Source organism: Mustela nigripes, chromosome 16, assembly GCF_022355385.1.
Source record: "Mustela nigripes isolate SB6536 chromosome 16, MUSNIG.SB6536, whole genome shotgun sequence".
In the NCBI taxonomy this organism is placed as follows: Eukaryota; Metazoa; Chordata; class Mammalia; order Carnivora; family Mustelidae; genus Mustela; species Mustela nigripes.
In genome coordinates this window covers 20407257-20475922 of record NC_081572.1, presented here as the reverse complement: position 1 = coordinate 20475922, position 68666 = coordinate 20407257, and the positions used below count along the sequence as shown (strand labels likewise).

Sequence of the window (68666 nt, the reverse complement as noted above, 5' to 3'; positions counted from 1 at the left end):
GTTTAGGATCTTGGTCAATTATATCTCTGATGCGAACTGCATCACAAGAGACAAGAAGTTAGGCTAGGCACCTGCCTCCTCCCTCTGCCTGTTCTACCCCAACTCACTTGGTCCTGAAGTCATCTGCAGCCAGCTTCGCATTGTCTATTTGCACGACCAGCTTATTGTTCTCAGATTTGGTGCACAGGATCTGGGGAAAGAAAGTAGGTTTAGTAAGTCCCTATCCCCAGAGCCATCAATGGCCTCGGGTCAAAAGAAGTTGCATTGGCTGAGATTCAAACGACAACATCCCCTTGAACAACACAAACTCCCAAACATGTAAGAAATGCTGCTGTGATACACGGTTGGGGCTATGCTTGAGGATGCTTGGCAGAGACAAAAGGCATATAGCCAAAAGAACTGGGAGATGGAAAGGAATAGCAAACTGAACATATAAGAGAGACTTAATTTTATTTTGCCAGCCATGATACTTAGCCTTATATAAACAAGATCTGAAATCTAGGCCACAGAACAATGAGCTAGCTGGTTATGAAAGCTTTAAATGAAGGGGGACAGATTCTCAATCAGAAGTCCCTTATGCTGGTTGGCCAACTTCCCCAAAGGTCTTCTGTGAATCTATCCGGGTTTCTGTGATCCCTATTTGACATGATTTGCCTTCCTATCTCCAAAGCAAAGGTGTAGTTTCTTTTTTTTTTTTTTTAAAGATTTTATTTATTTATTTGACAGAGAGAAATCACAAGCAGGCAGAGAGGCAGGCAGAGAGAGAGAGAGGAGGAAGCAGGCTCCCCGCTGAGCAGAGAGCCCGACGCGGGACTCGATCCCAGGACCCTGAGATCATGACCTGAGCCGAAGGCAGTGGCTTAACCCACTGAGCCACCCAGGCGCCCCAGGTGTAGTTTCTTAAGAAGCATTGGATTGATTATCAAAGGGGCCAGGAGCTATGCAGAAGAGACAAATGCTACTGAATGGACCTATATTGGTTCATAAAGGACACTAGAATACACTGCCTTGTACTGCGCCAGAACTTAGGTTGCACTGTTTTTGCAACTACAATGTTAGAATTTTTTTTTAAGATTTTATTTATTTATTTGACAAAGAAAGATCACAAGTAGGCAGAGAGGCAGGCAGAGAGAGAGAGGAGGATGCAGGCTCCCTGCCAAGGAGAGGACCCAATGTGGGGCTCGATCCCAGGACCCTGGGATCATGACCTGAGCTAAAGGCAGAGGCTTTAACCCTCTGAGCCACCCAGGATCCCCAATGTTAGAATTTTAAGTACCGAGACTAAGTAAACATAGACTCAGAATCCTGGAGAGATTCAAATCCAGCATCTCATCTTTTACATATTCCCATTCATCTGCACTTGAGAAATTATCTTCCCACAACCAAAAAAAAATTTTTTTCAACAGTGGCTGTTTCTACTTCCAATCCAGGCCCTGAAAATTTTGTGCAAATGTCAGTAATCTTTTTCTATAAAGGGCCAGACAGTAAATATATAAGACTTTGAAGGCCATGAATCTCTATCACAACTATTCAACTCTGCCATTAGAGCACAGAAGCAGCCATATGCAATACATTAATGAATGAGCATGGCCATGTACCAATAAAACTTTATTTATAAAATCAGTCAGTAGGCCAAGTGGGCCATAGTTTACCAAACCTTGATCTGAAGCACCACAAACCTCACCTTCTGCTGGAGCTCCTCAATGGTCTGGAAGTAGGACTGGTAGTCTGGACACATGGTGGACTCGTGACATTTGCTCGACTCTCGGATCATGGTCTCCAGCTCCTCATTGTCCCGCTCCAGCTGGCGCACCTTCTCCAGGTAGTTGGCCAGACGATCATTCAGGAACTGCATGGTCACCTTCTCATGGCCATTCGGGGCACCTTCCACATAGTTCTCACAGACTCCAACGTTGCCGGGAATGTTGCAGGTCCCTGGCAAGGGGCAAGCGGTGTGGCAGCTGAAGGGCATACAAAGGCTGGGTTTGCCCAGAGGGGTTGCCCCCACACGTGCTCGGTTAGCATGTGCCAGGATGGCTGACAGGCACTGAGAGGCAGCCTTGGTCTCCGGAACCTGTCCGCTGAGAAGATAACTACAGCGATGAGAAGTCATGGTGCTGAAGGCCAGACGTGTGCTTTGCCTACAGTTAGATTTGCTTGAAGTAGAAGCCTTCTTCCTCCAGACCTTATATAGGTCTGTAGTGGGTGTTGGTGCAAGAAAACAGGCATTTTCCTCATTAATATTTATGTTGATTCTCATACAATCACCCTATTAGTCAGTGATTTTTTTGTCTCTTATAAAGAGTTAATGAGCTCATGAAAGAGGCCTTCACCCACACAGGATACTTCCCCTCACTGCAGGGTCCTAGAACACAGAGAAAATGAGGTCTTTTTCAAGCCACATTCTGTGGCTTATGTCTCTTTCCCCTCTGTCAGCTTATGTCTGTGAGGTAATCAAGAACCGGAGTCTCCTAAAATCCCCTCAAAATCTCTCCCACTCCAGTATTCTTTTCCTGCCTCCAAATCTTCCCGTCATGGCAAAGTCTAAAATGGTCATCAATCAGGCACATTGAGGAAAGCAAAACAAATCACAATTAGTTTCTTTCAGCAGGTGTGTATAGAGATCTCCACTGTGGGACACAGCTTAGCCTGCTTGGAGGGAGGGGCTTAGATTTTAGTAAAAGGAATAAGAAAGTAAATGACCTTTACTATAAATGCAATAAGAGAAGGGGTTTAAAAAGAAGCTGCATAGATTTTAAGAAGAGAGCACACTGTGTGACTAGAAAAAGACTTCATGGAACAGGGAGCATTTAAGATGTGTTTTGAATGATAGTTTCCAGGATATAGTGGGACAGAGACCATCACTCATAGAGACCAAAATGAACAGAATCAAACGTGTCTGGAAAATGGAAGATAGTATAACTGTGCTGGCATTTATAAGGAAGACACATATACCAGCCCTGGAAAGTTGCATTCAGTCCAGGTTGTGGGAAGACTTGAATGCCAGGACCACCCCATATATAGCCTTCAAGTAAACCCAAATCAAAGGTGGGAATCTGTCCCTGGAAGCTGACTCTCCCCAAATATGAGGAAAAATAAAAATCCATGTTCCTTATGGAGGAAAGTAATAGAGAAGAGATGAAAGTCTCCAGTATCATCATTAGAGGACAACATCAGGCCAGAAACAACAAAAGAGAAACCTAACTTCCAAATTGATTTTGGTGTCTGAAAACTGAAGAGACACTTTTTAATTACCATGGGTCAAAGGATAATGAGAAATTAAAGTATTTTAAACTGAATTAAAATGAAAATAACACCTATCAAACTGATTTGGGCAATTAAGACTTCCCTGTGCAAGCATGAGACAAATTAGCTTAGGAGGTGGGGGGAAAAAATTCATAAATGAAACAGGGTAATCTGTGATTCTCAAGAAATAAAATTATGTTTTTGTGTATTAGAGTCTATAGGCTAATTAAGGCAGGCAGTGATTAGTATTTTATGGTGTCTGTTCTCAGGCACCTCCCCCTCCTTTCCGGCAGCTTTCCTTGTAAGACATTGGTCCTCTCACCCACTGACTCCCTCTTCACCTTGTTTAAGAAGATACATACTCAAGAACTTTGATCTTCCATCTTTTGAAACTTGGTACATTTCTTTGAAATGCACCTACCTTGATGGTCCTTTACTTAGCAGACTGTAAAATAAAATTTAAATTTCCTTAATCTTCAGACACACTCAGCGCATCAGAAGCTTTATGGCCTCCTCTATTCCTAAACAAATAAGCCAGTGGCCAGTTGTTCAGTAAGCTCTGGAAAAGGGCAGCCAGCCAGCTTCTAGGCTATGCTAACGAAGACGCTGCTTTGACCCCATTCCTGAGATGAATGCATTCACCAGGAGGGCCCTTGAGGCAGTAGCTACATGTTTTAGGTAGCTCTAAAACATGGAATATGAGCCAAAGGAGATCTCAAAGTCCTCTAGTCTAAAGCCCTTTGGCATTAAATGTCTTCTGATAACCTTCCAATTCATTGTCCAGTCCACCGCTCCCCAGAAGGCCCCTCCCGTCATTGGCCAACTGGGCCCCTGTGGCTCAGTTTCCCAGGCTTTGGGCAAGATGCTAGAGTCAAGAGATAATAACAGCTAGCTCTATCTTCTGGAGTTATAATACAGGGGACAGTTAGAATGTCCTTTATGCAGAAAGACATATCTACCTCCGTGCTGTTTATGGCTCTTGCTTTCATTTGTTCCTGCATTCATTCAATAAACATTGAGTGAGGACCCATACTGTGCCAGGCAGGGTCTGATGTTGGATGCTGGTGGTATGCTAGCAAGTAAGTCAGAGAGTTTGCCTTTAGTTAATTTACTTTCTCGTTCTACCCATGGGGTCCCACAGAGGGTAAATCAATCATTCGGCCACATGGCAGACCTTCAATTCTTTCTAATCCCCTTGCCATCCTGAATACATTCCTATGAATACATCCCATGGAGTCTCTGTTACTCTTTTTTTTTTTTTTAAGATTTTTATTTATTTGACACAGAGAGAGAGAGATCACAAGTGGACAGAGAGGCAGGCAGAGAGAGAGGGGGAAGCAGGCTCTCTGCTAAGCAGAGAGCCTGATGTGGGGCTCAATCCCAGGACCCTGAGTTCATGACCTGAGCCAAAGGGAGAAGTTTAACCCACTGAGCCACCCAGGCACCCCCTCTATTACTCTTAAGTGAGGACCCTAGAATGGAATTTCTGATGAGCTGGCATTAAGAGGCTGCCAACAAATGGCCCAGCAAACCTTCTTGCCCAGGACTCCTGTGTGCTCTATGCTGATCCCAACTCTCATATACAATATGATGTCTCATATACAGTCAGTGAGACCCATGGGAACACTTCCCCCTTAATTACTCTATGTATGGATATGGGCAATATTTACCAAGGCAGAGGCTTACCGCCATCTGTGAATTTGTCCTAGTGAGCTACTCCAAGTGATTCAATATTCATATAACCTCCTCCAATGTTCAAAGCCCTTTCAAGGCACCATGAGGATTGCAATGATGAATCAGAGAAGTGCCCATCTCTGAAAAAGCTCAGAGCAGAAAGAGAAATAGTTCATGTCACTCAAAGGAAAGAAAAGTCACAGAGAGAGCTGCAGGCATGGGATGGGGGGGTTGGACATCAAGAGACTTTATCTGGAGCTTGAAAGACAGGTAAGATCTGGACAGGCAGAGGAAAGAGGGAAAGAATTTCTAGAAAACAAAGATAACCACAGGCACACACTTGGAAGCAGAACCATAATGGTGGGCTCCAAAGAAGCAGGGGTGCAACCTCAGGAATGCGAGCATGCAGCCAACAGAGGCCTGCCCCAACAGAGATAACTTTGAATGACAGAAAAATGTAGACCCCCAAGAGTCAAATTGCATTTTTAAAGCCTATAGAAGTGGAATTTATACTAATTTATGCAAAAAAAAGTCATCTCCTTATATTTTTATAACTTCTACACAGTTGATTCTCAAACTTTAGGCTGTATCAGAATCATCTGGAGGGCTTGCAGAAAGACAGATTGCCAGGGCCCCATGCCAGGGTATCTGATTCAGTAGGTTTGGGGTCAGGCCCAAGAGTCTGCATTTCTAACAAATTCTCAGGTGATACCAACTCTGGGGTTTGGGGACCACACTTTGAGAACAGGACCTCTGTTCTACAGAAAGAGAAGAGCTTTCTGGTGGCCGTCATCCTATATAAATGAAGCCCAATGTAGCAAACTGGTATTTGATGCATTCAGGAGGGGCCAATGTTTGCGCACACTTGAAATGTGTTAGCATGGGTTGTCTTTAATATAATAAGCAATTCTGTTTGTTTTCATTTTCCTAGTTTACTCTTCTTCACAAAGGTTTGTTTTCTAAGAACATCTAAGACAGAAGGAGAAGGGAGGGACCAGAGGGGAAACCCATACAGTGTTTGTTAAACCTGTGGGTATGAAGTCTGTCCACAAGAAACAATGTCTGTAGCGGACAGATGAAGGTCAAGTGAAGTGGTACTGATTAATATCTACTAGGTGCTGGGAATCTGGCTTGGCAGTCACACAGAATTTCATGACTCTCTCTCTCTCACACACACACAACTACATATTCAGAGTTGAGACACACTATCACGTTTGACTACCTACTATGTGCTCCCCAGTATTGTACCTCAGGCTTTAATCCTTTCAATCACACTGCAAAATGGTTGCCAGTATCCCATTATAGAATAAGCAAAAAGCTCAGAGCAGTTAGGTTACTTGTCTGAGCTCACAAAACTAGAAAAGGAAGTCCGAGAAATATTAGCTCAGGTCGACCAAGACCCTCAAACCCAAGCCAAGGCTTCTTGCCAGCCACCACGGACACCCATTCCATCCACGTGCTCCACTCATTGAACCAGTGCCGCAGTCCCCTCTGGGCTGCACACTCATCCAGAGAGCTAGGAGTATAGCGGGGCACAGGACAGAGTCCTCTGAAGGTTTTGACTAGACAAGAGAGATGACCAAAGGGTAGTTTAGGAAAAGCAGTGCCCAGAATGCACCCTGGGATGGAAACACTGAATCTCCATTCTGCACAATCTCCAGCACCTAGTGCAGTGCCTGGTACATAACACATACCCAGGAACTGTTCAATGAAATGGTGAAAGGCTGAAGTGTGTGCAGGATAAACTCAGTACAGAGGAGACGGGGCAGACGGAAGAGGAGAAAGTTCCTACAAGATCCCTAGCAGCATGTGGTAAAATCAGGAGTGCTGACAGAGAGGCAGAGAAGACAAGAGGACTCTACCAAAACACTACAGGGCTGAGTGATATGGGGGTGGTCAAAAGAGAGACAGCAAAAGTCTTTGAGGTCCCTGGGTTCCTGGGACAAGAATGGGGTGATAAGGGAAGCCGGGAAGTCAAGGCAAAGAGCTGGCTCGAGGGGGAGGATGCGGACTTCAAGTTCTGAGAATGTGAAATGTGGCCCAGCGGGACTACCCACCAGGAGGACCGAGGGAAAGGCCTGGAGCCACACGAGAGCAACCTGAGTGGCTTGGACTCACTGAGACACTCTCCAGAGTCTCTGAGATTTCTTACACCTGGCAGGCAGGTAGAGCCTGGGTTGAGCTAGCCCAGAGGCTCCTACCTGAACCAGGCAGTGATTCTCCAAGGGAAAGTCCCCTCTCCCTGCCAGAGGGGACATGGTGAGGAGGATATTTTGGTTAGAGGGAGTGTCATTTAAAAACAAACCGCCTGTGTTCTCAATGAGCTTTTAGCCATGACGGGCCTCGGTATTCATATTTTTGAGAGCTAAAACAACATTAAGTGAGAAGTGAGGGTTTTTTTTTTTTTAATATTTGTTAAAGAAAAGCCACAGATAAGGAAGAAAAAAAGGCTGAGAAACACTAAATTGGGTGACAAGAAAACAAAGAAATGATTCAATGAGATGAACTCGGGGAGATTATTATAAGTGGCCAACAGAAGGGGCAGATTTGATTTTGTTCTTAGTCAGGAAGACGAAGGGAGGAGGAGGAAGGAGTGGTGAGGCAAAGCGTTAGCGATCGCACGTCATGGACCACAACGCACAAAAATTAGTATCTAAATAAAAAATGTTCCTGTTCGGAAAAGTCCAGAATTCCACCTCAGTACTCTTGGCTTCCAGGAGTACACGGTGGTGGGAGCAGACATGTGGGCCCTTCCCCAAAGCTGGCTCAGTGACTGCCAGCCTCTGTCCTGGGGCCTGCAGCCAGCTACCCTCACTCCTTCCACTTTGCTGGTATTTGGGAGAAATGGCATTTGGAGTAAAAAACAGGCAATGAGTGGAGAGGCCTGCAGAGGCCTGCCTGGTGTTATTGTGTGAAGCCTGGAAAAAAACATTACTGATCAGCACATTGGTAGTGCAGAGGCAATAATCTGAAAACTAGTGGGCTTGGAACTTAACTAGGTGGCTCAAAAGAGGATCTGGTTCCAAGCCAAGAGAGCAATAGTCTCAGGGGGGAAAAAACAATCAACCTCATTGAAATCTAGACACAAAACTAGACACTGCATCCAGGGTTCCTATCAGTCCAATATGCGAGGACAGTGGAACCAAGGGAGGCGGGAGGGCCCAGGGTGGAATGTACCCACGCGAGAACCGGTCTGTGAATGGAGAAGTGCTTGGGTTTTGGCACCAGAGGGCGCCCTGAGCTGCCGGGCATCATTACGGATGATTGTAAAACCAGTGTCCAGGTGCCCTGGGCCAGGCAGGATAGCCAGCCACCTGCCAGCTAAATAGCCACTTGCCAGCTTCCCTAGACTGCAGTGCCCCCTGTGTCGGAATAGCCTTTCCTATCACATCCACTAACCGTGGGGGTCCCAAATTAGAGTGCATGCAGATTGTGACCTGGCCGGTCAAGGCAGGAACAGGCCAGATTTTCACGACCATGTTACATGAAAAAGTTATGGCCACTCCTTATAACATACGATTCCTGTGAGTTACTTATTAGAAGGAGGCCCACAGGAGCCCACTTGTCCTCTAACAGCCCAAAGAATGTCTTTTGTTTGTTTGATTGGTTGGTTGGTTTGGGTTAGGCCATTTGGAGAGAAACACTAAGCTCCAATAACAAGAGTGGTTGGTTTTCCTTATTGCTTAGAATTGGACAAGGAGGATGGTCAAACTTCCAGGCCACCGACTTGGAAATACATGGCCCCTGATCCTGCTAATGGGTTCTGCTATCAACTCTTCAGTCCCGCTTTCCTTCTAAGAGGAAAACATCATCCCTGTTGGTTCCCAGGGAGCCCCATAGGCCAATATCCACTGAACACCCTCTCTATGCCAAGAGCATTGTATGAATTATCCCTCAACAACAGTGAAGGGGAAATAACATTTTTCTACTTTGACAACTGAAGAGTAGGTCTCAAAAGAGTGTAGTGGCCTGGCCACTGAACTGGCGTCACAGAGGGTGGGATCTGAGCCCAAACTGGCCCAACTCCAGAGCAAGTGCTCTTTCCGCAATACTATGCTACCATGCAGAAGAACCGAATCCGCCTTGGTCTTTGGACCAGGGTACACAGGGGAGCCAAAATCTGAGAGTTTTATTCTTGGACACGCTCAGCCCATGCCAGATGCTAAACTGACTTGGACAGCAAAGAAGGCACATAATCTCACAAGTGCTATGCTGCCATGCCTGGCTGTGACCCACCTGAGTCTGGGTCAGAGCCATGTCCAAGTGGCAGACAGGCATACGAAGCACTCACACCAACTGCATTCCTCAGTCAGCATCGGTGCTCCAAAGGCATCAGCAGTGGAGACCGGCACACATCTCTCTGGAAGAAAATATGCCCAGGACCCAGACAGCTGTCCCCAGAGCCCAATCTAAGACAGTATGTGGTAACACCATGCCTCCGTAAAAGGGACAATCTGAATGAGAGAGAGAACTTGGCAACCTGATCAGGGCAGTTCTCAGCATGATCTCCCTTTGGCTAGCTTGGAAATCTAAGTTGTGTGATTTTGCTCTTGGACAAAATCAAGAGTCTGAAGATGCCAAAAGCATGATAGAGACATGTTAGTCCTGAGCTGTTCTAAAGGAATTCAAACCTGGCAGCCAGCATGGCTTGCTTTCACCAGTCCATAGGAATCGATGGGCAAGGTAAGTACACATCCCGTGTCAGCAAAGGGCCTTCATCCAGAGGCTAAGACCCCAATGCCCCCAGAGAGATCCTGGCAGCAAAGAGACATGTTGGAGCCAGCGACCACCCAAGGTCTTGAGGGCCAGAGCTCTTTATCTCCCCATATACATTGCCAAACACCAGAAGTATAGAACTTAATGCAGGAAGGAGGTTTATTGACCATTTTGTACAGGAATCCAATTACATCTTAGGAGAGGCTGAAGCATTGGAGTAGAACCAAAATCCCAGAAGAGGTACTGGGAACAAACAATAGCTCAAGTGAAAGACAATTACAGCTTTGGGGGAGAAACACAGCCTAGGGACGCACAGGGAGCGACTGCTTAGAAGTTTCTGTTACACTTTGATTCAATGAAAATGCCTCCAGTGAGTTTGGTCTTCCTGGAAGGAAGACTAAGCAGGTGAGGGCAGCCAGTCTTGACCTTCCATGCTGGCATCCAGACCTTCACAATTGGGTCTCAGCGCTGGTGCCACCGGCTTAGAGAGGGCTGCAGGTGGCAGGGGCACAGCCTGGACAAAGGACACAGGAGGCAGCCATAGAGCAGGGATTCATGGGGAGTCTGCAGGGAGAGAGAGAAAGAGAGAGGAAGAGTTAGACACAAGAGGTGCAAAGGTGTCTCAGGGACGCATAGAAAGGGCAACACCAAATAGGTAAAGGACTTGGGTCTACCACCACGTCACAGGGCGGCATGAACTCCATATGAACAGTTCCTCGTCCACCCTCATCTATGTTTTTCCACATCCAGAAGCCCTCTGGGGGAACTTGCCTTAGGAATCAGCTCTTCATATAACAACTGACCCACAGGGGAGTCTGCACACAGCAGAGAACTGAGTGCGTCCCTTAGCCAGCATGCACAGGGAGCTTTGTTCTTTCAGATGACATCTCCTTCCACAACCCCATCAGTTATCTCTGAGGACCCGCCTGACCATCAGGTATGTATCTTGGGCAGAAAAAGACCCAATCACACATACTTGCAGTCCTCGCTCTCCAGAAGTTTCCGGTACGTGGCAATCTCGCACTCCAGTCGGGCCTTGACGTCCAGCAGCACCTGGTACTCCTGATTCTGCCGCTCCAGGTCACCCCGGATCTCGGACAGCTGCTCCTCCACGTTGCTGATCAACACCTGCATCTGGGCCAGCTCGGTGCCAAAGCGGGCATCAGCTTCACACAGGGAGTTCTGCAGACAGTCTTTCTGTAATGGCAAAGGGGGAGGCAGGTGGAAAATTGTGGACTGTAGCTCTCAGTCTCTCCAGTAAGACTGTGATACCCCGGGGTATTGCCAGACCTGGAGAACAATCTAGCTCCTGTTAGAAGACCTCAGCTAGCAGACCTCAGCTAGAAGAACTAACAATGTGCCATTGCTCTTCATTGCAGACACAGGATAAGTGTGCAGGACCTGCCCCCATATGCCCCAGCATCCACATCTATGAGAAGGTTCTTGCACAGGCAAGGAATTTGAGGTTTGAACTGTGTCCTGGTCTGTATTTAAGGGGGGCCGGTACTGAACCAGGAATTGCTCTTGGGAGTGGGAGCCAAGCAGAGGCCTCTAGGCGTGCAAAGAAACTCACCAGCGTGTGCTGGGCCTGAAGCTCCACCTCCAGGGCGTTCACCATGCGTCTCAGCTCCAGGATCTCCGACTGGCAGCACCGCAGCTCCTCGGAGCATGACATGTCCTGCTTGCTGATGCTTTCAGACTGAAGCACAAGGCCACAGAGACATGATCAGCAACCTTCCCACGGGAAAGCCAAGGTCCCTCCCTGCTCCAAGGCAGTGCCCTCACCTGATCTCGGAACCACTCTTCCAGATCATTGTGGTTGGTCTGCACCATGGCCTCATAGTGGCACCGCATCTCCTGAAGCACCCTGCTCATGTCCACGGTGGGCTCCACGTCCAGCTTAATCTGGAGCTTGTCCCCAAGCTGGCTCCTCAGAATGCTCACTTCCTGCAGGAACAAAAGCAACCACATCCTGAGTGAGGAAAGGGCTTTGGACAGAGCAGATGGCACCTGAACCTCTCCTCCAGACTAATAGCTTGAGGGGTGCCCCCACTCGTGTGCTGATATGAAAGGTCTTGCCCACGGTCCACTGGGAAGAGCCCATTTGGATGCCTTCCTAAACTGACAAGACAAACCTTTATAAACAAGAAACTCTCTTTCCACCACCTCCCACACAGTCAGCCTGACTCCCAGACCCAGATGAACTCTTCATCCCGATGCCAACTGAGCCCAGGTTCGAATCCTAGAGCCCCAAGGTGAGCAGTGCTCTCCTTCCTGCCCAGGGCCCTCCCCCAAGGGTCTGCAGCCCCAGGCCCAGACCTGTTCGTGGTTCTTCTTGAGGCAGAGAAGCTCTTCCTTCAGGGACTCCTGCTGGGCCTCCAGGTCAGCCTTGGCCAAGCTCAGGTCATCCATGAGCTTGTGCATCCCACACATGTCTGCCTCTATCACTTGGCGCAGGGCGTGCTCACTCTCGTGCCTTCCAGCACAGGAAATGCAAAGTCAGCGGGACACCAAGGACATGTCCTCTCAGCCGCCCCTGGTTCCCACCAACGTGGATCCTCATTTCCTCAATTCATCAACATTCACCCTATTGGATCCTATAGCTACAGAGCTCATGGTCAGGACAACAATCATTATGCCCACTGGATGGGATGAAATGGGAAACTGAGGCTCAGAAAGAATAAATGGATATTCCAGGATTGTCCACTTGGTCAATAATAAATACGCAGATTCAACCAAAGTGTTCAAACGAGAATGCAGTGTCCATCCGGCTAAAAAAGATCATTCAGCTGGAAAAGAATGGCTTAAAAGTAAGCCTTCTGGACCTAAAGCTTTCTAGTTTATCCCATGGATTAATCATTTTGCAGGATTTTTACACCTTTCTCATTCATTCAATTGCAACTCTTGAAAACAAGGAACTACAGTGACAATTTCTCCCACCGATGAATTTGGCCAAGAGTCAGTGCATCTGTCAACAGCCAATGCATTGAAAGTTTATTCTTACAATGACTTGATTTTGTTTCTGGCTCTAATACCAAGTTCTCTTATCTTCTAGATGTGGGGAGAAAATGACATGGGACCTGACCAATCTAGATGATTCTTCCTCTTTTTGTTTCAATGCTTTTGTTCTTTTTCTCCTATATAAGGACAATTTCTAGTAATAGGTTAAATTATGGTTTGGAAAGGAAGAATGTGAACACTTAGGTATTGATCCATTAATGCTTCTATCCAGCAACTATTTTCAAACATCTACTTTGGGCAAGTACCATGATGGGCACCTAGAAATAGAACAAAAAAGAGGAGTCACTCTGAGCCCTCTTCTGGCCCTACTTACTTGATTCTGAAGTCATCAGCTGCCAGCTTGGCATTGTCAACTTGGATAATCATCCTGGTATTCTCAGCCTTGCTGCACAGGATCTGAGGAAAAGCAGGAAGACAGTTCACACACAAAACATCATACTCTGGGCCCCAGCTCTACAGGTAGCATCTACACTCATATTCGAGAGAATCCAAGAACCCAAAGCTCCTTGAGCCTTCAGGAGCATGTCCTATGGGTGTGAAGCTAACAAATCTCTCACTGACTTGGTTCTGGGGCAAAGGTATGTTTAATGGAAAGGAGAAAAATGCCATGCCCTTCCACCTTCCTCAGACCCAACGCACCCCAGGCTACTCTAAACCTCACCTTCTGCTGGAGCTCCTTGATGGTCTGGAAGTAGGACTGGTAGTCTGGGCATATGGTAGATTCATGACATTTGCTTGACTCTCGGATCTTGATCTCCAGCTCCTCGTTGTCCCGCTCCAGCTGGCGTACCTTCTCCAGGTAGTTGGCCAGACGGTCATTCAAGAACTTCATGGTTACCTTCTCATGGCCATTCGGGGCGCCTTCCGCATAGTTCTCACAGACTCCAATGTTGCCAGGAATGTTGCAGGTCCCTGGCAAGGGGCAAGCGGTGCAGCAACTGAAGGGCATGCACAGGCTGGGTTTTCCCAGAGGGGTCGCCCCCACACGTGGTCGGTTGGCATGTGCCACGGTGGCTGACAGGCACAGGGAGGCAGCCCTGGCCTCTGCCCCAGGCTGGGTCACAAGGTCCATGGAGGGGCCATAGACACTTGTTGGGGCAGGCAACCTGGTGCTGCCCGGACACTGGGATGAGCTGATGTAGCAGGAAGTCATGGTGTTAGGCTGAGGTTGCACAGAAGGTTGAGAGCAGCTGGAAAGGCCAAGCCACTGAGTCTGACAACCTCCTTCCCTCCTGGGCCTTTTATACCCCCATCCCAGGTGGGTGTTGGCTCCATGCTTTGACCTCAGTGCCTCGATTCCCTCCCTATTGTTGTACGGTCATCCTGTTACTCAGCTGTTTAGTTTACTATTAAGAGTTCACCGCCTCATTATAGGAATGTTGATGAATTTGTGGTGCCCTTTGATTTTTTATATCAGGTTATCTATTGACAAAAGGTCAGAGATTTCTATTTCTACCCAACAATCACCAGCAGTTAATTCAACTTCTAGACATCCTTCTCTGGACTGGGCCAGTATCTCTATGGATGTGGACACACTCAAGGATAGACTCTTTCAACCAGTGATCTTTGTAGCAAAAGGGACAATGACTCCTGTGCTCAGGCTCACCCAGACTTTCCTTGGAAGAGAAACACTAGTTTATAAAACTGGTAAGTCTACAGATACTTGATCATTGAGAGGTCCGATTTTTTCTTTCTTCTATCCTTTACACTGCACACTCCCCTTAAGAAGCTTAAAAGCATTAATGCATCCAGAAACATTAGAACTGGCTAAGTTTTGGTTGACTAGTCACAATCAGTTTTCAGTCATTCACTTGTTCAGCATGTTTCCTGAACATTTCCTAGAACTTGGGCAGTGTGCTGGCTCTTGAACATGCAATGGCCCCTATTCTTCAGGAGAAAAGGGTACCCCCAGAAACCTCACGATGTCTTCAACAAATTTGAATGAGAACCATTGATCAATGGGAATTGGTGTAAGAGAGGATCCATGGTCCTAACCAAGGATATTTCTAGTATCTAGAGCAAAGCTACTAACAAACAACAACAACAAAACAACAATAACAACAACATAAAAAACCTTTTATTTGACCCAGAAAAGGGAACTGGGAGGGGGTATCGCTCAGTGGTAGAACATCTGACTGCAGAAAAGGGAACTGGGACCAGAGCTCAAAGGATATCTAAAGAAAAGTTCAAGAACTAACATTTATGAAGATGTAAGGTACAATAGCTATTCTGTGGTATTCTTTCTTATTTAATCCTTACTACCTATGAGGCAGCTAGTCATAGCCTCAGTGTGCAGGTGAAGAAACTAAAGTCCATCTTCCAATTCACAGAGAAATAAATTGTCAAGATTGATTCTGTCTAAGGTCTATGGGGCCCATTCATTCTCTTCCTACCCTGCCATGACCCCCAGTGAGAACAACTTATGTACTGCCTGTGTTGTTGCTTTGTTGCAGGACTTAGTTGTTGGGCAACTTAGTTGTTGGACTTAGTTGTCGCAGGCTTAGTTGTTGGGCTAGAGGCTAATGTGAAAAGAAATAAAATATCTGAGGATCCTTGTGTTCCAGCAAAAGAAGATACCTACACACAGAGCAGAAAAGACCAAAAAATGCACACAGAAAGTCATATAAAAAGTCAGGAGTCTAAAGTGGGCCTCACATCCCAGAGATTTTTGTTAGAGACCAAAGCAACCATGGGCTGTGAGGTCAGAGGTCACCCCTCCAGAGTGCTAGAGGGAAAGTAGACGGACCAAAGAATGGAGGAAGAGTTAATCAGAGAACAGCCCAGGAGAATATAAACAGGTCTTTTCTCTAATTCCTAAAATTCAAGAAAAAGCATCTCTAAGAAAACCAAATGGGAGGCAGTGGGTATAAGTATTGGTGAGTCCTGGGCTCTTAGAATTCTCTCAAAAAGAAATAAAGAGATCTGGAATTCTTCCCAAAAGGAAAACCCATTGTGGGGTCAGTGCCAGTTACCCTGAGGTCACCAGTGAATAACCCCTTACAAACACTATAATTAGGAGACATCACCAGACTTGGCCTTCCCATCCTTCAGAGGCTTCTAGGTCCAATCTGCATAAGTTCCATCTTCAAACACCTCTTTATTTCTCTCTTGTCTCATCCCAATGCATCACTTTAATCCAGAGAATTGGACCATTACAGTCATTTCCTTTGATTTGCTAAATAGGCTCCACGTTGTGGCCCTACTTCCTGGAAGGATTTATCCCATTGACTGAAATTATGGTTCCTTCCATCTCAGGACACACGCCACTTGTTACTTCTTGGGCTTCACAGCTGGAGTGTTGATGCCCTCCCTGGCACCCCTCTCTAAAGTCCTGGCTTGGACTCAGCGTGGTCTGTTTTACATAATGACACTGATGCCACCTGTTGCTCTTAAAGAAGAGGGTTCTGCTGATTTTCTTTTGTCTCAAAAGAACTGGTAGTAAGTGGAAGGCATGAGACAGGTGTTTGAGATGGTGTGAGCTGGGGAGGAGCCCATCCTTGACATCCCAGTCTGCCTCCTTTCACTCCCTGTAAAGAGACCAACATATGGGCCAGGTTGTGTGGAGGGAAGTCCTGGCGATGAGTTGTGAAAAGAGAGGCAGTCTAGCAGCCCTCCTTCATTCACAGGGACCGCCCTGTCGCTCTTTGGGAGTACAAGTTTTAGAGTTATAGTTTGTCTTCAGGGCTAGGTGAAGCCCTGGGTCGAGAACAGCATCATTCAATGCCGGCGCTGGGACCTACCGAGACAACTCTTTGTGAAAGAGAAAGCAGTGAAATTGGAGCAGCCCAGGGTTAGGTAGATCTAGTCTGCAGCTACCTTATCTGTTGCCAAGGGGAGATTCTGAGAGTGTCTAAGGAAGCAGGTGCTGTCCACATGCAGCATGCTCTGTGTGTGTTGCACCAGGAAGATGTCAAACCACAGCAGGTGATCCATCCTGACCCATCTGTGTCCATATACCCTCAGACATGTTGGATGCGGGGGTTCCAGGACGGACACCTTCAGGGACATTTGTGAGGAGGGGGTTCTAGGATGGACACCCAGAAGGCCACCTCAAGAGGCTTTGAAAAAGACCAAAAGCTGCCACTGTCTTCTCTATTAAGTGAGATTTTATGATATGATTACTTGGAAATCTTGTCTGATTTAAGGATCTTTATTAATAGCTTCTGCTTTATTCTTATCCCAGGTTCTCTAGGGCATCAGAGACTAGCTGATAAAAACAATTATCTGTACTTCCTCTCTCCAACCCCTGATAACAGGTTTCCTTTATAACACTCTAGGGCAGCACATTTGCCTTTATTTATCTCCTACCCAGGCCCATTATGAAGCCCTTTAATGCAGCATAGCAGTGTAGTTAAGGCCAAGAACTCTGGAACCAGCCAGCCTGGACTCAGATTTTGGTTCTACCATTTACTAGCTGTGAAAACTTGGCCTGGTGGCTTGACCTCTCTGTGTTGAGATTTCTACATATGCAAAACAGAGGCAGTAATAGCACCTAGCTCATAGACTTGTTTTAACTATTAAAGAGTTTGATCTCTGTAAACCACTTAAAATAATGTCCGGCACATGGCAGAGTAAATACTAAAATAAGTGCTAGCTGGCTTTTTTCCAGTGGCTTTTAATCATCGGTTTAGATGCTCACATCATTTGAAATTTTAAAATGCTTATTAAATTACCATTTTTTAACTATGTAAATGAGCAAAGATCAAAAAGGTTGATGTCACAATGTTGGCAATGAATAGAAAACTGGAATTGTCAAACACTGTTGGGTGGGCCAGTAAATCATGCAGCCTCTTCAAGGCAGTTCAGCAACATCTATGCAAATAGCAATTGCGCATCCCCCACGATCCAATAATTCCACTTCCAGGAATTACCCCAGATGCACTTACATAGACACGTGCATAAGAATAACAAGAATATTTATTGCAATATCTGGGGAATCATAGCAGACTAGGGAGAAATGAAACACCCACCGAAAGAAGCCTGGGTAAGTGAATTGTAGTATATGCATATAGGGAAAAGCTTGCCACCATTGCAAATAATGAGGTAGATATGTAGAGATACAGATATAGTAACATAGAAATGACACCTGCAATGTAAGCTTCAGTGAATCAAAGGTCAAATGCTCAACAAGATACCCAGTATGCTACTTTTTATATTTACCCAAAGGGGAATACATTTATGGTAAGAATGAATCTCAGACCATAAAGTCAGGTGTAAAAGATATGTAGCTTTACTTTCTTGTGCTTGAACTAAATTGTACTTTTAATCTTCATCCTACATGACACCAAGTGGCAGAATCATCTTGAGGACCCCTTCCCGAGAGGTGACCCTAAGTTCCAGGGGCCTTTTCTCCAGGATGTTGGGAGACAGGAGGTGGGCAGGGATCAGCCCTTGGCATTGTCCTCAATCCACACTGTAAGAGAGACCCATGTGGGCCCTTCTGCCCAGTTCTCAGCTATCAGAACACCCCGGTGTTGCCATGGTATCCTCATCCTCACCCGCATGACCCTTGAGCTCTTGGGGCTCCCTTTGCTCCATTTGTGCTACTCTCTGATCCACAGAGTCATGTCTCAGCTTCAGTACCATCCTGGGCCTCAGGATTGTCTATATTTTCTCAGGCCCTCTGTCCAAACTCCCCATGAACTATTTCTCCCCTAGGGTCTTGGTGCCTCTCCAGGTTCTACCTGGGAAAGGGAGAACAGATGCCCTCTGGTCCTACCTTCCCCAACCTATTATCCTCCTGACCCTTGACTCTGTATCCCAGCCTGGGGAAAGGGGTGGTTCAAACAGGGGATCCTCCAACATCTACATTCTCTTCCCTTTCCCTCCTCTTTGTTCCTCAATCCCAGATGCCTTCCTCTGACTGGAGGGTGGGACATTTCCCCTTACTCATCTCATCCAAGTCCATTCTCTTGTCAACTCAGGGCTTGGACTCATGAGACTCAAAACCTCTTCCCTGTCTTCTGCTATGCCATCCTTCTCCCAAATCGCTGAGAGCTGCTTGGGCTACAGCTATTAGAAGGGCCCAGGGTACGAGGAAATATAGTGATGATCATCTGTTAGAACCTCAAAATTTGCTTCCTCTCCTCTATATATATACATACGGAAACTAATTTGTGGAGGAGGACTATTTCCATGGTGTAGGCTTCACTTCTGTTTCAAGTTTTCACAAAATGTATGTTCTATGTGTATAATTTTTGTAAGCTAGTTTTTTTTAAGAAGCCTTTCTACAAACAAACAAACAAACAAATGCTTGGTGTTTTGTGAGAGTTTGCACATCCTTGGGGGCCATTTCCCCTTTCAGGAATCTGTGACTTTTGTGCTGGTTGTGTTCAGATGTTGTTCTGCCCAGCATTCAAAAGCCCCTTTGCCCTCCACGGTCTCATCTTTGAGTGGTGATTCTGGTTGATGAGGTCCTTGGGACATTAGGCTAGGAGCCATGTCCTCTATCATGTGCCCCCAAAGGCTTGAGGATTTCCCCCCAATGTTGGGAGTCCATTTCTCTGAGCTTCTCAAGATACCATGTCCTATGGATGTGAAGCTAACAAATCTCTCACTGACTTTGTTCTGGGGCAAAGGTATGTTTAATGGAAAGGAGAAAAATGCAATTGTAGAAACATGTAGAGTGGATGATTTTAGGAAGTTGGGAAAATATGAAATTCTGAATAACTCATTGTCAAACTATTTATTTGGTCCACTTCACAGTTTTTATGCAATATAAATAGGTAAATATTGGGGTGCCCAGGTGACTCAGTCAGGTGAACATCTGACTCTTGATTTCGGCTCAGGTCATGATCTTGGGGTTGTGAGATCAAGCCCTGCATCAGGCTCTGTTTTCTGTTTAGAATCTGTTTGCTCCTCTCTCCCTCTTGCTCTCCCTCTGCCCTCCCCCTGCTCGCTCTCGCTCTCTCTCTCAAAAAAATAAATAAACAAACCTTTAAAAATAGGTAAATATTGACAACTCTGCATTATTTTTCACACTGAAAACCTATTATTAAATACCTTAATTCTGAATCATTCTTAGGGGCAAGTGTATCTCTGGGGATTCATGTTTCTCAACTGAAGAGTTGCCTTCAAGAGAAAGCTTCATCCAGGTTCCCAGAGCATTCAGTCAGTGTTCCTCTTCTCCACTCACACTGAATCCTCTCCATAGCTTGCTCTGTTGCCAGCATATGTGGAAGACCCTTGGAAGCAGGGATTTTGCCTTATTATTTTTGTCTTGTTCATCTCTGTAATTCCCAACACAAGAAATCAAAGGAAATGCCTAATCAATGAAAACATGAAAGAAAGAACTAAATGAACTCAGCTCAGAGCCAATCACACTCAGTTTATCCTCCACTGTGCCTGGTACATGGTGATGCTCAGCAATTATGTGATGAATGAATGAGTGAATGTAGTATGAACCAAATAGTAGCTTCTTGCCCCAAGGACAGAAAATCCTTGAATTCTAAACCCTGTCATCTTAAATCAAATCAAAATCAAGATAATGTTTGTTTTCATCTAGGAACATATTTCTATGAAAAGTCCTACAGAGCATTCAAAAGCAGATCATACTGAATTATGTATTTAGCCCATGTCCTTTTGGGAAAAGAATAGAATTATTTAATGACAGAATCAATCACTTTGATTGTACTGGGAACAGTCCTTCTCTGCTAATGGCATAGTCCTCCCTTCAAAGTCATCCTCGACCCCTTCTCAGATAAATGATTTGACCCATGAAATGTTCAAAACAGACAAGGCATTTAGGAGGAACTAGGCAGCAGTGAGCGGGGGCAGATTAGCTCATTCAGGAACTGATAATACACTGTCCTGTAAGGTTTATACTAATAAATCAAATGGTTTATATGGTTTCAGTGACCATTCCCAAATTATACTACATCAATGACCCTGAGTATGAAAAGTGGGGCTATCCAAGGCTCACATTGCAGGGTCTCCCTGTATTGTTTTCTGATTCAGTGTACTTTCAGATGTACAATACAGTGATTCAACAATTTTATATGTTATTCAGTGTTCATCATGATAAATGCATTCTTAATCTCTTCTATCTATTTCAACCCTCTCCTCATCTGTATCCCCTCTGGCAACCACTGGTTTATTCTCTGTATTTAAGGGTCTGGTTTTTTGTTTTTCTTTTTTTTTTTTCCTTTGTTCATTTGTTTTGTTTCTTAAATTCCACATATGAGTGAAATCATGTGGTATTTGTCTTTTGCTGAATAACTTATTTCACTTAGCATTATACCCTCTAGAGCCATTCATGTTGTTGCAAATGGTAGGGTTTCATTCTTTTATACAGCTCAATAATATTCCATTGTGTATATATACCACCTCTTCTTTAACCATTTCTCTATCAATGGACACTTGGGTTGCTTCCATATCTTTGCTATTGTAAATAATGCTACAATAAACATAGAGATGCATATATCTTTTCAAATTAGTGTTTTCATTTTCTTTGGCTAAATAACCCAGTAGTGGAATTACTGGATCATATGGTAATTCTATTTTTTAAATTTTTGAGGAAAGGAGTTTTATCTATCTTTTTATAGTACATCAGTAGTTTTTGATGTAGTGTTTAATAATTCATTGGTTGCATATAACACCCAGTGCTCATCACAACACGTGCCCTCCTTAATACCTGTCACCCAGTTACCCCATCCCCCACCCCCTCCCTTCTGTAAACCTCAGTTTTTTCCCAGAGTCCAAAGTCTCATATGGTTTTGTCTCCCTCTCTGATTTCTTCCCATTCAGTTTTCACTCCCTTCCCCTGTGGTCCTGCATACTATTCCTTATGTTCCACATGAGTGAAACCATATGATAATTGTCTCTCCCTGATTGATTTATTTCACTTAGTGATTTCCTCCAAGCCCATCCATGTTGATGCAAAAGTTTGATATTCATCCTTTCTGATGACTGAGTAATATTCCATTGTGTATATTATCCACATCTTCTTTATCCATTCTTCTGCTGAAGGGCATCTCAGCTCTTTCCACAGTTTGGATATTGTGGTGCATATGAACACTGGAGTGCCTATGACCCTTCTTTTCTACATCTGTATCTTTAGGGTAAATATCCAGTAGTGCAATCGCTGGGTCATAGGGTAGCTCTATTTTTAATTTTTTGAGAAACCTCTACACTATTTTCCAAGATGTGTGGAGGTTTCTCAAAAAATTAAAAATTTTGCAATTCCCAACTTGCATTCCCACTAACAGTGTAAGAGGGTTCCCCTTTCTCCACAACCTCACTAACATTTGTTGCTTCCTATCTTGCTAATTTTTGCCATTCTAACTGGTGTGAAGTGGTATCTCATTGTGGTTTTGACTTGTATTTCCCTGATGGCTAGTGATGTTGAACATTTTTTCATGTGTCTGTTAGCCATTTGCATGTCTTCTTTGGAGAAGTGTCTTTTCATGTCTTCTGGCCATTTCTTTTCTGTTTTTTAATTTTTTTATTTTTTTATAAATATATAATGTATTATTAGCCCCAGGGGTACAGGTCTGTGAATCCCCAGGTTTACACACTTCACAGCACTCACCATAGCACATACCTTCCCCAATGTCCATAACCCCACCACCCTCTCCCCCACTCTCCCATAACCCTCGGTTTGTTTTGTGCGATTAAGAGTCTCTTATGTTTTGTCTCCCTCCCAATCCCATCTTGTTTCATTTATTCTTTTTCTACCCCCCAAGCCCCCCACATTGTATCACCACTTCCTCATATCAGGGAGATCATATGATAGTTGTCTTTCTCCAATTGACTTATTTCGCTAAGCATAATACCCTCTAGTTCCATCCACATTGTCACAAATGGCAAGATTTCATTTCTTTTGATGGCTGCATAGTATTCCATTGTGTATATATGCCACTTCTTCTTGATCCATTCATCTGTTGATGGACATCTAGGTTCTTTCCATAGTTTGGCTATTGTGGACATTGCTGCTATAAACATTTGGGTGCACGTGCCCCTTTGGATCACTACATTTGTATCTTTAGGGTAAATACCCAGTAGTGCAATTGCTGGGTCATAGGTAGCTCTGTTTTCAACTTTTTGAGGAACCTCCATGCTGTTTTCCAGAGAGGTTGCACCAGCTTGCATTCCCACCAACAGTGTAGGAGGGTTCCCCTTTCTCCGCATCCTTGCCAGCATCTGTCATTTCCTGACTTGTTAATTTTAGCCATTCTGACTGGTGTGAGGTGGTATCTCATTGTGGTTTTGATTTGTATTTCCCTGATGCCAAGTGATGTGGAGCACTTTTTCATGTGTCTGTTGGCCATCTGGATGTCTTCTTTTCCTGCCCATTTCTTAAAAGATGATTTATTTGGAGGGTGTTGAGTTTGAGAAGTTCTTTATAGATCTTGAATACCAGCCCTTTATCTGTATTGACATTTTCAAATATCTTCTCCCATTCTGTGGGTTGCCTCTTAGTTTTCTTACATTTACTCTGCTGTGCAGAAGTTTTTTATCTTGAAGTCCCAAAAGTTCATTTTTGCTTTTGTATCCCTTGCCTTTAGAGACGTGTCTTAAAAAGAAGTCCCTGTGGCCAAAGTCAAAGATGTTATTGCCTATGTTCTCCTCTAGGATTTTGATGGATTCCTGTCTCTCATCCATTTTGAGTTTATCTTTGGGTATGGCCTAAAAAATTGGTCCAGTTTCATTCTTCTATATGTGGCTGTCCAATTTTCCCAGCACATTTATTGAAGAGATGGTCTTTTTTCCATTGGCTATTCTTTCCTGATTTGTCAAAGATTAGTTGACCATAGAGATGAGGGTCAATTTCTGGGGTCTCTATTATGTTCCATTGATCTATGTGTTTGTTTTTGTGCCAATACCATACTGTCTTGATGATTACAACTTGGTAATATAGTTTGAAGTCAACCATTGTGATGCCACCAGCTTTGGTTTTCTTTTTCAACATTCCTCTGGTGATTCAGGGTCATTTCAGGTTCCATACAAATTTTAGGATTGTTTGTTCCAGCTCTGTGAAAAATATCAATGGTATTTTGAAAGGGATTGTTTGGAAAGCATGGATTGCTCTGTGCAGCATAGACATCTTAACAATGTTTATTCTTCCAATATATGAACATGGAATGTTTTTCCATCTTTTTGTGCCTTCCTCAATTTCTTTTTTTGCTGTTGTTTTTTTTTTTGGTTATTTTTAATTTTTTTTATAAACATATAATATATTTTTATCCCCAGGGGTACAGGTCTGTGAATCGCCATGTTTACACACTTCACAGCACTCACCAAAGCACATACCCTCCCCAATGTCCATAACCCCACCCCCTTCTCCCAACCCCCCCTCCCCCAGCAACCCTCAGTTTGTTTTGTGAGATTGAGTCACTTATGGTTTGTCTCCCTCCCAATCCCATCTTGTTTCATGTTTTTTTTTTAATTTTTTATTTATTTTCAGCGTAACAGTAGTCATTATTTTTGCACCACACCCAGTGCTCCATGCAATCTGTGCCCTCTCCAATACCCACCACCTGATTCCCCCAACCTCAATTTCTTTTATAAGTGTCTCTCTTTAAGAAGGCAGCTCACTCATTCAAAGGAACAGAGGATAAATGTGTTACGTGATAAAATGAGAGTTGCTTTACAGCCAGTGAAATTCAGATCTGAGTCCTACATCAGCCACTTGCCAAATTACCTCTATAGTCAAGCTATTTAACTTCTGTGAGCGTCACTGCTTCGTATTTTGAAAGCAGTTATAACATCTGCCCTACAAGAATGCTGGAGAGTGGTATTCTGTTCTTGAGAAGAAAAGACAGCATTTAACATTGGGTGGGAGAAGACACAACTATATAAAACTCCATTTTACAACTGTGCCGTTAAAATAAACTGAGGGTTTTGGAGGGGAGGGGTGGGGTTGGGTGAGCCTGGTGGTGGGTATTAAGGAGGACACCTATTGCATGGAGCACTGGGTGAGGTGCATAAACAATAAATTTTGGCACACACACACACAAATTAAATTAAATTAATTTTTTAAAAAGGAAAAAAATATTTTTTAAATTAAACTGTGCAGTTATATTCAAATATTTAACCATCAAAGAGGAGGAGAGCAAAGCAGGCTCTGTGCAATGTAGATGTTGCTTTTCACAAGAAGGAAAGAAATGCACCAGTTACAAAGTGAGGGGACTGACGCTGGGCAAAAGTAGGAAACTGGATCGTTCCTGAAAGGCAGTGCTCCAGGGGTGGGCACCAATACAGCAGTTCCCATCTCATTCATTTCACTTCTCAGAAAAAAGCAAAAGTTGCAGAGGAAGCTTTCCAGCTCATGGGGGGAAAAAAGAAACCAGTTTCTGGAAAGACTCCTGTTCCTGCCCCAACACAGGCCAGTCAATCCACTTCAGACAAAATGGTGAGTTGATATCATAAGAAGTTCTTCCAGAACATCACCCCTCAGCACCAGGACACACTCAGGACTGGTATCTATAGCCCAAAATGCCAACAAGCAGTTTGTCCCCATGGCTGCCTTGAGCCATCCCTGTCTTTACTCTGACGTGGTTGGTCAAAGTGACTTCATTTCTCCTTGTTGCTTTTTTCTTTTATGATGATGGCACAAGACCTGAGAAGCAGTGAGGCTAATAGGAGCTATTCTTTTTCTTTTTCTTTTTCTTTTTTTTTTTTTTACTTATTCTTTTTTAGCTGTTAACCACATTTAGAAGACAGGGCTGCAAATGGTAATAATCTGTATTCCCCCCAAAACAAAGCCTCCAAAATGGAGTTCTACAAGAATCATAGTAGCCTTTAGAATTAGTGAGTGCCTCTGGGGACTAGAGTGTATTCTCCCATCACTTCAACAATGGTGGATCCAAAGGAAGAAAAAAGGAAGTAAGAGCACCCACAAAATTGGGCCCCCTGTTGTTGGATAGATTCAATAGAAAGGAGTTGCTAAGAAGGCTCTATCTACCCCTTGGAGCAAAGTTTTCTTTTTCCAGAGCAAAGTTTGCTCTGGAAAGCAAGTTATTAAGTGCGCCATTTTGTTTCTGATTGTATTTAGCTGCTGGAGGAAATTCATTTTAGCTGCCCAGAGGAAAAACCCTGAGGCCCTGGGTGAACTCTGAGCAGTTTGGCTCAGCACTCACATTCCTATTTATATGACATTGGCTCTGGATGAAATTAATATGGTGCTTTCTCCTTTTCAGACTTTTTAAATTTCTGTCATCTCACCCATAGAATCCATGACAGATCTAGGATGTAAGTAGGAAGGATGACATATCTTTCCCCAGCAGGGGGGAAACGCTGAATTACATGATGATTCTCAAGCCCCGTAACAAGTCAGAGATAAAGTCAGGAAGACACATTCGTTCTTTCAATAGATGTTTATTAAGCATCTACTCTTTACCAAGCAGTGAGCGAGGCTCTGGGGAAGCAGCAGTGGACAAATGCTAATCTCCAGGAAGCATTTTAATGAAAAAACAATGGAGAAGCGGGCAATTTTAGTTGTTGAGAGCTACCATGGTGACAGTAAGCCGGACAGAGGATGACAAGGCTGTGGTCATTGTGGACCAATGGCCAAGCAGGCGCCCTCAGAAGTGACATTTCTGCTGAGGCCTGAATAACAAGAAAGAGGGAGAAAGCATTCCAGGGAGGAAGAAGAACAGGCACCAGCCTCAGGCATGTCCAAGGAATGCACTGGCCAATGTGGTGGCATCATGATGAGGAAAGAGAGGGTAGGAAGACATGATGTGGGGGCATAGAAAGTAAGCAAGACTAAAAATTTTGAAACAATCGTAATGCTGTATTTTCCATTACCCTACATCATCAAGTCTGTCACACAAGGCAGTGTGACCTATTTAATCAATAGGTTTTAATATTTCAGGAGAAAGTACTAGAAAAAATAAAGTTAGCATTCAAATTTTACTGTAAAATTAGATGAAGAGATAGATATAACCAGATAATTGTTAGGAGAGTCGAGATTTCTGGAGAAGATTTTTTTTTTTTTTTAATCTGAAAGTTCCCTTTACATAGCAAGAGGCAAGCCTGGTCCTTTGTCAGAGATGAAACTCTGAGTGAAGAGGCTCAGATATGATACAAGGGAAGCTCCCATTTAACCCTAGAGAGGAAATGGAGCCACTTCCAAGGCAGGGAGGCAGGAGGATAGGAGAAAGGAAGTAGAAGAGGAAGTAGTCAGATACGTAGTATCTAGTTCCATTGCCCCCTTGCAAGAACCATTACCCAAGGCTGGAGATGTGATAATTAGTACATTGGGAAGAATCCCAAACACAGAAGTTTGTTCCTCACTTTCCTGGTCACAAACTGAAAAGTTTTCAAACTAAAATTGGTATTTGAAATGCAAATGAAATCTCGGGTCCCACCCTATCCTCTCCTCCAAGATACTTCCTCAATCTGATCCTATACCAGAGTCTCTCCAATGTAGATATCCCCAAGCCACCACTGGTGGCTGGGATCCAGCCACTAAGGTCATGGAACTGATCTGGGAAAATTCAGAGCTAAAAAGGAAGACTCTCAACTAAGATTCTACTTCTCCGGATATCTTGTGGCCTTTGAAAGGCCTCTGCATAGAGAAAGTCAGCAATAGTTAGAAACCATACTGCCTGGATGTATAATAAACATTTCTCCTTGGCATCCCCTCACTTTAATCGCCCCTGCTGGTGCATGGGCATTCAGAACCGGCTCCCAGTGCTGGTTCCACAGGCTGGCCCAGGCACACAAGTGTTGCAGGGTGTGCAGCTTGGACGAGGTGCGCAGGGGGTAGTCACACAGGAGGCAGAGGTGGAGCATGGATTGCAAGGGAGTCTGTGGAAAGATAGAAAAGGTGAACAAAGTTAGGGATGGGAAATGAGTGATATGTGATGGAGAACAAAGAAGAAGTCCCCACTCCAAAACTACAGGACAGGGACCCAACAGAAGCCCTGGCCATTGACCCCTACTGTGCATCCCTAGGACTAGACTGAGTAATCTTAAAATGCCTTCCAGAATGAGGTTTTCTATATGAGAATCAGGTTCTATCCTACAGGATAGAAAATACAAAGAAGGGTTGACAAGAGAGCAAAAGCAAGTCTTGCTGGAGACTATACTCAAATCCCCTGCTGGAAGTGTAGCCACATGTCTACATATCTGCTCTCCCCAGTCAGTGGCTAAGCCAAGCAGCCCCAAGGAAGACCTGGCAACGGACAGTGGACAGTCACTCCCTTCACATTCTCTCAACAATGCATAGTATAAGAAGAGGACAGAGCAATGGGTCACTCAGCAGAAGCATAGACTGCCTTCTTCTTTGTAGACAACACTGCCTGAGAATACTACCCTGAGAATCTCATTAGAATTGAACAAATGATTTGTCCAAGTGCCTAGATCACACATACTTGCAATCCTCGCTCTCCAGAAGTTTCCGATACGTGGCAATCTCGCACTCCAGCCGGGCCTTGACGTCCAGCAGCACCTGGTACTCCTGATTCTGCCGTTCCAGGTCACCCCGGATCTCAGACAGCTGCTCCTCCACGTTACTGATCAGCACCTGCATCTGGGCCAGCTCGGTGCCAAAGCGGGCGTCAGCTTCACACAGGGAGTTCTGCAGACAGTCTTTCTGTAATGGGAAATAATGGGGTTAGAGACCAAGATGTCCCAAAATTCAGCAGTGAAAATCATGGCCAGTCTCACCATGGGGCACATTCCAAGAGGTGACAGGACATTCCCACAACTCTAGAGGAATCACCGCCAACGTCACCATGACTTTTCACAAAAAAATCTAGCTTGAGGAGCAGTGTCCTGGTCATCCCTGGATTCCCATTACCTGACAAGTTGAAACCCAGTGAAATCTTGTGGAATGAATGAGTGCCTGAACCTCCACATGTTATTCTAAAGAAAGTGGAGTTGACTTGTAAAAGGAACCGCTTTTCAGGATCAAACTAACCTTGACAGCAAGACACCTTCCCCAAGGACAGAAGGACCCAGTCCCTGAGTTCTGCCTGTCAGTGGAACTGATGAGTGGGACTCCTGAAAGATGCCACTAGCAGGCCATGGTCTGTGGCACTAGCAGCGTGGTGTGGGTGTAGGACCTTACCAGGCTGTGCTGGGCCTGAAGCTCCACCTCTAGGGCATTCACTGTGCGTCTCAGCTCCAGGATCTCTGACTGGCAGCACCGCAGCTCCTCGGAGCACGACATGTCCTGCTTGCTGATGCTTTCAGACTGAAGCACAAGGCCACAGAGACATGATCAGCAACCTTCCCACGGGAAAGCCAAGGTCCCTCCCTGCTCCAAGGCAGTGTCCTCACCTGATCTTGGAACCACTCTTCCAGATCATTGTGGTTGGTCTGCACCATGGCCTCATAGTGGCACCGCATCTCCTGAAGCACCCTGCTCATGTCCACGGTGGGCTCCACGTCCAGCTTAATCTGGAGCTTGTCCCCAAGCTGGCTCCTCAGAATGCTCACTTCCTGCAGGAACAGAAGCAACCACATCCTGAGTGAGGAAAGGGCTTTGGACAGAGCAGATGGCACCTGAACCTCTCCTCCAGACTAATAGCTTGAGGGGTGCCCCCACTCGTGTGCTGATATGAAAGGTCTTGCCCACGGTCCACTGGGAAGAGCCCATTTGGACGCCTTCCTAAACTGACAAGGCAAACCTTTACAGACAAGAAACTCTCTTTCCACCACCTCCCACACAGTCAGCCTGACTCCCAGACCCAGATGAACTCTTCATCCCGATGCCAACTGAGCCTAGGTTCGAATCCTAGAGCCCCAAGGTGAGCAGTACTCTCCTTCCTGTCCAGGGCCCTCCCCCAAGGGTCTGCAGTCCTGGGCCCAGACCTGTTCGTGGTTCTTCTTGAGGCAGAGCAGCTCTTCCTTCAGGGACTCCTGCTGGGCCTCCAGGTCAGCCTTGGCCAGGCTCAGGTCATCCATGAGCTTGTGCATCCCACACATGTCTGCCTCCACCATTTGGCGTAGGGAGAGCTCACTCTCATGCCTTCCAGCACAGGAAATGTAAGGTCAGCAGGACGCCAAGGACATCCCCTCTCAGCTGCCCCTCGTTCCCATTTCCTTCACCAACCAGAATTCTCATTTGCTCACTGTGCTCATTTCTAGCCTCAGAGATGAATGAAACTCCACCCCTCTACTCATTCTGCTCATGGTCTAGCAAAGCACTCCTAGTGGGTATCATTTTGCCATCGGGCACTGAGGCAACTTTGATTCCAAAAGATTACCTGGCTTCCCTATGACAATGTATCTTAGGATCCAAGACCGGACTCACACCAGCTACTATCACTTCACCAGAATAAGCAACAACCAGGTGCCAAGTCAGCACTTTGCTCCCTTATTCCTTGTATTGGACTACTTCTCTATCTCTGATCTTTGTTTAGTAGAAATATCTGGTATTTGAGGCCCCATAGGTAAATCTGGACCCTGGCCCATCTGTAAGTTGATCCTCTAATTACATATGAAATTCAGTGACTGTCCTTGCTCAGTTTATTCTGGAAGTCACCTTATTCTGCCCCCAGTTAGTGAGCTCAGGAAGCCTTGTCTTCCATTTTAGGAAAATAAATGAAGAAAGGCTAACTCTAGGCTATACTATACATGCTAAACTTGGTGGTATTTTTTTCTCATCCACCTTCTATTAGTTTTGTTTGTAATTAAATTTTTTGTTTGGTGAATTTAGAAAGGACGACATAAGACAATAATTCTGTTAATCAAGTGTTCGGCCATTGGGAGTTAGGGTGGAGGAAGGAGTCACTCTGAGCCCTCTTCTGGCCCTACTTACTTGATTCTGAAGTCATCAGCTGCCAGCTTGGCATTGTCAACTTGGATAATCAGCCTGGTATTCTCGGCCTTGCTGCACAGGATCTGAGGAAAAGCAGGAAGACAGTTCGCACACAAAACGTCATACTCTGGGCTCCAGCTCAGGTAGCTTCTACACTCATATGCGAGAGAATCCAAGAACCCAAAGCTCCTTGAGCCTTCAGGAAATTTTTGCCTCCCAAGCCCTTACCTTCCTCAGACCCAGCACACCCCAGGCTACTCTAAACCTCACCTTCTGCTGGAGCTCCTCAATAGTCTGGAAATAGGACTGGTAGTCTGGACACATGGTAGACTCATGGCATTTGCTCGACTCTCGGATCTTGGTCTCCAGCTCCTCATTGTCCCGCTCCAGCTGGCGTACCTTCTCCAAGTAGTTGGCCAGACGGTCATTCAAGAACTGCATGGTTACCTTCTCGTGGCCATTCGGGGCGCCTTCCGCATAGTTCTCACAGACTCCAATGTTGCCAGGAATGTTGCAGGTCCCTGGCAAGGGGCAAGCGGTGCAGCAACTGAAGGGCATGCACAGGCTGGGTTTTCCCAGAGGGGTCGCCCCCACACGTGGTCGGTTGGCATGTGCCACGGTGGCTGACAGGCACAGGGAGGCAGCCCTGGCCTCTGCCCCAGGCTGGGTCACAAGGTCCATGGAGGGGCCATAGACACTTGTTGGGGCAGGCAACCTGGTGCTGCCCGGACACTGGGATGAGCTGATGTAGCAGGAAGTCATGGTGTTAGGCTGAGGTTGCACAGAAGGTTGAGAGCAGCTGGAAAGGCCAAGCCACTGAGTCTGACAACCTCCTTCCCTCCTGGGCCTTTTATACCCCCATCCCAGGTGGGTGTTGGCTCCATGCTTTGACCTCAGTGCCTTGATTCTCTCCCTATTGTTATAACATCAGCCTGTTACTCAGCTGTTGAGTTTACCATTAAGAGTTCACCGCCTCATTAAAGGAATGTTGATGAATTTGAGGTGCCTCCTGGCTCTTTGATATCAGCTTGTCTGTTGATGGAAAGTCAGAAGCTTTTCATCGTTTTTCAAAGAACAAAATCCTTTTGGCCATCAGAGGTTTATTCCTTGACTAGAGTTCACACTGAAGGCATGATTGCTCCTTTTGGTCACAGGAGTGACAAAAGAGATAAATCCCTATGACCACAGTGGTGCTCACCTGGGCTAAGAGTAACCCAGCCTTCCCTATCCAGGGAAGAAACTGCTTCTTTGCTGGGTTTCGATTACCAAAAATTTCACATTACTTCTTTCTTCAGTTGTGTGTCTTTGAAAATTAGTTTGAGGAACAATAAAACTTTAACAAGTCCATTCATTGTACATGCATCTCCTGGCACATTCTATGTGACAGGCACTATGCCAAACACCTGCCATACAGTTATTTAAGCCTGGATTATTTCCTGTCCATCAGGATGCAACTCAAACTTGGGTAGCCATTGATGTTTTCAATAGGTTGTTCTGAGAAGCTCATCAGTTTGAGGATGACCCTGAACTTTGCCTGATCTGGACCAGGAGAGATGAGTTCAATAAGCCAGAAACAAATTAAAATGAACAATAATCTTTTTTTAATCCCAAATAAGAACCTGGTCATGGAACTCAATGGGGCACTGAGTTATTGGAGTTATCGATTATGGGGGTGGTTTTCCTGCCTTACTTCCTTGATTCTGAAGTTCTTCATTGAGCACTTACCATATGTGTTGGGGGATTTATCAAAAATATTGTTTAATCCTTCCTACCATTCTATAAAGTGGATATTCTTATCTTAATTTTACAAAAGAAATAAATAAGGCATTAAAGTCCAGAGATGTGAAGTCATTTTTCCTAATCTCTACCCCCACTATGAAGTGGCAAAGCCTGTTCTCAGTTTCTTTTGACTCCTGTGTGCATTCTTTTTCTCTTCACCTTGACCACCACCACATCCCTCATCCCACCCCGCAAAAGGAGAACAACTGTGTCATTGCCAGAACTAAGAAAGATTATAAGGTCTAGAAACTGGGTTAGAAGTTAAAATTAAAAGACAAAATAAGAATCTGACATTCTATGTGATTCTTTGCATCTCAGAAAATACAAATGTTGGAGTACCAAAGCAGTAGGGCAGGGTTTCTTCAAGGGCCATGCAGAAAGATGCCCAGGAGAAAGTTTCATCTCTATTATTGTACTACATCCCACACCCCACTAGCTCTTGGTACTGGGGGAACAAGGCAACTGATTGCTAAGGTCCAAAAACTTTTCTCTCAAAATTTGTGGCAGGAGATAGATGGTCCCCTAGGACTGAGAAAGACCTAATTTGGAATAAGACCCCCTCAAAGTGGTTATAAATATATCTTTGTGAAAATGAATATTTTCCAGTCCTCTGGGCATTGAGCAAAACCTGAACAAATATCTCTATAAGGGTGAGATATGTATCTGGGAAACCTAAGCTTTTGGAGTTCTAGCAAGAAGAAATACAGAATTTGAGACTTCTTTCCAGATTGGGTTTCCCAGGAAAGGTAACTGGTGGTCAGCTCTGTCCTAAGGGTTACTCAGAGCTCATCAATGAATAACTCTTTATAGACATGATAATTAGAAGACATCACCAGGTGAGGCAGTCTCACCCTTCAGAGGCCTCTGGGTGCAATCTGCATAGGTTACATCTTCAAACATCCCTTTGTTACTCTCCTCTGCTTCATCACATAGCAACAAGCTTCTCTATAAACCAAAGAACTAAACTTATAAAGTCTTTTTTTTTCTTTTTCTTTCTTTTTTTTTTTTTTTTTTTTTTTTACTCACTAAATAGAATCTATCTTTTGGCCTTATTCTCTGGCAGGATGCATTCCATTAACTAAAACTCATTATTTCTTCCATCTCAAGATACACAACACTTGTTACTTCATTAATGTCACTGCTGCAGGTGTCTACATCCGGGTGACGCTCCTCTCTACTGAGGCTTCCTCATGATCCTGGCGTGCGCTTCTACTGAGTATGCTGTTTTGCATAATGACACTGTTGTTGCATGTCTCTTTGTAAAGTTGCTTGGTTTCACTGATTTGCATTTTTCTCAAAGAAGGTCAGTGTGAGGTGAGGATCCCTGCCCTCATATCTAAGACCATCTTTCGTCCTGACCCTTTGGAAAGAGTCCCTATGGCCCTTATTGACCAAATATGAGCCAGATTCAGTGACAAGAAGTGGTGAAGATGGAGTGTAAGAGACAGGAACTTTAACCCTGCTTCACTCATGGTGTGCACAAAGTTGTCTCACTGATTCTGACTTTAGAAATACCAGTCTCTAGAGGCAGGAAGCCTACTGCAGATGGAAAGCCCAAGTGATGTCTTGAAATGCTATTTTCAAACATGGCGTAGTTACAGATGGATGCATCTCAACCAGTGGGAGGGAATGATGTGGACTTGTAGACTAGCACCCAGAAATTGTGCCTAACCCACAGCCTACCTACCTTTCTATGTCATGGCTGCAGGAAGATGCGTGGAGCATCGAAGTGTTCATGCCCTGTGTAGGAACTTTACCCATCATATAACACAGTGGTTGCAAAGGTTGAAGCCAGCTCCTGTGTGTGGAGCCTCATACTGTCATGTCTCTTCAATGTTAGAAAATGGTACCAGAGAGAATTAAAGGTCAAGATAATCATGAAGTCTCTCGAGAGAAGAGTAATAAATAGTAATAGTAAGTAATAAATAATCAATTTATTATTCTTGGTATGCAACTCTTCAGGCTTTGACAAATGGGAAAGATCATGCAGGCGGTGCCACACTCACTCTGAGGTCTGCAGACATGTCGCCATCTTTTTTCCAATTATCCTGTTGATGGCCCAAGAGCAAAATCTACTTTTCTTTCACAACTGCCTATTCTGTACACCAAGCAATTCTCTGTCACACCAGCTGCATGTCCTATATATCAATTTAATTCTGATGTTATCTACATGGATTTAGCATCAGATCTCACAAGGTAAGGACTCAGGCCCACAAGACTCTCTCTACTTCAGACACCAATCTCAAGTCCCAGTTTGTCACCTGTCCTTCTGAATGACTGGCTATAAGTCAGGGTTCCTATGACCCCATCCTTGGGTTTGATAATTTGCTTCAATGGCTCACAGAACTCAGGGAAATATTTATGTTTATAGTTTATTATAAAGGACACAGATGAATAGCCTAAAGAAACGCATAGGGCAAGATATGTAGGAAGGGGTACAGAACTTTCAGACCCTCTCTGAACAAGCCATACTCCCTAACCACCACATGTTCGCCATCGTAAAACCTCTATAAATCCTGTACTTTGGGGACTTTTATGGAGGCATTATTATGTAGGCATGATCAATCACTGAAGTGAAAAATGCCAAGATTCTAACAGCTTGGTCTTTGTGATGCCCAGCCCCCACCCAGAAGTCTCAAGAGTGGCTTCATTAGAACAAAAGACACTCCTATCACCCACAAAATACCAAGGGATTTTGGAGTCTGTGTCAGGAATCAGGGTCAAAAATGAAATATTAGAACTAAAGATGCTCCTAATGTTCTTATCACTTAGGAAATTACAAGAGTTTTAGGAGTTCTGTGCCAGGAACTGGGACCAGGAGAACAATATACATATTTTTTTATATAATTTTCACAGCAATGGGAATAGAAAATACCCAAACCTCAATTTCTGAGCTGCCTGACTTCAACCAAGTTACATGACCTTTAAATGTCTCTGTTTCCTCCTATGAACACTTACAATGATATTTATACCCAGGGCTACTGGTTAAGAGTTAAGGTACCAGCTAGATAGAGCTCCTAGCATAATGCCTAGCAGAGTAAGCACTTAATAAATGTCAGTTCCCTTCCACTTCAGGGTCTCCAACTATCACCACTACCCCCTTTAAAAGGCCTAGTGTTCTCAGAAAAATAAAAATCAGGATGGCTTATAAATACATGAATGTATGCTAACTTTTTGATGTAGTTCCACTTGTTTTTTATCTTGTTGCTCGCACTTTATGTGTCATATTCAAGAAATCGAGACCAAGACCTATTTTTTTCCACGTTTTCTCCCAGGATTTTAATGGGGCTGGGTCTTGCATTAAGTCTTTGATCCACTACGGGTTAATTTGGGTGAGTGGTACAAGATGGGGTGAACGGTCATGTTTTCCGGACCATTTATTGAAGAGACTGTCTTTTCTGTATTGAGTATTCTTGTCTCCCTTGTCAAATATTAATTGGCTGTGTATATACATGGGTTTAGTTCTGGGCTCTTGATTCTGTTCCATTGGTCTATGTGTCTATGCTTATGTTAGTGCCATGCTGTTTTTATGTCTATAGTTTTATAATATAGCTTGAAATCAGGGAATATAATGCCTCTTGCATTGTTCTTCTTCAGACATCAGTATTTTTTTAAAGCTCCCCAAGTGGTTCCAGTGTGCAAGGCTAAGAAGCAGTGACTTAGAAGAACAAGGAAAGAGAGAATGGGAAAACCATTGTGTATTTGTGAAAAACATCACTTTGGAGCCACTCAGGTGTCATTCTGGCTCGACTAAGTTTTTTAAGCAACAGAGTTTTCATTTTCTCCAGTGGAAAGTGAAGGTTATAAAATCTGCCCTGAGAGTTACTTGGGAGGATTTACACACCCCAGAAAACAGATTTCAGTTGCTAATGAAACTATTTCTAATACAGCAGGATAAGACCATAAGAGCTTATGTGCAATTCCGAGATCCAAAACATTCTGAAAAGTGAAGTTCGCTCCTAACTTTTTTGTCTTTGTCTAATGTTTATTTATCCCACTTAGTAGAACTATCCATATACTTCACGGCAGAATCGGTAAGGAGTTCATTCACCAGGTCTTCCCCACAGTTATCTGAGGTCTGGGAGAAAGATCCCCCAGCCACTGGGGCTCTGTAAGGAATTCACTCTCTCATGCTTTTTGGGTATCTTTCCAGTGAATTCCAGGATTAATATGTTGAATCTGGTGTGGTTGAAGTCTGTGGGGGTAGAGCAACACCCCTGTGCTATGTGGGTACCCATTCAACATGTCCATCACTGGCATAGGAGGGGCAGTCACAGAAAGGAAAGAGACACTTCAAGGCTCAGCTCCTTCTTGGTCCAGCATCTGGGAAGGAGCTCCTGGGAGCCGAGGGGCTGGTTATGATGTCCAGAACACAGGGAAATAAGAACTAGAAGGAGAGGATCTCAGACAAGATCACTTTCCTCACAAAACCATGCGATTAGGACAGGTCTATATGCCCCACAAGCAGACGGTGAGCCAGGTCATCTAAACTCATGACCCATAGATCCCTTTTGCTGTCATCAACATGGAACTGAATCCTCTCTCAACCACCCGTCTCCCACACAGTGGCAGGGAACTTGGGGTCCTTTATTCACTATTGACCAGTATCAGAGTGATAGAAGGCTCCCAAGTCCTGGCTGTGGTGCTTGGGACAGTCCCTAAGGGCAGGTGACCCAGACGGCAAGACCAAATTATTTGGCCCCTTCTCCATCCCAGAAGAGCCTCCTTCTAGCGCTGACAAGGCAGGATTAGGACTTTGTTTTCATTTAAGGATGGGGTATTTCTAGACAGTTTCTTCTCCCAGCTCTGCCTCTCACTAGCTAGGTGGCCCAAAGCAAGTCAGCCAGTTCTTCTGGTCCCCAGTCCCCCACTGAAAATGCAGACTCTAGAAGAGACCATGGGCTTGAACAGTTGAGCACAACCCAAGTAAGAATTACACTGCACATTTTGCAACCTAACACACACACACACATTATTTTCTATTCTGTTCTCTCTCTCTCTCTGATCAAAATCCACTAAAATGACTTCACAGATCATCAATGGGTCGCAGCCATAGTTTCCAATACACCACACCCAGTAACGCTGTAACTCAGTGAAATAACCTGACAACAATAGACACACTCAGTAGGCAACTTCACATGTTCATGTATTCATTTAATTTATTGGCCAGGATCCAGAAGAGAGAAGCAGCTTCCCAACTGCTCCAGAAGGAAAATGGCCCCACTAAGAAAACTTGAAAGTCAAAACACATGTGGAAGTCATGAGAAGCTGCAGAGCCGCAAGGGCGCCCCACCTCAGAGATGAGCCATTCAGGAGTGGGCGTCAGCCACAGGTGAGTCCCTGAGTTCCTGCATCCCTCTCATGTGTGGTGACAGGAGGATCCCCACTGCCCCAGGTAGAGGATCCACTGCAACCCTGCCAGCCTCTCATGGACACGAAGACTGGGCTCAAGAAGGAGGTGTTCTGAGGCCGTGTAGGATGCGGGTCATGGGATGCCCTTGTGTGTTTCCTGAGGGAGTGACATGTGGACTGAAGACATTCTGCAACCCAGACACTCAGCACCAGGGCCCCAGAGACACCAAACAGTAGAACAGAGAGGAGCAAAGGTGCTAGAACTAAATAAAAATACGAGTGACTTCAACCCCCTCCTGCTTCAGCCAGAGACAAGAGGGGCTGTGAGCTCCTCAGGGGTACAGAGCTAGTCAGCCACAGGGTCCAGACGGTGGCTCAGGGCTCCTGATCCCAGAACGCTCTCTTTCCCCTACATCAAACTTCTCCTATTAAAAAGCCAAATGGTGACTATTTTAGGCTTCGCAGGCCATACAGGCTGTGGTTGTAGCATAGGACAAATGCAGATGGTACAGAAGCAGATGAGAGGGGTCGTATTCCAATGAAACTTTATTGACCGAAACAGGCAGCAACTGGATGTGACCTGTGAGCTGTCACTTGCCAACCCAGCTCTCCGCAGCACAGTGAATGAGGCCTAAAACTTGGATCCCTCAGAGCACGTGGGGTTCATGTCAGCCTGCCCTGGAGCTGAGGGCTGGGGCAGGGGAAGAGCCTCACCCAGTGTACTCCAGAAGCGGACACTGGACCTCGGACACTGGGCCCTTCACTGCACTGAACCATTTAGACCAAGACCAGAAATCTATCCAGAAGCTCTTCAACCTCAGAAGAAGACAAAGCTGCTCAGACAGTGGTGGTTAGTGTGGTGGTGTCACTGTTCTTTCTGAATTTGGGGGTGAAATGGCTCTGAAAAGTGACTCAGCTGCCATAGTCCCTAGGGGATGTCACAAGAGGGACTTGTTGTCAATGCCGATTTTTAACTGACATAATTTGAGTGCTTAGGGTCTGCCAGACATCATAATGGACAGTTAAGAGGCATTCTGTCCCACTGACTCGTGGAGGAGATAGACTGCCATGCATGGAGTTAGGGGACCCATCACAGTGGCACAGCTAGTGGCGGCAGGACTGGGATCCCAGCACTGGATTTGTGAAGCCAAAGTTGCTGATAGTTTCCCTTGTGCCAAGAGGCGCATTGGTGTATTTGGCTACTTATTTAGGGCTTAGGGATAGGGATAGGAAGTGAATTTATCTTGACCAGCTGTTCCAAAAGATAAAATTCAAACGATTTTAGGAAATTTTTACTTAGCAAAATTGGGATAGGAAATGAATTTATCTTGACCAGCTGTTCCAAAAGATAAAATTCAAACGATTTTAGGAAATTTTTACTTAGCAAAATTGAGATCGTTGCGTGATTGGTACTAAAATCTACGAAACACACAAAAAATTGTTTTCTTATTCATGATCTTCCCAATTTTCAACAGGCATCTCCTTTTCTGGTTCTATTGCAGACATCCTTCCCAATATCATAGGGAGGGTACCATCCAGTGCAGTTCAGTCCACAGACTATCCTGCCGATTCTCTTAGTCAGTGTGTCCGACAGCTGGGCCTTTCTGGAAGCTTCCCTGAACCCAGCTTTGTCCTGGTCAGCCCTCACTCCCACCCCGAGAAGGGGGCCTTGCTCTAGGGCAGTGAGACCCAAGGCTGTGCACCTGTCCCCTTGATGGCCTCAGGGAAAGTCTCATCTTTGAAACACATGTCCTTTCTTTTCCAGTCCCCACTCAGGGAGGATCCAGCGACCTGTGGGAGTTTCTCTCAAACATCAAATATGCCAGCGGTTTTACTACTTTGCTCTAGTCCTGCCTAAGTTTTCCTATAAACTGGAGGTCATTAATTCCGAATGCTTAGAAATGAGGACAGAATTCCTCTGAGAATCCCCATATGTGTAGCCCTGGGTCCACTTTCCAGGAGGTTCTGGTGCTGGTGAGTATAACGATCTCTCAAAGTCTACACCCCTGGTTTTTCCATCCATCAAAAAAGAGAGATAGGCTAGGCAGGAGGATAGCTCGCAAGCTCCCTCACTTGGAAGCACCATCCAAACACAGAAGATGGTGGCCACCCATGTCCAGCAGAGGGGGCCGCACTCCGGGCTTGGTATCGTATAAAAAGCTTTAACAGGCATTTTGGTGGTCATACAGGTCTTGGCAAGTTGGATGACACAAGGGTATGAAACAGAGGCCTGGATGAATTGGACAGGACGCTCTGAGGGAAAAGAAACCTGCAGAAGTCCACAAAGGGTCCAAGGGCCCGGACTCCTGGCCTGCAAGCCCTGTGTGCTTGCTACGGCTCTGGCCGCAGCCTGGGGTCTGTGATGTTACTGAGCCACATGCTCCAACAATAAGGCAATTCTAAGTTTGGTGGTTTCCGGTTGTTGGTGTTGTTTTTTTTTTTTAAGGGGAACTATATCATCCCAGAATCGAATTTCAACATCTCAGAGAAAATGCCTCTGCTCTTAAGAACATGAAAGGAGGAGAAAGGAAAAATATTTATTAGCCTGAAATAATAATAAACCTTGGTCCTAGGAGAAAACATGAAGGGCTCAGAGAGACCCACCAGACTTTGATTCTCATCTGTTGGTTGTATGTCTGTGAGCACATCTTTCCAACTCTCTGGGCCTTAGACTCCTCATCTGTGAATGGAAGAGGCTAGGCCAGATCATCTGGAAGTCTCCTTATGATTCTGACAGTTTAGGACAGTGCTGGTGAATAGAACATTCTGGAATAATGGAAATACTTTACATCTGCCCTATCCAGTATGGTACCCCATCGTGTGAGCACTTGAGGCACGGGTTGTACAATTGAGGAACTGAATTTTCCATTTTATTTAATTAAAAATTCAAAAGCCATCTGTAGTTTGTGGCTTCCATATTGGACAGAACAGGCCCAGGATTTTAGAACCAAAGATCTGATTCTGTTCAGTCTATTGTGTTTATCAAGCTAAGCACATTCTAGGCAAATTTGCACAGGGATTGAAAACAAGAACGGCCGCTGGTTGGTACTCAGTTACAAGATTATCCAGTTGGCCAGAAGCTCCTCCCCCTTGGCATTCCAGCTCGATGAAATGTTCCCCTCACCTCCACACTCACAAACCACAGCTGGCTAAGCAGTGTGTTTGTGTGTCCCGTAAGGCTCGAGGCCCTTCCTGCCAGGTCTGCATGCAGGATCATGTCCTAAGAGCCCCAGGCAGTGGCAGGAGCCAATCCGTCTCTCGTCATTTCTTGGCAAGGCCAGAAGGTAGATCTTTAATAGAAACATCACCTCAGCTCATTAAGGAAGAACGGTGTGTTTGGAGGTTGAGGTTCAGAAAGGGGTGCGAGATTCCCATTTCTGGCGTTCTCCTCGTCATCTGCCATGGCCAGCCTTGCCAAGTGGGGTTCTTTACTGAGCCTCTCACATTGACCTTCCCACTGTCACAACCTGAGCTGAGGTCCCCTTAGCTTCTTCCACACACTCGTATGAGCTCTCCCCCTGCCTCTCAGTCATCCTTTTGACACTCCTTGGTGAAACTTTCTAAAATATCACTCCAGCCATGCCATCCTGGGGCCCAGAACCTGCAGCAGCTCTCCCGCTGCCTTCGGGATGGAGTCCGGGCTCTTTTGGGTACACAAGGCGCCTCCCCCATAGTCTGATATCTCCCTACCACATGAGCTTTATTCCCACCAGGCTTCCACAGGGACACCTGCTGCCCCAGCCACTCACGACCTCTGCTTCTATGCAGGCCCCACACGTGGCTACCTCTCGTTTGCTCTGTAGACATTCAGGCCCATCTCAAATGCCACAAGCTGCTTGAGGCCCTTCCTACTCTCCCCAGTCAAGTACTTTCTCCCAGTCTTTGCTAGTGTGTGCTCTTTCTCGGTGGGAAGGTAGCTGTCCAACAGAGTGTTTCAAATAAATTTTTCAGTGGAAACAGCAGGACCTGGGTTTGAATCTCTGTCCTTGCATGGAACTTTGGGCAACTGACCCATCTTCCACTCCTTGGTTTCTCTTTTCTAAATAGACACGATGCCTCTCTTACATGGTGATTGTGCGAGCTGCTTTAGGCTGATTTACGTAATGTGCTCAGCACAGCTCCTGGTGCATCGTAAGTGCTCCAGAAGGGGTTGTCATGATTATTACTATTGTCGTTGTTGTTTTTGTTGTTATCTGGCCTTTGTTGAGGAAGAGTGGGGCCTTATACACACTGCCCTCAGCACCCTCTCCAATCCTAGACATCTAGACAGTAGGGATCACTTGCAATTTTTGTAACCCCTGCATCCAGCTCTAGTTTGCAAATATGAGGACTCAGAATTATGAATTGCTTGAGTGTCCCTGGGGCCTAACAGCCTATACGGAGTCCTGGGTCCACTTCTTACTAGCTGTGTGACCTTGGGCAAGTTTCTTAACCTCTCTGGGTCTCAGTTTCCTCATTTACAAAGAGAAAATAATGGTACCTTTCTCACAGATTGTCGCAAGGAGCAAGCAAGGCATGAACAAATGTCTGGAGGGCTACCCAGGGGCTCGCCGGCTCCTAACACCCAATCTGCACAAAGGAGGCCATAGTAAAGGTTATTTGAATGAGTGAATGAATGATCGTATTGTACCAGCTGTAATGAGGTAGAGGGGTGGGGTTATAACAGTATTCTCAATTACAGTAGTTTGGCCTAGGTTTCTGGCTTAATTATCTCCCTCTTCTCTTTATTCTTTTATTACTTGGCTCTGGACCGATGGCCTAGCTTTACGTAGTATATGGCATGTGGGTCTTTCTAGCGAGTGCCTCCCAAGCCTGTGGAAGCAGACGGGACATAAAAATAAATACAGAGTTTAGTGACGTTTCTCTTGAGCCCAGCTGAGTAGAACTGGCTGGTGGATACAGCAACAAAGCGACAAATAGAGAAAGATGTGTTTGCAGGGCCACTGGATGAGGCTTTATTTACCAGTTAAAAGAATATGCTCTTGAGGCCGAACAGACAACCATGAACATCAGCAAAGAGCAATGGGCAGGTGGAAGGGAGAGGCAGCGTCTAAGAAGTGGGAGCTAGGGCGCCCCCTGCAGGTCATAGCGGGTTGCACAAGCCCACCTCCCAGCACCGCTGCTGGAGGGCTTCCTTGGGGCCTGGGACTGTGGTCAGACTCTGCCTGAGGAGGCTCCAGCCACCCAGCTCTGGTGTCTGCAGGATCCATCAATATGAGAGACTTCAGAAGCGGCTCTGAGGGCAGGGCACGCAAGGCACACAGACGGTGCGGGGCACACAGACGGTGCGGGGCATGCTGGGGGAAGGTGCACAAGGAGGACAGGAGGGAGTGGAGCATGGGTTACAGGGCAACCTGCAGAAGAAAGACGTGTGGGGCAGGATTAGAAAAAAGTCCAACTCAGCAACACATGCCGTGGTTCTGCCCCCCAGATGCCTCTCAAACTCCCCCACTGCTCACCTTCTCCGCTCAGCTTCCCTGGTCCCACCTCCATCTTTGCCTGTATGACCCCAGCAGCCTCCTCATTGGTCTCCCAAGCTCCACTCTTGCCCCTCCTAACTACTGTCAACTTCGAGGGCAGAGCGATCTTCTACAAATACAAATAGAAGCGTGCCTCTCCCTGCTCCATGTGGGCCATGATGAAGAACAGCTTCCTTCAACTCAACAGCCGCATCCTGGAAGCCCTCCCTGATCTCTCTGTATCAAGTCCCCCAGAACTACCGTGTTCCTCCTCCCAGAATGATTCATGATTATTCTGTTACAGTCTGTGTCCCCTAAAACAGTGAGGTCAGCAGCCGTGTACGTACGCACACCCTGCAAACCTGGCCTGGAGCAGGAACGTCATGAGAATGTGTTGAATAAGAAGAGGTAAGTAATTCATGCAGAAGGCATACATGGCAGAGAAAAAAGGGTGATCTCAGAGACTGGCAGATGTGGGCTCAAAACCAGAAACAACACACTAGACAATATATGGGAACCAGATAGCCCAGAAACTGGACAGGTACCCAGGGACCATATCCAGCCTGAAATATGTTTTGTATGGTGCTGTATTTTTTTCTAATTTGTTGAAAATATGTAAAAATAAGAAGAATTTGATGTTTAAAAGACATCAGGATTCCCAGCTTCTCTTGAACAATCGAAAGACCTAACAATACTGGTTGTTAGAAATGGCCCCGAGGCGGGCAGTGCCCTCACTGGGTTAGGCACAGCTCTCTGGTTCTCCACAGCCCCACAGTGACCCATGTCACTCGTGCATGGTAACAGCCTGCTCCCTGAAGAGGAGCAACTCTTAAGCAACTCTTGCCCCAGGGGGTGAGACTAAATGACAGAAAAGCAAGGCTGAATGCAGAATAAGAAAAGGTCTACAACAGCGGTCAGCCCACCAGGTGTCCACGGTCCGAGGCATCCTGTGCCCAGGTGACCAGCAGGCCGTGCTGAGCCTCCCTGCAATGCCCAGCTTCTGACCCTCCCTACTGCTTGCCTAGACCATGGCCAGGGCCTCTTGAACACGCTCCTTGCTGGGACGCCCCCGCCCTGCAGCCATCTGTGCATCTTCCTGAAGAGCAGCTTTGAGTTTTCATGGACTCAGTCAAGGAACATTTACTGAGCATTTACTGTGTGCCAGGTGTAGGAGATAAAGAAAATTTATAATGTCTCTGAGTTCTAGGTGTTAACCATCTCACTGGGGAGATAGGCAGTTGAGAAAATTCTATCATTTCCTCCTCAAAAAAAAAAAAAAAAAAAGGCCTTTCAATTGTCTATCAAATAAGGTCCTCCCTCCCCAGCATGGACTTCGTGGTTCTCCAGGAACGGGTCTCACCGGTCTTTCCTCTTCCCCTTCCCACCATAGCTCAGTCATGTTAAGCTACCTTGTCCTCCCAAGTGCAGTAAACCTTTACCCCAAGTATGACCTCCAGTTGCTTGTCTGTCTCCCTAAACAGATGGAAACAACCTGAGAGCAGAGGGCTGGTCACCATCTATCCCCCTGTCCCCCATGGTGCCCTGCCCCTGGAAAGCCCTTGGAAGGAGTGTGCCGACACAGAAAGGAACACAACAGTCTCCAGTGGGCCGGGTTTGGGACGGCAGCACCAACACCTGCCCGACTTTCTTTGGATCGTACCAGCTTCCCAACTGTTTCTTAATCATGGCAGGGCTCCATCTCATGGGTAGGCCCAGTCACTTCCCATAGCCTCCTCCAGCCCTCGCCTACAGCCATACAGCCTCAGCCAGGCCCACTCACTTGCAGTCCTCGCTCTCCAGCAGGCCCCGATACGTGTTGATCTCGCACTCCAGCCGGGCCTTGACGTCCAGTAGCACCTTATACTCCTGGTTCTGCCACTCCAGGTCACACCTGATCTCGGCCAGCTGGGCCTCCACGTTGCTGATCAGGCACTGCATCTGGGCCAGCTGGGAGCCGTAGCGGGCCTCGGTCTCTGCCAGGGTGGATTCCAGAGAGTCCCTCTAAGGCAAAGGGAAAGACAAAATTGCCGAGGAATAGACCTATTTTCCTGGTTCAGAAAGAACCAAGAAGAGCCACCTCTCTCTCTTTGGGGCTGGGAATGACCCCTCCCCACCTAAGTCACCATGAAAACTAATCCCCAAAAGGCTGGGGTGACTTATTCAAACTTAAGCAGCTGGCAGGTAACAAGACTAGAATTTGGGGGCACCTGGGTGGCTCAGTGAGTTAAAGCCTCTGCCTTTGGCTCAGGTCATGATCCCAGGGTTGTGGGATCGAGCCCCACATCGGGCTCTCTGCTCAGCAGGGAGCCTGCTTCCCCCACTTTCTCTCTCTGCCTGCCTCTCTGCCTATTGTCATCTCTGTCAAATAAATAAATAAAATCTTTAAAAAAAGAGAGAGAGAGACTAGAATTTGAACCCAGATCGTGTGATCATAAATCCCTTATTTCTTCTTCAGCCTCAGTCTGGCTTTACACTTTGGATTTGAGGTTCACCAGGCTCATCCCCTACGGCATTATTCAGATCTGTGGTCTTCAGCCCTGGCTGCACATTGAAGTCACGTGGGAGCTTTCAGAGAATCCTGGGGCCTAGGTCCCAACTCCACAGACTCTGATTTCACTCATCCAGAGAGGAGCCTGAGCGTGGGAAGTGGTAAAACTCCGACAGGCAGCATGGGTTTGGAAGCACAGACCAAGCGGAGAATAAGCCTTCCTGGGGAGTTGTGTTCAACAGCGCCCACCTGCCCCATGTCGGACGGGAGACACGCCATGATGGCTGAATCTGGGCCTCCATCTGCCTCCTGAATGCCTGCCTCTAAGCACAATGCCACCCAGGGTTCCAGAGACCACCCAGTGGGCAGCACCCACCAGGCTGTGCTGAGCCTGCAGCTCGATCTCCAGCGTGTTGACCGTGCGTCTCAGGTCAATGATGTCCGACTGGTAGCTCTGCAGCTGCTCGGAGCTCGTGGCCACCTGCTGGTTAAGTTCCTCCATCTGCAATGGGGGGAGATAGAAGAAGGGCAGGTGTACCTGCCTGGGGATCCGAGGGAGGCCGGCCCACCGGCGAGAGGCCCACCTGTGTGTTGAACCATTCCTCCACGTCCCTGAGGTTGGCCTCCACCACAGTCTCATACTGACACCGCATCTCCTCCAGCATCCTGTTCAGGTCCACGGGGGGCGCAGCGTCTACTTCAATGTTAAGGCGGTCCCCCAGCTGGCAGCGGAGGGCACTGACTTCCTGAAAAGGCACAAGGGTGAAGTCAAACGGTCGCCACCCCAGCGAGACACAAAATGATGGAACAGAAGAAGCTAAGATGTCTAGGTTCGAGGAGCCCTTTGAGGACTGCAGTCCACTGTGAAACGTGCCCTGTGGTCTTCCAGCGCCGGCCGGGTGCTCCCATAACAGCAGAAGCAGTCCATCGCACTCCCTGTCACTTTGGCAGAAGCCGAGAGCAACGACGGGATTTGTTTGATCTCCTTGGGCTGAAAAGGGAAACCCGTGCCCCTCTATCGCCAACCCCCCTCCCAGCCTGTGTATATCTGGGACAGAGGGCAGCAGGAGCCTGGCTTCAATTGGTTCAAGGCCTGAGTGTGAGCAGGCAACCCCCCGCCCCAGGCTTGGCTGCCAAGGAGAGAAAGTTGTCTCGGAGGCTGCCCGGAGTGTGTGATAATGCCTCATTAGTGGCCTCTTGGTGTGGTTCCCAGCTCTCTGACTTAAGCAGGATGAGTCAGTTACCTTAGGGCACTCAGTGAGTATGTGGTACTGATTGTTACTTTACATCTAAGCCTAAGGAGACCCAGCCAGGATTCCAAAACACTTGTTCTTTCAAATCCCAAGTCAAGAGGTTGAGAATCCATTTCAGAGAAGGAGAGGGAAAACATCAGACCTCCAGTGGGCTTTGCAGCACATCGGTGCCCAGGGTGGAGGAGTTTCCCTTCAAGGACCTGCCGGCGACGAGGGGGGGAACATCAGAAAATAAAGGGTTGACCTGCAGCTTTTGGATATGCAAACAGGAGAGCAGAAGAAGAACAGGGTGGGGACAGAAAAAGGAAATCCACCTCGGAAAGGTTCAGTAAACTGGGCAAGTCCCAGAAACTTTACATGGCAGTCCCTGGGAATTTCAACCCCAAAACCTCTCATTCTTCCCGTTCGGCTTCCCAGGGCCAACGTCATCTTGACTTCAGGTCTCACCTGCTCGTGGTTCTTCTTGAGGCACAGCAGCTCCTCCTTCAGGGACTCCACCTGGGCCTCCAGGTCAGCCTTGCACAGGGTCAGCTCGTCCAGGATCCGGCGCAGGCCATTGGTGTCGGCCTCCACCAGCTGCCGCATGGTCAGCTCCGTCTCATACCTGGGCAAGGGCAGGGGCAGCAACTGAGGGCTAAAGCTGAAGACCGTAACTCAGAAAAGGCCTGGAGCTGCTGGGGCTTCTCCAGCCCTCTCTGAAACTAATGGAGAGCTGCTCCCTGAAGACTTGCAGGGAGGGGAGGGCCCGTGCGCCTCCGCCAAACTCACTTGGTCCTGAAGTCGTCCGCAGCCAGCTTGGCATTGTCAATGTGCACGACCATCCTGGCGTTCTCTGCCTTGGTGCACAGAACCTGGTGGGGGCCAAGGCACAAGAGGTGGTTAATCCAGGACAAGGAAAAGGAAAAAGATCCCAAATGAGAAGCCAGTAGCTGATGGGGTTCAGCAGCCTGTGACCCATCACTGCAGAAGCCCTGTTTTCCTGGAGCTCTAGAGAATATTAGATGAACCACTAATCATTGGAGAACATGTAATTTATTTATTTTTTTTAAGATTTCATTTATTTATTTGAAAGACAGAGATCACAAGTAGACAGGCAGGCAGAGAGAGATGGGAGAAGCAGGCTCCCTGCTGAGCAGAGAGCCCGATGCGGGGCTCGATCCCTGAACCCTGAGATCATGACCTGAGCCAAAAGCAGAGGCTTAACCCATTGAGCTACCCAGACACCCCCAAAATTTATTTTTTAAGCACTAGGTCTTCATGAATCCAACTGCCCCTATTTTGGCTGCAATGAACATTGTGGAAGGAAAGAATCTCATTAAGTCTGAAGTCATTCATGGGACAGACAGACCCTTAATAAGCACTAGCATTTACGGAAAACTCGCCGTTTACCAGAGGCTATGGTAAACACATTACTTGCCTCGATTCTTGGAATCTTCTTACCAGCGCCACCAGATGAAAGCTCTTTTCATCCCCATTTTACAGATGAGGAAACTGAGGTCTAGGGAAGAGAAGGGCCCTCCCAAAGTCATGCAGTGGTAGAGCCGAGACTAGATCCCAGTCCTCTTCTGCATTAAGGGCTCTAGCTGAACACTCAAATTATGAGATAACCCCATGCCCTAGGGAAGTGTCTTTCCCCTGAATGTGGCTTAATGAATTAACGAGATTCAAATCTGGAGCGCTAGCCCTTCTGGCTGCCTTCCCCGTGAGTCTGTTCGCTGCTTGCGCTCACCTTCTGCTGGAGTTCCTCAATGGTCCTGAAGTAGGACTGGTAGTCAGGACTCATGGTGGCCACTTGAGACTGGCAGGCCTCTTGGATCTTGCTCTCCAGCTCCGCATTCTCCCGCTCCAGCTGGCGCACCTTCTCCAGGTAGCAGGCCAGGCGGTCGTTCAGGGACTGCATGGTCTCCTTCTCGTTGCCATTGAAAGAGCCCTCGCAGAACCAGCTACAGGTGCCCATGGAGCTGGAGATGCCGCTAGAGGGCCGGCAGCTGCTGGACCAGCAGGAGCTGGAGAGGTAGGTCTTGGAGAAGCAGCTGGCGGGACGGTAGGTGGTGGGCACGCTGACAGAAGGCACGCAGCTCACGGGCTGGCAGACATAACCCAGGCACATCTCGGGCCGGCAGCTCATGCTGCTGGAACAGACAGAGGAGGGCCGTGGGCAGCTCTTGATGGAAGCTGAACAGTTGGAAGTCATGTCTGGGAAGGTCCCTTCTCCTCAGCGGCGGCCACCTGGATTGCTGGTGTCTACAGACCCCAACCTGCTTGGGCCTTTTTATACCCCTGGAATGAGGGGGTTCGCTCTAGAAAGTCATCATGGGGTGGTGTTGATGTGCATAGCCCCAGAAGAAGCTGCTAATTAATTTATAATTTGGTTTCCAATAAGGAGTTCCTTTTCTCATAAAAGAGGCTAAGCTAGTCATTTGGCTAAAGCAGGACACCGGGCTCCTGTCACTGATCACCAGGGGAGAGCTTTGGGACACATCTTCAAAGGATCAGCTCGGTGGCTGGGCCCTCATTACTAGGGCGGGGCTGCCAGGAGACCACAGCACCTGGCCCTGAGCCGCCAATGGCTTTGCCCACTGCACCCCCGCCTGCTCAGGCCCTGAGAAAGGCTGGAGTTCTGTGGGGCAGCTGCTGTTCCTTTTAATGAGAGCGTTCCCTGTGGGGACAGGCCTGCCCCCTAAGGAGGAAGTGTGTGGGTGCTGGAAGCTGCATGGATAATGGCAGTGCTAAGGTATAAATCCAAGGAGATAGGAAACAGAACCTCGGAGGCTTCTAGACCTGTATCATCTCTCCAACCCGGGGAGACAAACTCTGGACACAGACAGAAAGCTGAAGAATCGGGGGCATCTTTTCAGCCAGATGCTAGTAAGAAAGAGAGACAGGGGCAGACATTCTATCTGGACCGTCTCGGGGATCCTCCCTTCGTTTAGCCCTGCTCCACAGAGATGCTGAGAGTTTGAGGATTGTCTGTCAGAAGGACGGGGTCAGGCTGGAACAGGCTCTGTTTTCACTTCCTGCCATGCGGGCCTCCCTTCGGGCCCAGGTGCCTCAGAGACAGGAAACAGAGTGAATCAGCTCTCTCGAGAAGCCACCCTCTGCAGCCCCGGAATGAGCGGAGCTAGGGGACTGGAGCAGATGTCTCCAGCTATAGAAGCCTTAGGCATTCCTCAAGAAAGCAACAGGCAAGGGGCACCTGGGCGGTTCAGGTGGTTAAGGACCCGACTCTTGATTTGGGCTCAGGTCATGATCTCAGGATCGTGAGATTGAGCCCTGAGTCGGGCTCCACACTGGGCATGGAGCCTGCTTGGGATTCTCTCTCTCCCTCTCCCTCTGCCTTCACTCCCTCTCAAAAAAAAAAAAAAAAAAAAAAAAAGAAAAAAAAAAAAAAGGCACTAGGCAAGACCAGTGGTTTTCAGTCCTGTCTTTGATACCTGCGGGCTCACATATCAATTTTTCAGTATGTGGGGTTAGAGAGCCACTATTTTTTTTAAAGATTTTATTTATTTATTTGACACACGGAGATCACAAGTAGGCAGAGAGGCAGACAGAGAGAGAGGAGGAAGCAGGCTCCCTGCTGAGCAGAGAGCCCGATGCAGGGCTCGATCCCAGGACCCTGGGACCATGACCCAAGCCGAAGGCAGAGGCTTTAACCCACTGAGCCACCCAGGTGCCCCAAGAGCCACTATTTATTCATTCAGCTTCTCAGTATAATATTAGGGTGTAAGTACTTGCCTTATTTTTTTTTCATCTATTTCTAGAAATGTTGGCAGAGAGCCAGGGAAGGGGAAATGCCGTGTAGCCCAGTTCCCTGAAATTTGTTGCACCAACCATAACTTCCAGTTCTTTTGTCTGGATTAACAGACAAAAGAAGCGACTTCAGAGAAGACAGTAGCATCAGATAGAAGGCGGTTACGATGACGATACCAGCTAGCTGGAACGAAATTCATTGGACCAGCCTGCAAAATCGTAACCAGCATCTATTACATCTATACAAGCACCAGGCACCAAGCTTGGTGCCTAACATTAATTTGCCCACTTAATCCTCACCCCCCAAAAAAACGTAAAATAATTATTATTGTAATAAGATGTAGCAATGGTTCTCCAAGTGTGGCCTCCAGACCAGCAGCATCATTTTGAGAATGTGTTAGAAATGCAAATTCCTCACACCCACCCCAGGCCAGCTGAGTCAGAAACCCTGAGGGTGGGGCCCAGCCATCTGTGTAAGACAGGTGCCTTTCCCAACTCACTCTATGTTAAGTGAGTTCTCCAGGTGGGCTTGAGAATCACTAAGGTGTAGGAGCATCTCTCAGTACCTGCCACCAGCATTCCTCTTGCAGAAAGAACAATCTTTTTTTTATTTTTTTTTTTAGATTTTATCTATTTATTTGCCAAAGAGAGAGAGCGCCCACAAGCTGGGGGAGCAGCAGGCAGAGGGAGAAGCGGACTCCCCGCTGAGCAGGGAACCCGACGCAGGACTCGATCCCAGGACTGGGATTATGATCTGAGCTGAAGGCAGACACCTAACTGACTGAGCCACCCAGGTGTCCCAGAACTGTCTTTACTTGAAAAAAATACATAAAGTTCTTGGGGTAGAAGATGAGACTCCAAATGCCTGGATATTGACCGGCAAGACATTAGAGGGAGACAAGGGAGAAGAGTTGGAAGTTCCCAGGACAATCATGGAAGCAAAGGGTGTGGGGGAAAGGATTGCAGGAGTGAGGAGGACGGACACCAGGAAGGAGCTGAGAGGCCGTGCTGTGAAGTGCAGTCCCACCCCGAGGCATCCACGGGAACTTCAGCAAGATGCACTAAATCGAAACTCTTGGCATGAGCTCCGGTCCCCATGACAGAGGAAGGACTGGGTCTCACGCCTGAGTGTGTGTGAAAAAGGAAAACAACGGTGTGCAAAGCCAAGATCGGGTGAAGGTCGGGGGCAGGGACAGGTAGCGCAAGGGCAGGAGCAGGTGCAGCCGGTTCTCAAACACAGATCTGACTCCAGAGCCTAGCCACTGTATACCAGCGCCTCTGAGGCCAAAGTCAACCACTGGGCAAAGAAGTGTATTTGAAAAAGGGAGAGAAGGGAAAGTCGCTCAGAGAAGGGCAAGGAAGTGGGAGCAAAGGAAGAAACTGAGAGCTGGGAACTGACTATGTTCAGGGTGGAGGGCCCCTTTAAACAAGGGTAGGTGGGCGGTGCCTGGGTGACAGTCAAGCGTCTGCCTTCACCTCAGGTCATGATTTCAGGGTCCTGGGATGGAGCCCCTCAGCGGGGAGCCTGCTTCTCCCTCTCCCCCTGTTCTTACTTGTTCTATCTTGCTCTCTTTCTCATAAATAATTAAAACCTTTAAAAATAAACTTATAAACATAAAAATAAAGGTAGGTAGGATGCACATGGGGGCCTGGCCCCAGACTGTCTCGTTCTCACCGTTCTTTGAAAAACTGGATTGACCCCAGACAAAAGACCTATCAGAGCTGAATTTAGGTAGTTCTGTCATCCAAAAAATCAGTTTGCCAACCTGCCTATAGCGTTGTGTCGACAAACATAAGCAGAAGGATCATCAGACATTTGAGAGAAGTTTCCAACATTGCAGACAGAGACACAACAAAACAAGCAAACACATGGAACAGTGAAGAGGAAACTGGAGGAAACAGAAACAATGCAGAAATCTAGAACAATCTACTAACACGGACACGTGTGTGTATTTTTTAATGACCTCAGAGTTAAGAACGGCAGTCATGAAACAAGAGCTGGATGTTATAAAAAGAGAAACAGAGAAGAAAAAATAACTCTCTGGAATTAAAAATATGATAACTGAAATTCAAAGTTCAGCACAGATGCTTGAGACTAAAGCAGAAAAACAAGCCAGAGCTGAGGGGTGGTCCAAAGCACCTGTCAGAGATCCACTGGGACTGAGGGCTCACAGCCTGAGACCCCCAGCTGCCGTGCAGAAAGGCCCTCGCCCTAACAAAGAAGGCCCCAACCCTGGCTGTGCACTAGAGTCACTTGGGAAGCTTTTTAAAACCCCGACACTCAGCCATATCCCAGACCAACTAAGTCAGGATTGCTGGGGGTCAGACCAGTGACCCGTCTGCTTTCCAGGTCATTCCAGTGTGTGGCTAAGGCTGAGAATCTGTGACTTGATGGAAGCAGCATTATATTCAAAGAGCATAAGCAGATGGCGTGAATAGTTAATGAGGCAAGGCTCTACAGCCTCTGGTTCGCTGCATCTTGGAGGGATACAGGATGACTTTGGAAGGGGTTTGGACCACAGAGGATGTCATTAAGGAGGAAGTGCAGCTGATGGGACTTGGAGTTCACTCAACCCTTGCATGGCTTGCTGACAGCGGGTCCCCCATGCCCGACTTTCCTCCGAGTCAGAAAGATAGTAAGCCACAGAACGGCATCTCTCCTTTGGCTGCTTGGAATTGCTACCTGGAAGGAAAGCTCAGAAATGACACTCTGGGCAGGGAAAAGGCAGATGTCAGCCTCAGCACAACCCAGACCTCCAGTTAGAGTAGACGGTCAACAATACTGAGCCAGCTTCAAAGGCCCAGCATATGCTTGGGAAAGCAGTACGGACCTCACAGTACACTCAGTGTCCTGGCCCCTGTTTTACTGATGAGGAAACTAAGACTCAACAAGGGGCCACCCCCTGCTAATCTCCCACAGGCAGGAAGTTCTGGGGATGGGATTTGAACCTGGATCAGTCTGACTCCATGTTCGGTGCCCGTCTTCATCACACTAACTCCATGACCCCTTCAGCAGGCCTCCTCCTACCACTGAGGCAGGGAGTGGGTACCCTTCCTTTCCCACCCCCAGACCCCCTCTGACAAGGCTTAATCCAGATCTGGGCACCTGAAACCCTGTCTGGCCCAAGGAGGTGCCCAGTGAAGATTTGTTGAATGAAGTGAATGATCAAGAGACCATCATCCTCTTCGGGGTGGGGGGCTGAACCTCAACAAAACCAGGCATAATGTTCCAAGAAGACCAAAGTCGAGGCAGTGGAGGAAGTCAGGAGTGAGGGGGCTGAGAGAAGCCAGAGCCCCAGGCTCTCCTTTATGGGGGCTTAGGAAGGGAATGACTCTAAAGTCAAATCAGGGTGAATGACATCAGGACCCCTTCAGGGGTAGGAGTCTCAGGCCCGCTGGGTCATCTGTCTTTCCATAATCCAATCTCCACCTTGTGTGCTGTTACAACTCTCTTAACATCACTCAACTTCCATAGTGGTGCTCTTGGCATCTTATGAGGAACACTGGATTATCTGGAGACAACCCACCTTCCTTTCTACCTGAGGAAGTTTTACCTTCGTTGTCATGTCCCACTGGAATCCATGGAGTTTGGCATTTTCCAGTTTGTTGGGGGAGGATAGTCTGGACATAAATGAGAACCTTTGGGCAAAAAGGTTCCATGTGGAAATGCTCTGGTACCCAAAGGCACTGTATGCAGCATCAGATGCCACAGGCACACTGAGCACGATGAGTCTCTTACAGACAAGAATCTCTGAATTGTAGCTGGAGGTCACAATGGCCAGCTTACTCGTGCACCGGAAGGGGTGTAGGTCTTGGAGGGACCTGCTGAGCTGGAGAGCTATATGATAGTATCACGGTGGAAGGAAGGAAATGAAAATACCCTGGTGTGGGCTGTCTATGTTGCTGCTCTTTTGAGAACCACAGGCATGAAATGAAAACCAGCTTAACATGCTTCACCTTGGACTGCCTCCTGGCTTTATCCACCTTCCTCTGGGATCCCAGAGTGGCCATGTAGACCAAGGAGGGAAGTGGGGGAGGTCTGGTAATACGGATCACCATATAGGAATCTTGAAGAAGCGTCTTCATCAGGAGAGCTGAGCCACTGAACAAAAAAGCCCCCTGGGAGGCCCTTAGTCATCCCAAACAGGGCCACAGGATCTGTCATCCCCCGGGTCATATGCGGTCAAACATCCTTATCCACCTGGCCAGGAGTCACCCCTCTTCACGCAGCAGAGACACACAACAGGGACACCGGAACGGTGCCGTTAGGCATCGAGAGCCAAAGCCAATACACTTTATTATTCTACCCACAGAGGTGCTCTAGTATATTTCAGAACCCACAACAACAACACCCAGAAGGAAACCTGACCCAGGAGGCAGCCTCAGAACAGAGAGCCTGGCTGGCACCCACTGAAATGATGAGGAATTGAGGCTTCCAGGGACAGCCAGCCTTAGCAACAGGCTTGGAGAGACTTGGAGGGATATATTTGCAATGAGCCCTCCTGGAGCCAGGCCCTGGTGCCCCGGGCTCTGCACAGAGAGAGGGGATTGGTCTTTAGGGTCAGGGTTGAGCAAAGGCCAAGTTCAGCCCCTGGAGACAATGACCTCAGCTTTCTAGGCCAGTTCCTCTCAGAACCGGCCCCCCGGGCAGGGCACACAGATGGTGCGGGGGCTGTAGGTGGAGCGGACCGCCCCAGGTCCGCAGGAGACAGCGGGAAGGCAGGGGAGGCACGACTTGGCAGGAGTGTGGTCAGGGGCACACGGGTTACAGGGCAGCCTAAGAGAAAGAGAAAGTTCACATTACTGTGATTTTTTGATTCAATAACTCAGAGCACCTTAAAAATCACCCAGTCCTGCCCCCCTTGTTTTACCAATGGGAAAAGGAGGCCCACAAAGGACTGGCCGGGGTCACGTGATAAATTTATAGTAAAAGCAGAGCTCAAACTCCAAATGCTGGGCTCTCCCCAGGCACCAAGGCGTCTCCCCAGAACTTTGTAGACTGCATCGGGAAGATGCACTCACTTGCCCTCCTCGCTCTCCAGAAGGCCCCGGTACGTGTTGATCTCGCACTCCAGCCGGGCCCGCACGTCCAGCAGCACCTGGTACTCCTGGTTTTGCCGCTCCAGGTCACTCCTGATCTCGGCCAGCTGGGATTCCACGTTACTGATCAGGCACTGCATCTGGGCCAGCTGGGAGCTGTAGCGGGCCTCGGTCTCTGCCAGGGTGGATTCCAGAGCATCTCTCTGTGAGGGCAAAAGGAGAAGGTGAGAGGTCAGAGAAGATGCACTTAATCCTCGTGGGTCTCAGTGAGTCCTCAGAATCCAAGAACAGAGACTCAGAGAATCACTTTGAACCCGGAGGAACCATAATCAGACATCTCATCTGAGACTGCCAGTTAGCCCCTGGAGCCTCCCTGATCTAGAGAGCATCTCCCCTAGTAATGAGATCTCTGAGGAAGTGATAATTACTCAGAATGAACCTATTTACACAAGGACAGGAGCTACTGTTGCTATAGGTCTCCCGTCTTTTCCCCCCAGGACATTTGTGAATAGGGGCTGGGACCTCATTCCACCCTACACAGAAAATTCCTAAAGCACGAGAACTTGAATCCCCAGAGTCGGCCTGTGTGGTCAGAGCATGGAGGCCCAGTGGGCCCATGTGCTGCTGCGTTTGGTCCCCCAGCAGCCCTGCTCAAGCCTCGGGCTCACCATGCTCTGCTGGGCCTGCAGCTCGATCTCCAGGGCGTTGACAGAGCGTCTCAGCTCGATGATCTCCGCCTGGCAGGACTGCAGCTGCTCCGAGCTGGACACCACCTGCTGGTTCAGCTCCTCAGTCTGAAACATACACACACAGGACCTAGTCAGGAGCATCAGGACTTAGCTTCAGAGGTCCACGGAGACCGCGCAGAATCATGAGCCAAGAAGGACCTTCCAGAACACCCAGTCCAACCCATTCATTTCGTCCTTGAGGACGTTATTGCTAAGAGGACAGCAACCTGCCCAAGGTGCATAGCAAGGTCCAAAGAGAGCTGAGGCTCAAACCTGGTTTCATGATTCGGAGCCCCAAGGTCAGTTCCGTTTGATACCCCATGTCTCTGTTGCACTGACTCTTTCCAGGTACCTACCTGAGTATTGAACCATTCTTCAGCATCCCGGCGGTTATTCTCCACCAGGGTCTCATACTGGCACCTCATCTCATCCAGAACACGGTTAAGGTCAACAGGTGGGGCAGCATCCACCTCAACGTTGAGCCGGTCACCAAGCTGGCAGCGCAGCGAGTTCACCTCCTGTGGCACAAATCAGGGTCAGCATCAATTGTCCCAGCCCGCTGCCTCACTCACCCTCCTCCCCTACTCCTACCTGCTCCCCATGCTCACCTGTTCCCCTGTGCTCACCTGTCCCCCTCATGCTCACCTGTTCCCCCATGCTCACCTGTTCTCCAATGCTCACCTGTTCCCCCATGCTCACCTGTTCCCCCATGCTCACCTGTTCCCCATGCTCACCTGTTCTCCCATGCTCACCTGCTTCCCCCAGGCTCACCTTCCCCCTTATGTTCACCTTCTCCATCTCCACCTCCTTCCCCATATTCACCTCCTTCCCATGCTCACCTGCTCCCCTTCTCCCCTGTGCTCACCTCCTCGTGGTTCTTCTTGAGGCACAGCAGCTCCTCCTTCAGGGACTCCACCTGGGCCTCCAGGTCAGACTTGCACAGGGTCAGATCATCTAGGATCCGGCGCAGGCCGTTCATGTCTGACTCCACCAGCTGCCGCATGGACAGCTCCGTCTCGTACCTGCCACATACGTAACAGGATGCCTGAAGCTCCATTTCCTTTTTATGTCCAAGTCAGATCTGACCCCAGGCTGTCCTCATTCTGTGTGTCCCACCTTAATACCTCAGTGACTTAAGACAGCAAAAACCCTGCATCCTGGCATTGCCAATATCCAGGTCTACCAGCCCCCAACCAAGGAGCAAGCAGGACACTCACTTGGTTCTGAAGTCGTCTGCGGCCAGCTTGGCATTGTCGATCTGCACCACCAGCCTGGCGTTCTCTGCTTTGGTGCACAGGGTCTGGGAAAATAAAGAAGTGACATGTGAAAGGAATGACAGTCTGCCAGCCAGAGCTCCCCAGATCTCCTCAAAGCTGGCAAGAGCCACCTCCAGAGGGAAGGAATCAACCATCTCTGGATTCCTGGCTTCTGAGGCTCCGTGAAGTCTTAAGGACACACAGTAGGGACCAGACAGGGAAGCCTCTACAGCCCCACCCAGTGTAGAGCCTCTGAGACCCATAACCCGGCATGGACTAGGGGAGATGAGGAAATGCTGCAGCCAAGACTGGCAGGGGGGCTAACTCTTGCCTTCCTAACTCCCAGGCCACTGGGGCCTCAGGGCAGGTCCTGAACAGCAGCATACTCTCTGATTCCTTGGTCACAAATGGTCCCTCCCAGGAGCCAGCAGGGACCCTCAGAGGATGTGGGCTGGGCAAAAAGGAAACTGCTGATGGGTTTTTCCTTCCCTGAGTTCTTTATAGAAAATCTGACCTGCACCAAAGAAATGAAGTCCAATCCCCTCGCCTTAAAAAAAAAAAAAAAAAAAAAAAAAAAAAGGAGGGGGGAAAGAATTAAAACTCATAGAGATAGACCATGCTAGCAAAGGTTATACAGTCAGTGAGTTCACAGAGCCTGGCTCCACCAGCTGCCAGCCGGACCACCTAGAATAAGTCACTTAATCAGCCTGAGCTCTGGTTTTCCCATCTGTAAAATGGGCTAATGATATCTTCCTCATCAGATGACAGGGAGGAGCAGATGAGACCACAGATGTGCAAATGTGCACACGCTCCATGACCTCTGAAGTGTCCCATGGGAGCAGAGCCAACAGCATGGGTGTCCTAGCTTCCAGTCCGGGGCTCATGGCTTCAGACTCCCGAGCAGCCAGAGACACTCTGAGCCCCTTACCTTCTTCTGGAGCTCCTCAATGGTCCGAAAGTAGGACTGGTAGTCAGGGCTCAGGTAGGGCACCTGCTGCTCACACCACTCCCGGATGCGGCCCTCCAGGCTGGCGTTCTCCCGTTCCAGCTGGCGCACCTTCTCCAAGTAGCTGGCCAGCCGGTCATTCAGGGACTGCATGGTCTCCTTCTCGCTGCCGGTGAGGACGCCATCCCCAAACCAGCCCCCACCCAGGTTGTAGCTGGTGGTAAAGCCTCCGGCCGGGAGGCAGAGAGCAGACAAGCAGCCAGCTGCCCTGCTGCTGCTCCTACCCAGCCCGACGGAGCACGCAGAGAAACTCCGGGCCCCGCGGGAGAGGCTGGGGAGCTTGCAAGAGCTGCTGGAGTACATCGCGGACACGCGAGCAGAGCCGCCGCCAGCTCCCCCCAGGCCCCTGAGAGACCCTGAAGAGAAGCTGGCCTTGAGGCACTTGGAAGCCATGGCCTCAGCAGCCCAGACGCAAGTGAGAGAGGTCTTCAAGGCCGGATGCCCCCCAGTGCAGAGAAGCCGCTCTTCACCCCAGGTTTATACCTCTGCTCCAGTGGGCGTTGGCCTTTACAAAGGGTTTTCTCCTCATTAAAGTTAATACCACTTTCTATAAGAACCCCTCATTACCCTGTTAGTTAGCTTCCCATGAACATTTCCCGGCCTCGTAAACTGGGAGTCCCGTTGAACTGACGGCCACGTCGCGATGTCTCCTCCGCCCCGTGCTGCCGAAAAGACCCAGTATCCTCAGTTCTTCAAAGGGGCCTGTCATCCAAGCCCAGACCTCAGCCTCAGCCTCAGCCTCAGGAGGTGTGGGAACCCACAGCCACAGTCTTGACTTTCTCTAGCTTCATCTCCTTTTATGGGCCCAGAGCGGGGGGGGGGGGTGTAGAGGAGGCTCCTGGGTTGGCCCCTGGGTGATGGAAGAGCAAGCCTAGTTATTGCAGGAAGCAGAGACCTCATGCCCAAGGAGACACAGAAGGCTCTAGAATGACCCTGGAAATAGGGCCATGGCGACCAGTTATCCCCGTTTCCCCAGGACTGTTCTGGTTTTAGTACCGAAAGTCCCCTAACCCTGGGAGCTTCTCAGTCCCATGCAAAATGGGAAAGTTGGTCACCCCAGACAGAGCAGAGCCCTGGGGGACAGATACACCCCCACTTCCTCCCTCCCTCCCTCCCTCACAAGGAAATCTGGCTGGTTGTATAGCCCCGACATCAGCCAAAAAAACTAGAGGTCAGCTAACTGAGCACCAGCCCGTGGTGACACGTACCCTACATAGGAAGATATGTCTCCCCAGGCCCTGGATGAGAAGTGGGGCAGCCTTTCTTGCGGCTGCTTGGGGACGGAGACAGAATGCCGGGGCATGATCACAGACCTCCTCAGGAGACACAGTCCGAACTTCAGAGTTTCAGCTCTGCTACAGGAGTTGTCTGGGCAGATGTCCAGAAAGCTTGACAAGGGTGGGTTCTTTTTCCAGAAAACCTAATGTACCAAGGGAGCGAGGCCTGGGAGAGGGGCCAAGAGCTGAGCCAGAGGACAGGTGGAGCTTCAACGGATGGGGCCTCATCAGGAGGAGCCCCATGTAACTTGCCTTCCAGGCAGCCCTGCGGTTTGGGGTCCTGTTGGCTCTTCTAGGGATAGCTTTTACCTTCTTGTCAGGAGAACAGCAGCAAGCTGAGCTCCAGCAGCCTTCCTGGTGTGGGACTCACAGCTCTGCCATGCATGGTCTCACTTCCCCCTCATGTTGCCCTGTGAGCCCAGGCTTGTCACCCCCACCTCAGAGCCAAGGAAACATCTAGAACAGCACCTGCTCGTAGTGAGTGCTCAGGAACGGCAACCACTATGATTACTGGTCCCCACATGGGTGGAGTCTTGCTGTAGTCAAGGTGACAAGGCTAAGAAGCTGTCACTGGGGAGTGTGGATGGGCTCTGAGCACCTGGGCCACCATCCCACAGGCCGGGTGCCTGTGTTTGGGGGCCTCAGATCTAGAACTCTCATGAGTCACCATGCCCTTCCCACACCCAGGAGCGTGGTGAGACCGGCACCTGCCCAACAAAATCCCAGGACCCATTGGCTGCCTCACCTTCTCCTCCCTGGAAATCCATGCCCCAGTGCAAAGGACGCAGCTGAGCTGAGAGCCCGGATGAGCCACCTTTGCCGTTCATGTTTCCCATCCATGTGCGTACAGGGCTCCACCCACGCCCTGCTAAGTCACAGCCTCCCGTGCTCTGGGCTCAGTGAGGGTTACCCTGGATCCACAGGACCCAGAAAAGCCACAGCAGTCAAGGCCTGGGAAACGTCATGCTGTTTACACACCCCTGGGGGTCACATGGGTTCCTAGGCAGGGCTCCACACGTGGGCTGCCCAGAACAGGTTTGTCTCCCCGACACAGACCAATTAATGACAAGTCTAATGGTACCTGCCATCCGTCGCTAAGTGCTTAGGACTGCCAGGCCTCGTACTGAGCTGTCTCCAGGCATTGTCTCATTCACAGGTCACAACAATCTCATGAGACTAGCATCGCCAATAGCCCCATTTAGTAGATGAGTAAACTGAGGCTTGGAATGTTTCTGGAGCCTACCCCTGCTCCAGCCCCACTTTGCCCTCCGGGCTCTGAACATCCATGGCAGTGACCAGTGGTTAATCTGCTGACCCTCCCTTCACTGATGTGCTCAAATTGTCTGGTGTTGGAGCCCTATCTTCCCAGGGAGACTTGTACATTCTCGAGGGCAAGGACAGACCTCCTATTTCTCTTGAAATCTCTATTGTTCAAGCACAGTGCTGGCTTCCAGATGTCTCATAGGGAAAGGATAAATGAATGAATGCTTTGCCTGTGGTGAATTGTGCTAATTAAGAAAGCAAAGGAAAGATTTTGAGGGAAGGGGAATATAAGAAAAGGGGAGAGAAGGAATAAGGTAGGAAGGAGAAAAAAGTGGGTAGGGAGCTGGAAGAGAAAGACACTTCCAAAGTCAGTCTTACTCTCTCTACTGCTATACATAGGGAAACTGAGGCTCAGAGATGGAAAGAGATTAATTTTATAAAACATAGAAGTAATATGTTTAGGGATGCCTGGGTGGCTCAATCAGTTGAGCTTCCAACTCTTGGTTTCAGCTCAGATCATGATCTCAAAGTCACAAGATCAAGACCCACATCTGGACTCGGGCTCAGCAGGGAGTCTGCGGGAGAGTCTCTCTCCCCCTCCCCTCCTACTCCTCCCCCTGCTCATGCTCACTCGTTGACTTGCTCTGTCTCTTAAATAAATCTTAAAAAAAAAAAAGTAATATTAATCATTAATACTATGAGATAACCTCTAAATCATTCTGGACTATTTCCATTCTTCCTTAGCACTCTTCTTATTAGAACAAAATAATTACCTGGAACCCCTTATTGGCAAGAACCAATCTTGCTTAGTAAGTCTCTGAATTACTTTCCCTCCAGGACCTGCGTCCTCTGCTGAGATGGGCTCTGCACTGTCTCCAGAACATAGCCATGCTCTAAAAACCCTTTGCTCTCCTCCTTCCTGCTCTGCCCATCCTTCAAGGTCCCCCCAATTCCAAATCTCCCGTACACCCCCAGCCCTCCTTGATCTCTCCCTGTCCTGAGAACCCGAGAGCCTGCCCCACACGCACACTTGCCATGCCCAGTGCTGGGAGGGGCAGCACAGGCGTCGTGTCCCCAGCTGGGCCATCAGGTTCTTGAGGACAAGGCCTGGGATCCCACACTGGGTCCAGCTGCCTCTCCAACGTCCCCACTTCTCCATAGATGTGCCCCTGCTTCAGCACTGGGTTTCCCACACGCGGGGTGTTCAGTACCTATCTGTTGACTAATTGACCTGAGTGTGTGTCAATGAGCCAGGTGGCATCTTGGCATCAGTATCCACAAGATCAGAAATGCCTTGAAAAAAAAGGATTATGTTCACTCTGGGGAAATTCGATAAAATGTAATGTGTCCTATCATCTCTCTCTCTGCTATCGAGAAAAGAGCAATGACATGGGCATCTAAAAGTTTGAGAGGGCATCCTAAGCCTGCCCCTCGCTGCGCCGGTGTGGGCCCTGGCGGTGCTAAGATCTGGTCTGCCCAGTAGTGAGGAGTTTAAGCTAGAACTCAGTTAAGGGTAGGTTACGAGGTTGAGACTAGGAGGGCTTCCTTACCCAGTGCAGATGCTCTGAAAATTTCATGAAAAGCTAGAGAAAGCTACATAGAGAAAGCACCCACAATCCCACATGGCGGTGTGAGCGCCCGAGATGAGGCACCCCATACCCTGTGGAGTGAGCCCATTCAGACAATGCTCGGAGCAGGGGTAGGAGTTGGCTGTGACTGCTGGTCCGGACACAGCCTTGTGTGGTCTGTCTGCCTGCAGCAGCAGGAGGGAGGCAGCTCGGGCGGAAATCAGAACAGACGTCCATCCCTGCCCATCCCTGGTTGTCTCCGTGCACCAGCACGCAAGGGTGGGACACGCTCTCTGCACCCCCAGCAGCCCACCTCTCCTGTCCGGAGCCTCAGGCCAGAACGGAGAAAGGCGGACCTCAAGGGTATGGAGCACAGGGAGGAGCGGGACAGGGCAGGGCTGCCCCGCTGACTTTGTCCAGCAGGTAGTAATGACTCAGGTCGTTGGGGAGGGGTGCGGCAATACTAGGGAGAAGAGCGCCAGCATCCCAACAGGAATGGCCGGACCATGGCCTCTTCCTTGTCACTCACTGCTGTGTGGCCCGGAGCAAGCTGCTGCCTTCTCCAGCCCTGTGTTCTCCACAAAGAATAAATCAGAGGGACAAAGAATAAGCCATGGGGCTCTCAGACGTCTCACAGGTCATGCTTCTCTGCTCAGAGGGGTGTCTGGGGCCGGCACAGTTAGGCTGGGCTCCAAGAAGGGCACGGCTCAGCCAGGAGACTTCAGGGCGCTCTACCTTCTGCCCCACAGCGAGCTTCCTTCCCTCTCCTCCCTGTCTGACCCCCCACAAGTCCTTGTCCCTGCCGCCCTGTATCATTTCAGCCCTGTATCCGGCACTGGGAGTCAGCTGGCCCTCCTGCCTTCGTCCCCGAGCTCCCCTCCCTGAGGTGGTCAGTCCAGGCTGGCTGGCTGCGGTCTGCCTCTCCCCACTCGGTCCTGGAAACTGCTCTCCTGAACTGTCACCAGGGTCAGGCCTGGGGACGAGCCAGCAGGGTGGTGGAAGCTAGACAAAGGAGGAGAAGCTGAAGGGGAGGAGAGGGGGCCCCCAGATCCAGACAGGGCAACTGAGGAAGGCTGGCTTGAGGATCTGAGGAAGACTGTCCCTTGTGGGGCCGCCCCAGGTGGGTACCCATGAGCAGGGCCGAGCCTGTGGGTAATGGCTACGCCCATCTGTTCACACAGGCCAGGGTCTGAGGTATCCCCATTTTTAAATATTTTAATCGTCCTGTCACTTCCTACCACTCAGACGCAGGAAGACAGACCTGAGACCCTTGATCAAACATCCGCACTAGCTAACCTCACAAGAACAGACAGAGTCAAGTTTGCAATGCCAAGAGAACACAGTTTATTGGGTATATTTCCAGAGGAAACTAGTTTTGCATAGCATAAAAACAGTGAAGTCCAGAAACACAATATAAGAAGTATTTTGGTAGAAAAAAAATCTGCTGAGCGGGGAGCCTCTCTAGGGAACGGGGGGGGGGGGGGCCTTTAAAGCTGAGAGCCATAGGCATGTCCTTCCCGAGGCTGGCTACAGCGGGCAGGGCTGCAGGTGCTCCCTGGAGGAGATGACTTTCCCATCTCTGATCTCCTCGGTGATGGTACGGATCTGGGTGCTGACCTGGGGAGCCGGGCCGCAGGGCACAGCTGGAGCACAGGGCCCGGTCGAGACGTAAGGTCCCCTCATGGAAGGTTTGCATTCCGTAGCACAAGGGTGCGCAGGCAGCCTGAGGAAATGAAATCAATCAGAGGGCATTGGGCATGGGGCATGGGACTGAGATCCCCCGTTAAATAGATTTAGGGGATAGAGTGACTATAGGTGGGTGACAACGACGAATGGCTTCAGTGCCTCTAAAAACCCCAAGGGCTACAGGAATGAAGACAAGGAGCCCCCACCCAAGCACGACAGTTGGGGATGAGCTGTGGCAGCAGGAGGGGGCAGCTTGTCCCCACTGTGATGACCAAGCTGGGATGACAAGGGATCTCTAGAGAAAGGCTTTGAATAGATCCCCGTCCTCTGTGCACTAACCTCTGCAGAGACTGACACCCTCTCCGAGGCCCCGAGGGGTGGTCCAGGGAGCCCTGTCCCCACACCTGGCTCTCCAGGACCCACAGCCACTCACTTGCAGTCCTCGCCCTCCAGCAGGCGGCGGTAGGTGGCGATCTCTGACTCCAGCCGGGCCTTGACGTCCAGCAGGACCTGGTACTCCTGGTTCTGCCGCTCCAGGTCACACCTGATCTCGGCCAACTGGGCCTCCACGTTGCTGATCAGGCACTGCATCTGGGCCAGCTGGGAGCCGTAGCGGGCCTCAGTCTCCGTCAGCGTGGATTCCAGGGAATTCCTCTGTAAGGGGAGAGAGGAAGGGCTGCTCACAGGAAGTAGTCCCACCCAGATCCCCGAAGCCCCGGGTATCTCCAAATCCTGCCCAGGTATCTCCACATCCTGCATGATCACACCCCAGGATAAGTCCTGTGCCAAGGCTGGTGGGTCTGGGCTTGCCAGGAGCTGCAGCTGGTCCCTCAGGCAGAGGCCACTCACCAGGCTGTGCTGGGCCTGTAGCTCGATCTCCAGGGCATTGACCGAGCGTCTCAGCTCAATGATCTCCGTCTGACAGCACTGCAGCTGCTCCGAGCTGGACACCACCTGCTTGTTCAGCTCCTCGGTCTGAAACGCAAGAGGCCCCAGAGTGTGGTCAGACCAAGGGACGCTCCTTTCAAGGAGAACCACTGCCCCAGGAGCCTATGGTCCCAGGCGGCCCCAGACCCACCTGGGTGTTGAACCAGGCCTCCACGTCTCTACGGTTGTTCTCCACCAGGGCCTCATACTGGCATCTCATATCATCCAGAATCTTGTTGAGATCCACTGGGGGGGCGGCATCTACCTCCACGTTCAGTCGGTCCCCAAGTTGGCAACGGAGCACGTTGACTTCCTGTGGAGGGAAGGCATGGTGGCACCAAGATTGTGGAAAGGATGCTGGATTGAGGGTACAGGAGGCTGGGTTCAAATCCTCCTCCCTCCGCGGCCGGCTGTGTGACCTCAGACTTGGATCTTAACTTCTCTGAGCCTAGGTCCCTTCATGGACATACACCTACCTCCTCTGGGGATACAGGAGAGTCAAAGATGATGCAAATGTCAGGCAAATAGAAGAAATGTTATCAGGCACTAACGTCCAGAGGAAGATTTAGTGTCATGGGCAGGAATATGGGATCTGTGTGACCTTAAGCAAGTGACTTAACTGCTCTGTGCCTCGTTTTTCTCATCTGTAAAATGGGACGATTGTGAGGATGAAATGAAGTGAGAACAAAATGCAAAGTATTTAGGGGTGCCTGAGGGGCTCAGGTGGTTAAGCCTCTGCCTTCAGCTCAGGTCATGATCCCAGGGTCCTGGGATGGAGCCCTGCATCGGGATCCCTGCTTAGTGGGGTCCTGCTTCTCCCTCTGCTGCCACCCTCCTCCGCTTGTGCTCTCTTTCTCTCTATCAAATAAATAAATAAAATTTTTTTATTGCAAAGAGTCTCAGATAGCTCCTGACATACAGTATGCCCTCAACAGATGCCAGCTGGAGTTCCTATGGGAGCCATGGTCACTGTCGTTGAGCCCAAGGGTCACCCAGGTTGGGAAACGCTGGAAGGTTGCACAGCACCAGCCTCACCTCCTCGTGGTTCTTCTTGAGGCACAGGAGCTCCTCCTTCAGGGATTCCACCTGGGCCTCCAAGTCGGCCTTGCACAGGGTCAGCTCGTCCAGGATCCGGCGCAGCCCGTTCATGTCCGACTCTACCAACTGCCGCATGGACAACTCTGTCTCGTACCTGCATGTGCAGAGCCCTGCTGAGTCAGGGAGCCAGGCACAGGCTGCCCTCCATCAGCTGAGGGGGCTGACTTGGGGTCAGCAGCACAGTGAGCCTTTCCTCGGACCCAGAAGGGATCCAGGGCCTGTGCTGTATTCCCACTTACGGTTCCCTCTGGCCTTCCTCCTGGCTCACCAGCTCCCAAGGCCGAGGAGAGAGGCAAGGGAAAGCACAGCAGACCTTCCCCACTGGGGCCCACTCACTTGGTCCGAAAGTCATCAGCAGCCAGCTTGGCGTTGTCAATCTGCAGGACCAGCCTGGCATTCTCAGCCTTGGTCAGCAGGATCTGAGGAACAAGGGGCATCCCGTGAGCTAGGAAAGCCCCCGCGGGGGGGGGGGGGCGGGCGGGGATCGCCCAGCTCACAAAGGCCATGCTTCTAAATCCCACCAGTACCCTCAGTAGCCCCAGCCCTGAGCCCATGTATGGAGGGATCACCAGTCCAGGAGGGCCACCCCTAGAAGTAGGCCCCAGAGTGGCACGGCAGGATGCCTCAGGGCGAGGTGGAAAAAACCAGGCCAGCCTGGATTCTGATTCTGCATCTAACACTCAGAGGCTGTGCAATCTTGGGCAAGTTACTGAACCGCCCTGATATTTAACTTCTGTATCTGTTAAATGGGTCCAGTAATAGCTATCTCTCCAAGATGAGGAATAAATAATCCAATGGATACCAAGCATCAGGCACGGCGCCTACATCCTGTAGTCGCTGGGTATAGGCTATTGCCCTTCCTAAGGCTGAGATGGTGAGGAGGGGAGAGGATGGCTGGCATAGTTATAAGCAAGCAGAGGACTCGCACAGATGTGTGGGTCTCCCAGGAAACCAGGACTCCAGACAGAAGAGCTTGCCCTGGACAGAGAATTCCCCAAGAGCTACCATCTCTGGGTAGTCTCTTGAGATGAGACAGGGACCCCCAGGGCTGGGGATGCTGGAGAGGGGCCAGGTCCCCGTTACCTTTTGCTGGAGCTCCTCAATGGTCTTGAAGTAAGACTGGTAGTCTGGGCAGATGTATGGAATCTGAGACTCGTACCACTCCCGGATGCGTTTCTCCAGCTCTGTGTTCTCCCGCTCTAGCTGGCGCACCTTCTCCAGGTAGCTGGCCAGGCGGTCATTCAGAAACTGCATGGTCTCCTTCTCGCTGCCGTTGAAGGAGCCCTCGCAGAACCAGCCCCCACTCCCAACAAAACCAGAGGGGTGGCACCCAGCAGACAGGTAGGAGCCAGGAAAGCAGCTCCCAAGGCTGGACAGGCCCATCCTGATGGAGGAGGCAGACCCCACAGCTCCAGCAAGACTGGGGACCCTGCAGGAGCCCACAGAGCGGACGGAGGACACCCGAGAGAGGCCGCCTGCTGGGCTGCATAGGCCCTTGGCAGACCCAGAGGAGAAGACCGGGGAGCAGACCTGGGTGGCCATGATCCTAGCAGAGGCAGGTTATAATTTAGCAAGGAGCTTGGGTTCTAGGCTCCCAAGGCCTCTCTGGAGTATTTATACACATTCTCTGTGGGGTGTTGGCATGTTAGTCTTGGGAAAGCCTGTTCCTCTTCCAGAAAGCTAATCTCATTAGAATGTGAATTTTGCCACCCATCCAGAATTTCTTACCTTATAAAAAAAATTTTTTTTTTAAATTTCGTTTGCTAAGTCAGGACTCTCATCTGTTGTCATTTCCTGGGAGAATATGAATTTTATTGCCTCTTCAAAGTCTTTGCACCAGATCCCATAAATTGGGAGCGGCCTCACAAATGACATTTGGTTCCTCCTCTCTGTCCTGTGCCTTCCCCTGAGCATCCTGGTCACCCCACTTGTCACCCGCACCCACTTTCCCTGCACTCACAGGTGCTCAAGGATGCCCGGACCCCCGGGATGGTTAAAAGGGAACTACAATTCATGGAGCTCCTACGCGCCAGGCCCTGGTTACTTCCTCTATACCTCGCAACAGTCCTGGGAGGTGACCGATCTGTCTCCATTTCACCGACGTGGAAACAGACGCCAAATGGCCAAGAACAAGCTTGCTCAAGGAAAACAGGCAATGAGTGATGGAGCCTGGAACTGAGACCAGGGCTCTCTGATCCCAGATCCTACACTCTTGTCCCAACACTTCTCTCCTACAACCAAGGGCAACTGTAGGCACCCAGAATTTAGGGACCAGAAACCTAGGTCTGAATGCTGACTCTGTCATGTGAGCATATGTCCCTTTCTGGCATGCCGGAACATCCTCATCAGGATGGTGGAGGTCATCA

General features: G+C 48.4%; 6 protein-coding genes across 6 annotated transcripts in view; all 6 read right to left on the bottom strand.

Moving 5' to 3' along the window:
• Positions 1 to 2113, bottom strand: part of LOC132004121 (keratin, type I cuticular Ha8-like) — a 14585-nt gene extending 12472 nt beyond the window's left edge. The window contains exons 1-2 of the mRNA XM_059380225.1: positions 1685 to 2113; positions 108 to 190 (exon numbers count right to left, since the gene is read on the bottom strand). Coding sequence (XP_059236208.1) covers positions 108 to 190; positions 1685 to 2113 — 512 coding nt within the window. The remainder of the gene's footprint in view (positions 1 to 107; positions 191 to 1684) is intronic.
• An 8005-nt stretch (positions 2114 to 10118) lies between these two features.
• On the bottom strand, positions 10119 to 13810 carry LOC132004120 (keratin, type I cuticular Ha7-like). The gene is made up of 7 exons (XM_059380224.1): positions 13319 to 13810; positions 12971 to 13053; positions 11956 to 12112; positions 11422 to 11583; positions 11210 to 11335; positions 10613 to 10833; positions 10119 to 10200 (listed from the first exon to the last, which is right to left on the bottom strand). Exons 1-7 carry the CDS (start codon positions 13808 to 13810, stop codon positions 10119 to 10121), a joined length of 1323 nt encoding a protein of 440 aa, XP_059236207.1.
• A 13468-nt stretch (positions 13811 to 27278) lies between these two features.
• Positions 27279 to 31132, bottom strand: LOC132004436 (keratin, type I cuticular Ha8-like). Its single transcript, XM_059380865.1, has 7 exons — positions 30641 to 31132; positions 30371 to 30453; positions 29422 to 29578; positions 28888 to 29049; positions 28676 to 28801; positions 27978 to 28198; positions 27279 to 27411 (listed from the first exon to the last, which is right to left on the bottom strand). The coding sequence occupies exons 1-7, from the start codon at positions 31130 to 31132 to the stop codon at positions 27279 to 27281; spliced, it is 1374 nt and encodes a 457-aa protein (XP_059236848.1).
• Positions 31133 to 42725: 11593 nt separating this feature from the next.
• On the bottom strand, positions 42726 to 48895 carry KRT32 (keratin 32). The gene is made up of 7 exons (XM_059380696.1): positions 48431 to 48895; positions 47470 to 47552; positions 47149 to 47305; positions 46033 to 46194; positions 45825 to 45950; positions 44741 to 44961; positions 42726 to 42855 (listed from the first exon to the last, which is right to left on the bottom strand). The coding sequence occupies exons 1-7, from the start codon at positions 48893 to 48895 to the stop codon at positions 42726 to 42728; spliced, it is 1344 nt and encodes a 447-aa protein (XP_059236679.1).
• Positions 48896 to 55080: 6185 nt separating this feature from the next.
• KRT35 (keratin 35) lies at positions 55081 to 58874 on the bottom strand. Its single transcript, XM_059380822.1, has 7 exons — positions 58404 to 58874; positions 57437 to 57519; positions 57085 to 57241; positions 56576 to 56737; positions 56160 to 56285; positions 55474 to 55694; positions 55081 to 55228 (listed from the first exon to the last, which is right to left on the bottom strand). Exons 1-7 carry the CDS (start codon positions 58872 to 58874, stop codon positions 55081 to 55083), a joined length of 1368 nt encoding a protein of 455 aa, XP_059236805.1.
• A 5242-nt stretch (positions 58875 to 64116) lies between these two features.
• Positions 64117 to 67842, bottom strand: LOC132004392 (keratin, type I cuticular Ha6). The gene is made up of 7 exons (XM_059380792.1): positions 67384 to 67842; positions 66637 to 66719; positions 66238 to 66394; positions 65354 to 65515; positions 65125 to 65250; positions 64709 to 64929; positions 64117 to 64312 (listed from the first exon to the last, which is right to left on the bottom strand). Exons 1-7 carry the CDS (start codon positions 67840 to 67842, stop codon positions 64117 to 64119), a joined length of 1404 nt encoding a protein of 467 aa, XP_059236775.1.
• Positions 67843 to 68666: the final 824 nt, after the last annotated feature.

Bases quoted from the DNA above. Each gene is read 5' to 3' on its own strand.
- LOC132004120 (XM_059380224.1), bottom strand. From the start codon at position 13,810: ATGACTTCCTGCTACATCAGCTCATCCCAGTGTCCGGGCAGCACCAGG. The intron at 11,336-11,421 runs GTGAGGGCACTG...CTTGTGCTTCAG, and splicing joins AAGAGTGGTTCCGAGATCAG to TCTGAAAGCATCAGCAAGCA. The intron at 10,201-10,612 runs GTATGTGTGATT...CTCTCCCTGCAG, and splicing joins CTGGAGAGCGAGGACTGCAA to ACTCCCCATGAATCCCTGCT.
- LOC132004436 (XM_059380865.1), bottom strand. From the start codon at position 31,132: ATGACTTCCTGCTACATCAGCTCATCCCAGTGTCCGGGCAGCACCAGG. The intron at 30,454-30,640 runs GTGAGGTTTAGA...GCTTTTCCTCAG, and splicing joins TTGAGGAGCTCCAGCAGAAG to ATCCTGTGCAGCAAGGCCGA. The intron at 29,579-30,370 runs GTAAGTAGGGCC...CTGTGCTGGAAG, and splicing joins GCTGATGACTTCAGAATCAA to GCATGAGAGTGAGCTCTCCC.
- KRT32 (XM_059380696.1), bottom strand. From the start codon at position 48,895: ATGACTTCCAACTGTTCAGCTTCCATCAAGAGCTGCCCACGGCCCTCC. The intron at 46,195-47,148 runs GTGAGACCTGAA...GTGCCTTTTCAG, and splicing joins TCAAGAAGAACCACGAGCAG to GAAGTCAGTGCCCTCCGCTG. The intron at 42,856-44,740 runs GTGAGTGGGCCT...TTTCTTCTGCAG, and splicing joins CTGGAGAGCGAGGACTGCAA to GTTGCCCTGTAACCCATGCT.
- KRT35 (XM_059380822.1), bottom strand. From the start codon at position 58,874: ATGGCTTCCAAGTGCCTCAAGGCCAGCTTCTCTTCAGGGTCTCTCAGG. The intron at 57,242-57,436 runs GTGAGTGTCCTG...CGTATGTGGCAG, and splicing joins GCAGACGACTTCAGAACCAA to GTACGAGACGGAGCTGTCCA. The intron at 56,286-56,575 runs GTAGGTACCTGG...TGTATGTTTCAG, and splicing joins AAGAATGGTTCAATACTCAG to ACTGAGGAGCTGAACCAGCA.
- LOC132004392 (XM_059380792.1), bottom strand. From the start codon at position 67,842: ATGGCCACCCAGGTCTGCTCCCCGGTCTTCTCCTCTGGGTCTGCCAAG. The intron at 66,720-67,383 runs GTAACGGGGACC...CTTGTTCCTCAG, and splicing joins TTGAGGAGCTCCAGCAAAAG to ATCCTGCTGACCAAGGCTGA. The intron at 65,251-65,353 runs GTGGGTCTGGGG...CTTGCGTTTCAG, and splicing joins AGGCCTGGTTCAACACCCAG to ACCGAGGAGCTGAACAAGCA.